The following is a 72089-nucleotide window of genomic DNA, read 5'->3' on the forward strand; positions in this document are numbered from 1 at the left end:
TCTACAGCTATTTCTTCTTGGATATTTCTTTATCTCTGCATGAACAACAGTGTTAGTGATTTTACACACTCTACGCAGGGGAACATGTGTGTGTGTGTGTGTGTGTGTGTGTGTGTGTGTGTGTGTGTGTGTGTGTTGTGTTGTCCTTCCTTATCGACCACTGTAAGCCCATTGATATTCCAACTACACCACCCTGAATGCAGCACACTGCACACACACACACACCCACCAACTACACCACCCTGAATGCAGCACACTGCACACACACACACACACACACACCAACTACACCACCCTGAATGCAGCACACTGCACACACACACACACACACCCACCAACTACACCATCCTGAATGCAGCACACTGCACACACACACACACACACCAACTACACCACCCTGAATGCAGCACACTGCACACACACATACACACACCAACTATACCACCCTGAATGCAGCACACTGCACACACACACACACCCACCAACTATACCACCCTGAATGCAGCACACTGCACACACACACACACACACACCCACAAACTACACCACCCTGAATGCAGCACACTGCACACACACACACCCACCAACTACACCACCCTGAATGCAGCACACTACACACACACACACACACACACACACACACACACACACACACACCAACTACACCACCCTGAATGCAGCACACTGCACACACACACACCCACCAACTACACCACCCTGAATGCAGCACACTGCACACACACACACACACACACACCCACCAACTACACCACCCTGAATGCAGCACACTGCACACACACACACACACACACACACACCAACTACACCACCCTGAATGCAGCACACTGCACACACACATACACACACCAACTACACCACCCTGAATGCAGCACACTGCACACACACACACACACACACACACCCACCAACTACACCACCCTGAATGCAGCACACCGCACACACACACACACACACACCCACCAACTACACCACCCTGAATGCAGCACACTGCACACACACACACACACCCACCAACTACACCACCCTGAATGCAGCACACTGCACACACACACACACACACACACACACACACACACACACACACACACACACACACACACACCAACTACACCACCCTCAATGCAGCACACTGCACACACACACAAACACACCCACCAACTACACCACCCTGAATGCAGCACACTGCACACACACACACACACACACACACACACCAACTACACCACCCTGAATGCAGCACACTGCACACACACACACACACACCAACTACACCACCCTGAATGCAGCACACTGCACACACACACACACACACCCACCAACTACACCACCCTGAATGCAGCACACCGCACACACACACACACACACACCCACCAACTACACCACCCTGAATGCAGCACACTGCACACACACACACACACCCACCAACTACACCACCCTGAATGCAGCACACTGCACAAACACACACCCACCCACCAACTACACCACCCTGAATGCGGCACACTGCACACACACACACACACCCACCAACTACACCACCCTGAATGCAGCACACTGCACACACACACACACCCACCCACCAACTACACCACCCTGAATGCAGCACACTGCACACACACACACACACCCACCAACTACACCACCCTGAATGCAGCACACTGCACACACACACACACACACCCACCAACTACACCACCCTGAATGCAGCACACTGCACACACACACACACACCCACCAACTACACCACCCTGAATGCAGCACACTGCACACACACACACACACACACACCCACCAACTACACCACCCTGAATGCAGCACACTGCACACACACACACACACACCCACCAACTACACCACCCTGAATGCAGCACACTGCACACACACACACACCCACCAACCAACTACACCACCCTGAATGCAGCACACTGCACACACACACACACCAACTACACCACCCTGAATGCAGCACACTGCACACACACACACACCCACCAACTACACCACCCTGAATGCAGCACACTGCACACACACACACACACACACACCCACCAACTACACCACCCTGAGTGCAGCACACTGCACACACACACACACACACACACACACACCAACTACACCACCCTGAATGCAGCACACTGCACACACACACACACACACACCCACCAACTACACCACCCTGAATGCAGCACACTGCACACACACACACACACACACACACCAACTACACCACCCTGAATGCAGCACACTGCACACACACACACCGACCCACCAACTACACCACCCTGAATGCAGCACACTGCACACACACACACCGACCCACCAACTACACCACCCTGAATGCAGCACACTGCACACACACACACACACCCACCAACTACACCACCCTGAATGCAGCACACTGCACACACACACACACCCACCAACTACACCACCCTGAATGCAGCACACTGCACACACACACACCGACCCACCAACTACACCACCCTGAATGCAGCACACTGCACACACACACACACACCCACCAACTACACCACCCTGAATGCAGCACACTGCACACACACACACACCCACCAACCAACTACACCACCCTGAATGCAGCACACTGCACACACACACACACCCACCAACCAACTACACCACCCTGAATGCAGCACACTGCACACACACACACACCAACTACACCACCCTGAATGCAGCACACTGCACACACACACCCACCAACTACACCACCCTGAATGCAGCACACTGCACACACACACACACACACACACCCACCAACTACACCACCCTGAATGCAGCACACTGCACACACACACACCGACCCACCAACTACACCACCCTGAATGCAGCACACTGCACACACACACACACACACCCACCAACTACACCACCCTGAATGCAGCACACTGCACACACAACACCGACCCACCAACTACACCACCCTGAATGCAGCACACTGCACACACACACACACCCACCAACTACACCACCCTGAATGCAGCACACTGCACACACACACACACACACCCACCAACTACACCACCCTGAATGCAGCACACTGCACACACACACACACACCCACCAACTACACCACCCTGAATGCAGCACACTGCACACACACACACACACCCACCAACTACACCACCCTGAATGCAGCACACTGCACACACACACACACCCACCAACCAACTACACCACCCTGAATGCAGCACACTGCACACACACACACACCAACTACACCACCCTGAATGCAGCACACTGCACACACACACACACCGACCAACTACACCACCCTGAATGCAGCACACTGCACACACACACACCCACCAACTACACCACCCTGAATGCAGCACACTGCACACACACACACACACCCACCCACTACACCACCCTGAATGCAGCACACTACACACACACACACACACACCAACTACACCACCCTGAATGCAGCACACTGCACACACACACACACACCCACCAACTACACCACCCTGAATGCAGCACACTGCACACACACACACACCCACCAACTACACCACCCTGAATGCAGCACTCTGCACACACACACACCCACCCACCAACTACACCACCCTGAATGCAGCACACTGCACACACACACACACCCACCAACTACACCACCCTGAATGCAGCACTCTGCACACACACACACCCACCCACCAACTACACCACCCTGAATGCAGCACACTGCACACACACACCCACCAACTACACCACCCTGAATGCAGCACACTGCACACACACCCACCCACTGCAGCCTGATTCCTCTTGGTCAAATAGTGGCTACTGAGACATCCAGAGCTTGGGACTATTAGATTCTATCTACATTTTTTTGTCAAAATGTATTTATTGTCATAGCCTTGTTCTGGTCAATGTTCTCTACCTATACAGTACTCTAAACACCACCCAATTAATGTTGCTGACGCCATTCAAACCAATGAGGGTTCAGGACTTTAAAGCCAATTATCTCAGAATCATCTTTTTTTGCCGATATAACCTTATAGTGCCAAGCTCTCCACGTGTTAATGACTGTTTAGGGTGGTTTAAGTTCTCAAATTAAAGTTAGGACGTTTATCTTTTACAAGACGTCCAATCAATATCAAATTGAATTGGACTTCATTGATCCCAATGAGGAAATACATTTATCACAGGCGTAGTCTATTACAACCACGTAGCCTAGCACTGTAGACTACACAGCAAAAACAAAAGCGTTGTGCAAAGGCAAAACCTAATGCATTTCTAATCCATATTTAGGATAGTAATACACGTTTACAATACAATACATACAAAAAACACTCTGTTTCATCTTATTAATCAGCTCTGGACAATGATTAGAATGTGTCGCATTTAGTGACATTGCGCTCACTAATCTCCGATGCTGGCACAACTGTGCGCGGTGTTAGGAAGAGCGGGAAGAGCGGGAAGCTCTCTACGTTGCCGAGAGGCAATTTGGGGAATGTGGTTCCCTCCTGCGACTTCCCTTTCCGTAGAATGAGAGAGAGAGAGAGAGAGAGAGAGAGAGAGAGAGAGAGAGAGAGAGAGAGAGAGAGAGAGAGAGAGAGAGAGAGAGAGAGAGAGAGAGAGAGAGAGAGAGAGAGAGAGAGAGAGAGAGAGAGAGAGAGAGAGAGAGAGAGAGAGAGAGAGAGAGAGAGAGAGAGAGAGAGAGAGAGAGAGAGAGAGAGAGAGAGAGAGAGAGAGAGAGAGAGAGAGACAGAGAGAGAGAGAGAGAGAGAGAGAGAGAGAGAGAGAGAGAGAGAGAGAGAGAGAGAGAGAGAGAGATGGAGAGAGATTTCATTCTGCAGCACTCGAGCTGCAGAATGTTTATATCCTAACATTTGATAAACCAGTTAGAAAACAGTGGTAACGAATTTTATGACTATGGAAGTGTCTCATTACTGAGGTAATCCCTTTCAAATAAGACAGTCTTTTGGTGTGTGTGTTCATTTGACAAGTGACCGTGCCGACCGTGCCTCAAGGCGCTGGCGCTGTCCCAGTTGCTGAAAGCGCTGGTGTTGCGTTTCTGTAGCAACCAAGGACCAAGTTTAGTCTCCACCGCCAGCACCGATTTCTAATGAGAACGGGAAACGCTGAGTGGTGGACGAAAGAAGCCTAGTGCGGTGAATGCTAAGCAACTCGCCGCCACCGACCGAGGTGTGGGTCCCGTTAACGCGAATAAATGGGATATTCCGTTGGCCGGGCAGGATGTAAAACATCGTTTGAAGGATGGGGAAACAAGGCTTCTCTGCGGCGGCACTGCCACTGCTCGTTCTGGGCTGGCTCACGGTATCCGTTACCGCTGGTGGTAAGTGTAAATTGACATGTGTTGATGGTAATATGATTAATAATGGCATCGGAAATAGGCCCTATCAATCGATAACTAACCAAATCAATGACTTGACAGTTCCATGCCCGTACACGCAAATTTTAAATTGAACATCCCATATACCAGTAAACCAGTTGGCTATATTTTACAGTAAGCAGAATCGTGTGTGAATGGGCTATTTATTTAATAGGCTATGATGACAGGATGAGATAGCCTACCTACAGTTCATTATATTAGCCTATCGGTTCCGTTACACGACCACAATGCAAGAGCAACAGCCCGATTTCTATTTCTGTAGATGCGAATGCTTTATGCTTATAGCCTACAACTTTAACATGATCAAGGTGTGGATGATTAGCATCATTTTAATGGTCCATTCAATATCATTAGGAGCACAGAGGTTTATGGTGGATTGACCGTGACTGACATTTATGTAGCGTGAATCAAATTAGAATCCATAAACAACATTTATGGAATCAATCAGTCAGGTAAATATATTTAGAGAGTTTGGACATTGAGTTTTCTAAATATATGGCTCTGTAATCAGTCAGTCCACGAATTGTACAAGGTGTGTGTGTTCTTGGAGTGTTCCTTAGCGTACAGTATTGTTGACCGTACTTAACCGTAAAGTAATCTAGTTTTTATTCTAACCTCTTAGTTCTGCTGTGTCAGCAAGAGACTGATAAATGAGCCGCTTTGGGAAACAGTACCAGGCACACACACACACACACACACACTGGTTGAATCAATGTCGTTTCCATGTAATTTCAATGAAATTATGTTGTACCAACTTGGAATTGACGTTGAATTGACATCTGTGCCCAGTGGGATAGTCGTCGTCGTCCCCCCACTCCCACCCCCCAGATGGAATACCAATGGGCTTACAGTGGTCGATAAGGAGCAACACAAACACACACACACACACACACACACACACACACACACACACACAGGACACTAATGCCGAAAATTGCAACTCTGAGGACAATGGTGGCTGGATCTCATTGTCTCAAAATGGCTTCCTTTCCTCCTTTCCTAATCCCTCGTCTCCTTTCCTTCATCTGCACTGACGAGAGGAATACACTTTAGAGTATTGAGATGCACCCACAGGGTCAATAGTCGATTGCCAAGGCTATGTCCAAATACTCTTAAAATGCTCCCTTTCCTCATCAGCACTTTTCTAGGTGAAACAACAGGGTTGATTTGTATTTCTGATGCAGATCAGTGGAGATGGAGGAGAAAAGCAACATAGGCAGTTCCAGATAGAGTATATCAGGAAATGTGTGTGTGTGTGTGTGTGTGTGAGCACTGCGTGTGACTGTGTGCGTTGTGGTGTGTGTGCGCCTCCTACATTTCTCCTTAACGAGCTCAAGAGTCTTAACGAGTCTTAACGAGTCTTAACGAGCTTGAGAGGGAGAGAATTAGAGAGAACAAAAACATGACAAACCAACAGCAGAAAGTGCCCAGACAGCCGATATGAAGCTGCAGACCAGCGGTGCTTTGTACTCGCTATTTGTTGTTCCCTAGCCTGGTTGCTGTCTCTGTCCGGCTAGTACATTCCACTCCTCGCCACTCCTGTCATTTGCCAAAGAGACTGGGCTTTCGGCAATCTTCAAATAGGAACATTCTATAATTAATGAACTCGAGGAGATCAGAGGATTTGAATCCCGATTCGATAACCCTCACAGCTACAGTATCATCCATTCACAGCAATGTTTGTGCAAATTAGACTGAAAGGAAAACGTTCTAACTTAATTCATACATTTCATTGGAAATGTATGATAGGAAAACAGTCTAACGTTGGGCATTCTGATGTAATACATTGTCATTGTAAACATAAACATTGGGCGCAGGGAGAACTATATTGCTGCTTCTGGGACACGCATTGGGCAAGGCTACCGGTTCGCGGGTTAGCGTTTTTCGCCATGAATCTTGTTCTGGAGGCAGCTCTGCAGAGTCGTCACGAGCTGGCACAGCCACAAAGTCATAAAATCTGATTTTAAAACCTAACCCTAACCTTAACCACACTGCTAACCCTAATGCCTAAACCTAACCTTAAATTAAGACTATTTTTGTTTTCATGAATATATAGCCAATTTTGACTTTGCAGCAGGCCTATCTAAGGGGAAAGCGCTCAGTTCTGCCTCAAGGATAATAAATGTCAACCTGCTACTGTTTCACGAGCTATAAGGGCAATACAGAGATGATGGAGAGAGAGAGGAGATGCCAGCGGAGATGCATGAATTGCTTAAGAAGGGAGACGTGAAGACAGAGATGTGTAAATTAGATGTTAATTCATAGACTGGGCTATTAATATTAATATGCTAATATGCTAGCCTATATGGATTGCAAAGCCGGTAATCCCAGATTCCCCACTGAGGTCCTTTTTGGAAATGGCAAGTTCACTTTCTCATCCATAAACGCATATCAATAGCTCTTACACAAACCGTGCCATGACCATGAAAATAATATCTTCTGAATCGGGGGGATGGACAAATACCCACGTTTTTATTGTATTATTATTTATTTGTTAAACTTTCAATCTTCAATAGCTCTTAGACAAGGCGTGCAATGACCATGAAAATGATATATTATTCTGTATCAGGGGAGACAAAAATCCAGAGTTTTTTGTTTGTTTGTATTTTATATTCTGGCTTTCAATCTTCAATAGCTCTTTCTTTTAAAGTGCAGGTTGTTGGGGTGGGAGGAGCGTAATTAATGGACGGACCCATTCATTCTGGCAGCTACAGCTAATTCAGAAGAAATTGGCATACTTTGTCTAAAGCCTTCCGCGTACTTTGGTTCGACTGGCGCCTTGCCGAACTAGGCTAGGCAAGCCGAACGAGTGTGCTCGCATACTCCCTTAAAATACTTTCGCTTGAAAAATTAGAAAAAAGCGGCAATAGTACTGTTTGTCCATCTTGAGACGCCGTAGCCAGTACACACTTCCTCAAAATAGTCAGAATTAATCTAATATAACTCAAGAAATCTGTCATTAATTTTGACGTTTTTGTAGAGGAGATCTTAGTCGCGCAATTTCACATCTACCGATTCCATGGCACATGGTTTATGAACTGATACACAAAACGACGCTGGATTCAAACCTTTGAATTTTTTATTTAAATCTGTATACAAAATTCTTGCAACCAATAGAATGTTATATATATGGGGGATACAACCATTCCAGCTCTACATATTTAGCTGTGAAGAGACAATCATTAGATCATTTGTTTTGTTACTGTCCATATGTAACTTGTTTTTGAGTTGCAGGTTCAGGAATGGCTGAAGAATTACTACATTTACCTGGAGCTGACTCTGCAAATAGCCCTGCTGGGTGATTAGAAAAGTCATAGCCAATGGATCAATAATTTAATAATACTTTTAGCAAAATTGTTTCTTTAATTTACAATCTGTAGAAACTATGAAAATAGAAAGATCCAGAATTTTTGTGAAACATCACAGCACAGTTGAAAATATATGGTAAATAGAAATCAAACCTGGATGGTGTTCAGAGGTAGATGGGAGGGGTTAAGGGTAGCTGAAGGATGGGACTAAAAACAAACAAAAGATAACTATTGTAAAATACACTGTGTCCGACTTTTTCCACATTTTGTTACGTTACAGCCTTATTCTAAAATTGATTAAATAGTTTTCCCCTCTCATAAATCTACCCACAATATCCCATAATGACAAAGCAAAAACAGGTTTTTAGAAATGTTTGCAAATGTATTAAAAATAAAAAACAGAAAAATAACATTTACATAAGTATTCAGACCCTTTACTCAGTACTTTGTTGAAGCACCTTTGACAGCGATTACAGCCTCGAGTCTTCTTGGGTATGACGCTACAAGCTTGGCACACCTGAATTTGGGGAGTTTCTCCCATTCTTCTCTGCAGATCCTCTCAAGCTCTGTCAGGTTGGATGGGGAGTGTCGCTGCACAGCTATTTTCAGGTCTCTCCAGAGATGTTAGATCAGGTTCAAGTCCGGGCTTGGCCACTCAAGGACATTCAGAGACTTGATTCCTGCGTTGTCTTGGCTGTCTGCTTAGGGTCCTTGTTCTGTTGGAAGGTGAACCGTCGCCCCAGTCTGAGGTCCTGAGCACTCTGGAGCAGGTTTTCATCAAGGATCTCTCTGTACTTTGCTCTGTTAATCTTTTCCTTGATCCTGACTAGTCTCCCAGTCCCTGCCGCTGAAAAACATCCCCACAGCATGATGCTGCCACCACCATGCTTCACTGTAGGGATGGTGCCAGGTTTCCTCCAGACGTGACACTTGGCATTCAGGCCAAAGAGTTCAATCTTGGTTTCATCAGACCAGATAATCTTGTTTCTCATGGTCTGAGAGTCCTTTAGGTGCTTTCAAGCGGTCTGTCATGTGCCTTTTACTGAGACCTTTAGGTTCCTCCAAGCAGGCTGTCATGTGCCTTTTACTGAGGAGTGGCTTCCGTCTGGCCAGTCTACCATAAAGGCCTGATTGGTGGAGTGCTGCAGAGATGGTTGTCCTTCTGGAAGTTTCTCCCATCTCCACAGAGGAACTCTGGAGCTCTGTCAGAGTGACCACCGGGTACTTGGTCACCTCCCTGACCAAGGCCCTTCTCCCCGATTGCTCAGTTTGGCCGGGCGGCCAGCTCTAGGAAGAGCCTTGGTGGTTCCAAACTTCTTCCATGTAAGAATGATGGATGCCACTTTGTTCTTCGGGACCTTCAGTGCTGCAGAATTTTTTTGGTACCATTCCCCAGATCTGTGCTTCGACACAATCCTGTCTCAGAGCTCTACGGACAATTCCTTCGACCTCATGGCTTGGTTTTTGCTCTGACATGCACCATCAACTGTGGCAGCTTATATAGACAGGTGTGTGCCTTTCCAATCAATTTAATTTACCACAGGTGGACTCCAATCAAGTTGTAGAAACATCTCAAGGATGATCAATGGGAACAGGATGCACCTGAGCTCAATTTCGAGTCTCATAGCAAAGGGTCTGAATACTATAAATAAGGTATTTCTGTTTTTAATTTGCAAACATTTCTAAAAACCTGTCTTTGCTTTGTCATTATGGGGTATTGTGTGTAGATTGATGAGGAAATATATCAATTTAATCAATTTTAGAATAAGGTGTGATGAGTGTGATTAGAAGGAGTCAGGCGCAGGAGGGTAAATCACAGAATACAGAGTTTATTCTGTCGTACACAGTTGCGCTGGATAGCGACAACGAAATACAGGCACAGGGGAACAATCCACCCCGGCAATACAAGGTACGGGTAGGTCCAACAAAATACAGGCACAGGGGAATAATCTACCCCGGCAAAACAAGGTACGAGTAGATCCACCGAGCTACACTCAACTCACATAAAACAATCACCCACAAGGACAAGGGGGCAGAGGGAACACTTATACACAGACTAATGAGGGGATATGAACCAGGTGTGTGTAATTGACAAGACAAGACAAATGGAATGATGATATATGGAGCGGCAGTGGCTAGTAAGCCGGTGACGACGAACGCCGAAGCCTGCCTGAACAAGGAGGGGAGGCAGCCTCGGCGGAAGTCGTGACTGTACCCCCCCCTTGACGCACAGCTCCAGCAGCGCGCCGACCTCGGCCTCGGGGACGGCCAGGAGGACGCAGAGCAGGGCGAGCCGGATGGCGACGGTGGAAATCCCGCAACAGGGAGGGATCGAGGATATCCCTCACCGGGACCCAGCACCGTTCCTCCGGACCGTACCCCACAAGGCACTGAAGGCCCACACCCGACGCCTCGAATCCGGGATGGAAAGGACAGAGTACGCCGGGGCCCCCTCGATGTGCAGAGGAGGTGGAGGGACCTCCCGCACCTCAGACTCCTGGAGCGGACCAGCCACCACCGGCCTGAGGAGAGACACATGAAACGAGGGGTTAATACGGTAATCAGGGGGAAGGAATAACCTATAGGTGACCTTGTTGATTCTCCTCAGGACTTTGAACGGCCCCACAAACCGCGGGCTCAGCTTCCGGCAGGGCAGGCGGAGGGGCAGATTCCAGGTCGAGAGCCAGACCTGATCCCCCGGTAGGAAGACCGGGGCCTCACTGCGGTGGTGGTCAGCGTTGGCCTTCTGACAACGCACAGCACGTTGGAGGTGAACGTGGGCAGCGTCCCATGTCTCCTCCGCGCACCAAAACCAGTCATCCACCGCAGGAGCCTCGGTCGGGCTCTGGTGCCACGGTGCCAGAAACGGTTGGTAACCTAAAACACATTGGAATGGCGTTATGTTAGTAGAGGAGTGGCGGAGAGAGTTCTGGGCATATTCTGCCAATGGCAAGAACACCGACCACTCCCCCGGCCGGTCCTGGCAGTAGGACCGCAGGAACCTACCCACATCCTGATTATTCGTTCAACCTGCCCATTAGACTCGGGGTGGAACCCAGAGGTCAGGTTGACCGAGACCCCCAGACGTTCCATGAACGCCTTCCAGACCTTGGACGTGAACTGGGGGACCTCGGTCAGACACTATATCCTCTGGTACCCCGTAGTGCCGGAAGACGTGTGTAAACAGGGCCTCCGCAGTTTGCAGAGCCGTGGGGAGACCGGGCAGAGGAAGGAGGCGGCAGGCCTTGGAAAAGCGGTCCACAACGACCAGGATGGTGGGTTACATTTACATTTACGTCATTTAGCAGACGCTCTTATCCAGAGCGACTTACAGGAGCAATTAGGGTTAAGTGCCTTGCTCAAGGGCACATCAACAGATTTTTCACCTAGTCGGCTCGGGGATTAGAACCAGCGACCTTTCGGTTACTGGCACTACGCTCTTAACTACTAAGCTACCTGCCATTACCTTGGGAGAGGGGAAGATCAGTCAGGAAATCAACACTTAGGTGAGATCATTGTCGTTGTGGAACTGGTAAAGGTTGTAACTTACCCGCTGGGAGGTGCCTAGGTGCCTTACTCTGGGCGCACACCGAGCAGGAGGAGACATGCACCCTCACCTCCTTAGCCAAGGTAGGCCACCAGTACTTTCCGGTCAGGCAGCGCACTGTACGACCAGAGGAGGGTGACGTGTGTGCCCAGTAGATCAGACGATCACGGATAAGAGCAGGCACGTACTGTAGCCCAGCTGGACACTGAGGTGGAGATGGATCTGTGCGTAATGCCTGCTCTATATCCGTGTCCATCTCCCATACTACCGGCGCCACAATTTATGGGGGTGTTGTCTCTGGGCCTCTCCTCTGTGTCATACAGCCGTGACAATGCGTCTGCCTTCATGTTCTTCGTACCCGGGATGTATGACAGTGTAAAATCGAACCGGGTGAAGAATAGGGCACACCTGGCCTAGCGAGGATTCAGCCTCCTCGCTGCCCGGATGTACTCCAGGTTACGGTGGTCCGTCCAGACGAGGAAAGGGTGTTTCGCCCCTTCGAGCCAATGCCTCAACACGGTCAAGGCTCAGACAACAGCCAACAGCTCCCGATCACCAACGTCGTAGTTCTGCTCCGCCGGGCTGAGCTTCTTAGAGAAGAAGGCACAGGGGCGGAGCTTGGGTGGCGTGCCCAAGCGTTGAGACAGGACAGCGCCTATCCCTACCTCGGACGCATCCACCTCCACTACGAATGGTAGTGATGGATCGGGGTGGGCCAGTACCGGGGCTGAGGTGAACAGACCCCGCAGTCTGCTGAAGGCCAGGTCAGCCTCAGCAGACCAGCGGAGCCGGGACGGCCCACCCTTCAACAGGGATGTAATGGGAGCTGCAACCTTGCCAAAGTCCCGGATAAACCTCCGATAGTAGTTGGCGAAGCCAAGGAAGCGCTGCACCTCCTTAACCATGGTTGAAGTCGGCCAGTTACGCACGGCTGAAATGCGATCTCCCTCCATCTCCACATCTGAGGAGGTTTTTGAGAACGCATGCGCCAAATCGAGATATTCGGGGGGAATGCGCACGGTGGCGGTATCCGAGGAAGGAGACGGACTGCTGGAAAAACATACACTTCTCTGCCTTGGCATAAAGGTAATTTTCCAACAGTCGGGCCAGCACTTTGCGAACCAGGGACACATGCTCGGCGCGCGTAGCGGAATAAACCAGGATGCCATCGATGTAGACCACTACACCGCGACCAAGCATGTCCCGAAACACCTCGTTCACAAAGCACTGGAAGACAGATGGAGAATTAATCAAACCGTAGGGCATCACCAGGTATTCATAATGCCCCGTGGTTGTGCTGAATGCTGTCTTCCACTCATCCCCCTATCGGATACGCACCAGGTTGTGCATACTCCTGAGATCTAATTTGGTGAAGAAGCGCGTCCCATGCATTGACTCAATCACTGAAGGAATGAGGGGGAGAGGATAACTAAATCTTATCGTCTCCTTGTTCAGTGGTCGATAATCAATGCAAGGGCGCAGACCGCCGTCTTCCTTCTTCACAAAAAAGAAGTGGTGGGACGTATATACCGCTGGCGCAGGGACTCGTGATGTATGTCTCCATCGCCTCTGTTTCAGCCTGTGACAGGGGATACACATGACTCCTGGGAGGTACAGCGTCTACCCAGAGGTTTATTGCACAATACCCCGCCCGATGAGGTGGTAACTTGGTAGCCTGCGTTTTTGAGAACGCATGCGCCAAATCGAGGTATTCGGGGGGAATGCGCACGGTGGAGGTACTGTCTGGACTTTCCACCGTGGTTGCACCAACGGAAACACCTAGACACCTACCCTGACACTCTCACGACCACCCCGTGAGAACCCTCTGCGGCCATGAGAAGGTGGGGTTGTGGAGTGCTAACCAAGGGATCCCTAATACCACAGGGAAAGCAGGGGACTCAATAATAAAAAAAGTGATCTGCTCACAATGAGTCTCCTGGGTAATCATGGTGACTGGTGCAGTAACTACCTGAACAAACCCGGACCCTAACGGTCGTCTATCAAATGCTCGGATGGGGAGTGGAATGGATAGGGGAACCAATGAAATGCCTAGACGGCGTGAGAATGCCCTGTCCATAATGTTCCCAGCTGCGCCTGAATCGACTAGCGCCTTACACTGGGGAACTACCATGTGATCGGGAAAGTAGATGGGTAGGGTACAGTGCGCAGCAGAGGGCTCTGAACGAGTGTGGGTGTTCGATAGCTGAGGTGATGCGATAGTGCCCTGCCTGCCGCCTCCAGACCCAAAAGAGCGATGACGACCACGTGTGATGTGCTTTCCCTTCGTGCCACCCGAGTGACACTGTCGCTGTCGTCCTCCACTCTCTCGGACGGCGGCTCCACCCAGCTCCATCAGCTCGGGAGTCGGCCGGAGTGGGAATGGGCAGACCCCCTCCAGGACGTCCTCTGGCTGCCAGCAGGTTGTCCAAACGGATGGCCATGTCCACCAGTTGCATGAAGGACAACATGGTGTCCCGGCAGGCTAGCTCCCGTCGGATGTCCTCCCACAGATGGCACCGGAAATGGTCGATCAGGGCCCGCTCGTTCCACCCAGACCCCGCTGCAAGTGTCCGAAACGCCAAAGCGAAGTCCTGCGCGGTCCTTGTCCCCTACCTCAGGTGGACCAGCCGCTCGCCCGCCTCTCGACCTTCGGACGGGTGATCGACAGTCCGAAAGAGGCGAGCAAACTCCCCGTAGCAACAAATTGGAAGTTTTGGAATGGCCTAGTCAAAGTCCAGACCTAATCCCAATTGAGATGTTGTTGCAGGACTTGAAACGAGCAGTTCATGCTTGAAAACCCACACGTCACTGAGTTAAAGCAGTTCTGCATGGAAGAGTGGGCCAAAATTCCTCCACAGCGACGTGAGAGACTGATCAACAATTACAGGAAGCATTTGGTTGGAGTCATTGCAGCTAAAGGTGGCACAACCAGTTGTTGAGTGTAATAATAATAATAATATGCCATTTAGCAGACGCTTTTATCCAAAGCGACTTACAGTCGTGCGTGCAAGGGGGCAATTACTTTTTCACACAGGAGAATTGGGTGTTGCATAACTTTGTTTATGGAATAAATGAAATAAATATGTACAGTGAGGGAAAAAAGTATTTGATCCCCTGCTGATTTTGTAAGTTTGCCCACTGACAAAGAAATTATCAGTCTATAATTTTAATGGTTGGTTTATTTGAACAGTGAGAGACAGAATAACAACAACAAAATCCAGAAAAGGCATGTCAAAAATTGTATAAAATGATTTGCATTTTAATGAGGGAAATAAGTAACAATTAATTTTAAAAAAACAGTAATAACAAAATCAGCAGGGGATCAAATACTTTTTTCCCTCACTGTAATTGTTATTTGTTCACTTATGTTCCCTTTATCTAATATTAGGTTTTGGTTGAAGATCTGATAACATTCAGTATCACAAATATGCAAAAGTAGAGAAAATTAGAAAGGGGGCAAATACTTTTTCACAGCACTGTATATCTCACTGGTCATCCCCAAAGCCAACACCTCCTTTGGCCGCCATTCCTTCCAGTTCTCTGCTGCAAATGACTGGAACGAACTACAAAAATCTCTGAAGCTGGAGACACTTATCTCCCTCATTAACTTTAAGCATCATTTGTCAGAGCAGCTTACCGATCACTGTACCTGTACACAGCCATTCTGTAATTAGCCCACCCAACTACCTCATCCCCATATTGTTATTTACATTGTTATTTATTATGCTAATTTGCACCCCAGTATCTCTATTTGCACATCATCTTCTGCACATCTATCACTCCAGTGTTGTTGTTTTTATCGCACTGCTTTGCTTTATCTTGGCCAGGTCGCAGTTGTAAATGAGAACTTGTTCTCAACTGGCTTACCTGGTTAAATAAAGGTACAAATAAATAAATAAATAAAATATTTCTCCAGTGATAAAATGTGCATGAAAATGATTAGTCTCTTATTGAATAACAACAAGCACCAAGGGCTACTGACTTCAGATTGCCGTGTACATTTTTTTGGGTGCACGAATTGCCAAAAAAGCCATTGCCAAAGTCCAAAATGCAGTGGTGTAAAGTAATTAAGTAAAAATAATTCAAAGTACTACTTAAGTCGTTTTTTGGGGGGTATCTGTACTTTACTTTACTATTTATATTTTACTTTTACTTCACTACATTCCTAAAGAAAATAATGTACTTTTTACTCCATACATTTTCCCTGACACCCAAAAGTTGTCGTTACATTTTGAATGCTTAGCAGGACAGGAAAATGGTCCAATTCACTAACTTGTCAAGACAACATGCCTGGTCATCCCTACTGCCTCTGATCTGGCGGACTCACTTAACACAAATGTTTGTTTGTAAAGGATGTTGGAGTGTTGGAGTGAGCCCCTGGCTATCCGTAAATTTAAAAAACAAGAAAATGGTGCCGTCTGGTTTGCTTAATATAAGGAATTTGAAATGAATTATACTTTTACTTTTACTTTTGATACTTAAGTATATTTTTGTAGTTACATTTACTTTTGATACTTAAGTATATTTAAAACCAAATACTTTTAGACTTTTACTCAAGTAGTATTTTACTGGGTGAGTTTCACGTTTACTTGAGTAATTTTCTATTAAGGTATCTTTACTTTTACTCAAGTATGACAACTGGGAACTTTTTCCACTACTGCCAAAATGAACAAAAACTTCACAAAATGCCGTCATAAAATATGCACAAACTGCTCCGAACTGTTTTGGATGGGAAGCATGCGGACACCATAAGAGCTATTGAAGATTGAAAGCCTAAAATCTATATATAAAAAAATAAGTAATAATAATTGAAGAATCCCTACTGTTGACCAATCACCGACAAAGGGGTGTAAGCTTCGGTTACAAACTTCGGCTTGCCTCGAGAATTTTTTTGGTGCACGAACAGCCGAAAAAACTCTTGCCGAAGACCAAAAATAACAAAAAATTCACAAAATGTCGTCATAATATATGCACAAACTGTTACGAACTGTTTCGTATGGGAAGCATGTGAATGCCTTAAGAGCTATTGAAGATACATTAGAGCTATTGAAGATATATTAGAGCTATTGAAGATACATTAGAGCTATTGAAGATTCATTAGAGCTATTGAGATACATTAGAGCTATTGAAGATATATTAGAGCTATTGAAGATTCATTAGAGCTATTGAGATACATTAGAGCTATTGAGATTCATTAGAGCTATTGAAGATATATTAGAGCTATTGAATATATATTAGAGCTATTGAAGATATATTAGAGCTATTGAGATACATTAGAGCTATTGAGATACATTAGAGCTATTGAAGATACATTAGAGCTATTAAGATACATTAGAGCTATTGAGATACATTAGAGCTATTAAGATACATTAGAGCTATTGAAAATATATTAGAGCTATTGAAGATATATTAGAGCTATTGAGATACATTAGAGCTATTGAGATACATTCGAGCTATTGAAAATATATTAGAGCTATTGAAGATATATTAGAGCTATTGAGATACATTAGAGCAATTTAAAATATATTAGAGCTATTGAAGATATATTAGAGCTATTGAGATACATTAGAGCTATTGAGATACATTAGAGCTATTGAAGATACATTAGAGCTATTAAGATACATTAGAGCTATTGAGATACATTAGAGCTATTAAGATACATTAGAGCTATTGAAAATATATTAGAGCTATTGAAGATATATTAGAGCTATTGAGATACATTAGAGCTATTGAAAATATATTAGAGCTATTGAAAATATATTAGAGCTATTGAGATACATTAGAGCTATTGAAAATATATTAGAGCTATTGAGATACATTAGAGCTATTGAAGATAAATTAGAGCTATTGAAGATATATCATAAAATATGCACAAACTGCTCCGAACTGTTTTGGATGGGAAGCATGCGGACACCATAAGAGCTATTGAAGATTGAAAGCCTAAAATCTATATATAAAAAAATAAGTAATAATAATTGAAGAATCCCAACTGTTGATCAATCACCGACATTGGGGTGTAAGCTTCGGTTACAAACTTCGGCTTGTCTCGAGAATTTTTTTGGTGCACGAACAGCCGAAAAAACTCTTGCCGAAGACCAAAAATAACAAAAAATTCACAAAATGTCGTCATAATATATGCACAAACTGTTACGAACTGTTTCGTATGGGAAGCATGTGAACGCCTTAAGAGCTATTGAAGATACATTAGAGCTATTGAAGATATATTAGAGCTATTGAAGATATATTAGAGCTATTGAAAATATATTAGAGCTATTGAAGATATATTAGAGCTATTGAGATACATTAGAGCTATTGAGATATATTAGAGCTATTGAGATACATTAGAGCTATTGAGATACATTAGAGCTATTAAGATACATTAGAGCTATTGAAAATATATTAGAGCTATTGAAAATATATTAGAGCTATTGAGATACATTAGAGCTATTGAAAATATATTAGAGCTATTGAAAATATATTAGAGCTATTGAGATACATTAGAGCTATTGAAGATACATTAGAGCTATTGAAGATATATCATAAAATATGCACAAACTGCTCCGAACTGTTTTGGATGGGAAGCATGCGGACACCATAAGAGCTATTGAAGATTGAAAGCCTAAAATCTATATATAAAAAAATAAGTAATAATAATTGAAGAATCCCTACTGTTGACCAATCACCGACAAAGGGGTGTAAGCTTCGGTTACAAACTTCGGCTTGCCTCGAGAATTTTTTTGGTGCACGAACAGCCGAAAAAACTCTTGCCGAAGACCAAAAATAACAAAAAATTCACAAAATGTCGTCATAATATATGCACAAACTGTTACGAACTGTTTCGTATGGGAAGCATGTGAACACCTTAAGAGCTATTGAAGATACATTAGAGCTATTGAAGATATATTAGAGCTATTGAAGATTCATTAGAGCTATTGAAGATATATTAGAGCTATTGACGATATATTAGAGCTATTGAGATACATTAGAGCTATTGAAAATATATTAGAGCTATTGAAGATATATTAGAGCTATTGAGATACATTAGAGCTATTAAGATACATTAGAGCTATTGAAAATATATTAGAGCTATTGAAGATATATTAGAGCTATTGAGATACATTAGAGCTATTGAAAATATATTAGAGCTATTGAGATACATTAGAGCAATTGAAAATATATTAGAGCTATTGAAAATATATTAGAGCTATTGAGATACATTAGAGCTATTGAAAATATATTAGCGCTATTGAAAATATATTAGAGCTATTGAGATACATTAGAGCTATTGAAGATACACTAGAGCTATTGAAGATATATTAGAGCTATTGAAGATATATTAGAGCTATTGAAGATCCATGGGGATATTTGTCCATCCCCTTTTCAGAATATCTCATTTTCATAGTCGTGGCACGCTTCGTCTAAGAGCTATTGAAGATTGAAAGCCAACATCTTATTATTATTATTATTATTGGATTGTTCTCCATCCAAATGATTGCAAAAGTTAACACACACACACACACACCGACACTCATGAATGCATGCATCCACTGTCAGCACAAAGATATCTACTCATTGGACTGAAGCAAGTCCAACCTCACAAAGATATCTACTCTAAGCATTGTAGCATTCAAGTCCAACACTACAAAGAGCTCCCAAAAACAGGCACTTACATAAATCAACAGCTCGGGAGTAAATGCTTGTCCAAATAAAAATCTAAGGGACGGACAGTATCTTCTCCTCGCTTGCTCAGAAAGACACACACACACGAATCTCTAGGTCTCAGGGAGTCTCAGACAGAGTTTATTCCCCATAAATGAATTCCCTAAATCTGATTTCGCGAAAGGGTTTCAAATTTGGTGTAATGACACTTTCCAATTGTTTTATATTTTTGACATTTTGTCGGGAAATGGAGGTCTGTCTCGGGTTCTGCTGTGGTGCTGCAGTGGTTGCACAGCATTTCTGTTAAGGCAGTGCTATTCAAACATTTTCAGCGATGACCCCATTCTTTCAGCCAGGATTTCTGTGGATCTCATTTTGTTCGCCAGAATTTCTGGGGACCCCATTTTTCATCTCTAATCAAAATAAAAAAATAATCCAATAAATACATTTACTCAAAAAAATTGTATCTTTCAAATAATTTTTCTCAAAAACGTTTGTATATTGTCCCATACAATTGGAATTTTGTGAATTTTGTACATTCACTGCTCTACGGGACACCATGTGTTCCTGTCTACCCAATGGCAAGGCTGTGTTCACTAAGGCTCTCTCTCTCTCTCTCTCTCTCTCTCTCTATTCAATTTCAAATCAATGGGCTTTATTGGCATGGGAAACATATGTTAACATTGCCAAAGCAAGTGAAGTAGATAGTAAACAAAAGTGAAATAAACAATAAATATTAACAGTAAACATTACACTCAGAAGTTTCAAAAGAATAAAGACATATCAAATGTCATATTATGTATATATACAGTGTTGTAACAATGTGCAAATAGTTAAAGTACAAATGGGAAAATAAATAAACATAAATATGGGTTGTATTTACAATGGTGTTTGTTCTTCACTGGTTGCCCTTTTCTTGTGGCAACAGGTCACAAATCTTGCAGCTGTGATGGCACACTGTGGTATTTCACCCACTAGATATGGGAGTTTATCAAAACTGGATTTGTTTTCTAATTCTTTGTGGGTCTGTGTAATCTGAGGCAAATATGTGTCTCTAATATGGTCATACATTTGGCAGGAGGTTAGGAAATGCAGCTCAGTTTCTACCTCATTTTGTGGGCAGTGTGCACATAGCCTGTCTTCTCTTGAGAGCCATGTCTGCCAATGGTGGCCTTTCTCAATAGCAAGGCTATACTCACTGAGTCTGTACATAGTCAAAGATTTCCTTAATTTTGGGTCAGTCACAATGGTCAGGTATTCTGCCAATGTGTACTCTCTGTTTAGGGACAAATAGCATTCTAGTTTGCTCTATTTTTCTGTAAATTCTTTCCAATGTGTCAAGTAATTATCTTTTTGTTTTCTCATGATTTGGTTGGGTCTAATTGTGTTGCTGTCCTGGGGCTCTGTGGGGTCTGTTTGTGTTTGTGAACAGAGCCCCAGGACCAGCTTACTTAGGGGACTCTTCTCCAAGTTAATCTCTCTGTAGGTGGCTTTGTTATGGAAGGTTTGGGAATCGCTTCCTTTTAGGTGGTTGTAGAATTTATCGGCTCTTTTCTTGATTTTGATAATTAGCAGGTATCGGCCTAATTCTGCTCTGCGTGCATTATTTGGTGTTTTACGTTGTAACATAGGATATTTTTGCAGAATTCTGCATGCAGAGTCTCAATTTGGTGTTTTTCCCATTTTGTGAATTCTTGGTTGGTGAGCGAACACCAGATCTCTCTCTCTCTCTCTCTCTCTCTCTCTCTCTCTCTCTCTCTCTCTCTCTCTCTCTCTCTCTCTCTCTCTCTCTCTCTCTCTCTCTCTCTCTCTCTCTCTCTCTCTCTCTCTCTCTCTCTCTCTCTCTCTCTCTCTCTCTCTCTCTCTCTCTCTCTCTCTCTCTCTCTCTCTCTCTCTCTCTCTCTCTCTCTCTCTCTCTCTCTCTCTCTCTCTCTCTCTCTCTCTCTCTCTCTCTCTCTCTCTCTCTCTCTCTCTCTCTCTCTCTCTCTCTCTCTCTCTCTCTCTCTCTCTCTCTCTCTCTCTCTCTCTCTCTCTCTCTCTCTCTCTCTCAGCATTGAGAGGAAAGCAGAACTTTAACGCCATCTCAAGAGAACTAACAGGCTGCATCCCAAATTGCACCCTAATAATTCCCTATGTAGTGCATGGGCCCTATGGGACACCCTATGGCAGGCAGGGTTCTTCAATTCCGGTCCTGGAGGGCCGAAAACACCTCTGTTTTTCATCCTCTCCTTCTAATCAGGGGCTAATTCAGACCTGGGACACCAGGTGAGTGCAATTAACTACCAGGTAGAAATAAAAAACAGAAGTGTTTTGGCCCTCCAGGACCGGAATTGAAGAACCCTGCCCTATGGGCTCTGGTCAAAAGTAGAGCACTAGGTAGGGTATAGGGTGCCATTTGGGACAAAGACAAAGTGCTAGTTGCACAGTGTTAGAATGTAATGTCATTAAGCCACGCTGGGGGACAGTAGAGACACTGGTGTATTCTGTGTTTCTAATCAACAGTGAGAGAAACCACATAGAATCTAAAGGAAGCCAACAGTGAGAGAAATCACATAGAATCTAAAGGAAGCCAACAGTGAGAGAAATCACATAGAATCTAAAGGAAGCCAACAGTGAGAGAAATCACATAGAATCGAATGGAAGCCAACAGTGAGAGAAATCACATAGAATCGAATGGAAGCCAACATTCACACAATCTCAAACAACCTGCTAACGTCAACACGCAGGCCAAGGAGGGTGTGTGACTGTGTGTGAATACTAATAGTTTAGTTCCAAAGTAGGCAGCAAAGGTCTGAAGGTTTGTGTGTGTGTGTGTGTGTGTGTGTGTCTGTGTCTGTGTGTGTGTGTGTGTGTGTGTGCGCAGTAGAAACCCAAAGTCTGAATGGGTCTGTGGTCCAGCCTTGGTTATTTAATCATAGAGCTGAGGCTTATGGGTAACGGAACGCTTTGCCCTCCAATCACAAGCCTTGGTTGGGTCCCAGCTCTCACTCCTCATGCTCACTGACAGAGAGAAGCAAGGCCACGACACACACACACACACACACACACACACACACACACACACACACTACCATGACTCACCGCACTCTTCACTAGAGCTGTGTGTATTAGTGAGAGAGAAAGAGTGTGTGTGGGTGGAGAGGGACGATCAGAGAATATCTGATCATGTGAAAGCAGAATGGGATAATGTCTGATCATGTGAAAGCAGAATGGGATAACGTCTGATCATGTGAAAGCATAACGGGATAATGTCTGATAATGTGAAAGCAGGATGGGATAATGTGTGTCACCCAAGATAATCGGTCCATGTGAATGAGTGTTTGTGTGTGTTTGTGTGTGTGTGTGTCTGTGTGTGCATGCGTGTGTGTTTGTGTTTGATTGTGTGTGCTTGTGTGTGTGTGCATGAGAGAGAGAGGAGAGAGAGGAGCGCAAGAGAGCAAAAGAGAGAGAGAGAGAGAGAGAGAGAGAGAGAGAGAGAGAGAGAGAGAGAGAGAGAAAGAAATAAAGAAAGAAAGAAAGAGAGAAAGAAAGAAAGAAAGAAAGAAAGAAAGAAAGTAAAAGGAGAGAGAGGAGAGCGAGAAGAGCAAGAGAGAGAGAGAGAGAGGAGAGAGAGACTGAGCGAGAGAGCGAGAGAGAGATGGAGAGAGAGAGAGAGAGAGAGAGAGAGAGAGAGAGAGAGAGAGAGAGAGAGAGAGAGAGAGAGAGAGAGAGAGAGAGAGAGAGAGAGAGAGACGAGAGAGAGAGACGAGAGAGAGGAGAGAACTATACATACCTCGGCCTAAACATCAGCACCACAGGTAACTTCCACAAAGCTGTGAACGATCTGAGAGACATGGTAAGAAGGGCCTTTTATGCCATGAAAAGGAACATAACATTTGACATACCAATTAGGATCTGGCTAAAAATACTTGAATCAGTTATAGAACCCATTGCCCTTTATGGTTCTGAGGTCTGGGGTCCGCTCACCAACCAAGAATGCACAAAATGGGACAAACACCAAATTGAGACTCTGCATGCAGAATTCTGCAAAAATATCCTCAGTGTACAACGAAAAACACAAAATAATGCATGCAGAGCAGAATTAGGCAGATACCCGCTAATGATCAAAATCCAGAAAATAGACGTTAAATTCTACAACCACTTAAAAGGAAGCGATTCCCAAACCTGCTATTTGTCCCTAAACAGAGAGTACACAGTGGCAGAATACCTGACCACTGTGACTGACCCAAACTTAAGGAAAGCTTTGACTATGTACAGACTCAGTGAGCATAGCCTTGCTATTGAGAAAGGCCGCCGTAGGCAGACCTGGCTCTCAAGAGAAGACAGGCTATGTGCACACTGCCCACAAAATGAGGTGGAAACTGAGCTGCACTTCCTAACCTCCTGCCAAATGTATGACCATATTAGAGACACATATTTGCCTCAGATTACAGAGATCCACAAAGAATTAAAAAACAAACCCAATTTTGATAAACTCCCTTATCTACTGGGTGAAAAACCACAGTGTGCCATCACAGCTGCAAGATTTGTGACCTGTTGCCACAAGAAAAGGGCAACCAGTGAAGAACAAACACCATTGTAAATACAACCCATATTTATGTTTATTTATTTTCCCATTTGTACTTTAACTATTTGCTCATTGTTACAACAGTGTATATATACATAATATGACATTTGAAATGTCTTTATTCTTTTGGAACTTCTGAGTGTAATGTTTACTGTTAATATTTATTGTTTATTTCACTTTTGTTTACTATCTACTTCACTTCCTTTGGCAATGTTAACATACGTTTCCCATGCCAATAAAGCCCTTAAATTGAATTGAATTGAGAGAGGAGAGAGAGGAGAGAGAGAGAGAGAGAGAGAGAGAGAGAGAGAGAGAGAGAGAGAGAGAGAGAGAGAGAGAGAGAGAGAGAGAGAGAGAGAGAGAGAGAGAGAGAGAGAGAGAGAGAGAGAGAGAGAGAGAGAGAGAGAGAGATGAGAGAGAGGAGAGAACTATACATACCTCGGCCTAAACATCAGCACCACAGGTAACTTCCACAAAGCTGTGAACGATCTGAGAGACATGGTAAGAAGGGCCTTTTATGCCATGAAAAGGAACATAACATTTGACATACCAATTAGGATCTGGCTAAAAATACTTGAATCAGTTATAGAACCCATTGCCCTTTATGGTTCTGAGGTCTGGGGTCCGCTCACCAACCAAGAATGCACAAAATGGGACAAACACCAAATTGAGACTCTGCATGCAGAATTCTGCAAAAATATCCTCAGTGTACAACGAAAAACACAAAATAATGCATGCAGAGCAGAATTAGGCAGATACCCGCTAATGATCAAAATCCAGAAAATAGACGTTAAATTCTACAACCACTTAAAAGGAAGCGATTCCCAAACCTGCTATTTGTCCCTAAACAGAGAGTACACAGTGGCAGAATACCTGACCACTGTGACTGACCCAAACTTAAGGAAAGCTTTGACTATGTACAGACTCAGTGAGCATAGCCTTGCTATTGAGAAAGGCCGCCGTAGGCAGACCTGGCTCTCAAGAGAAGACAGGCTATGTGCACACTGCCCACAAAATGAGGTGGAAACTGAGCTGCACTTCCTAACCTCCTGCCAAATGTATGACCATATTAGAGACACATATTTGCCTCAGATTACAGAGATCCACAAAGAATTAAAAAACAAACCCAATTTTGATAAACTCCCTTATCTACTGGGTGAAAAACCACAGTGTGCCATCACAGCTGCAAGATTTGTGACCTGTTGCCACAAGAAAAGGGCAACCAGTGAAGAACAAACACCATTGTAAATACAACCCATATTTATGTTTATTTATTTTCCCATTTGTACTTTAACTATTTGCTCATTGTTACAACAGTGTATATATACATAATATGACATTTGAAATGTCTTTATTCTTTTGGAACTTCTGAGTGTAATGTTTACTGTTAATATTTATTGTTTATTTCACTTTTGTTTACTATCTACTTCACTTCCTTTGGCAATGTTAACATACGTTTCCCATGCCAATAAAGCCCTTAAATTGAATTGAATTGAGAGAGGAGAGAGAGAGAGAGAGAGAGAGAGAGAGAGAGAGAGAGAGAGAGAGAGAGAGAGAGAGAGAGAGAGAGAGAGAGAGAGAGAGAGAGAGAGAGAGAGAGAGAGAGAGAGGGAGGGAGGAGAGAGAGAGAGAGAGAGCTTGTGTGTGTGTCTCACCCCCATAATGAGAGAGGGAGAAAGTGCAGAAATATATAATTCAGTTTTCCTTCTATTCTCAGACAACAGTAAAATATATAATTCAGTTTTCCCTCTATTCTCAGACAACAGTAAAATATATAATTCAGTTTTCCCTCTATTCTCAGACAACAGTCAAATATATAATTCAGTTTTCCCTCTATTCTCAGACAACAGTCAAATATATAATTCAGTTTTCCCTCTATTCTCAGACAACAGTCAAATATATAATTCAGTTTTCCCTCTATTCTCAGACAACAGTCAAATATTACATTTTAGTCATTTAACAGACACTCTTATCCAGAGCGACTTACAGTTAGTGAGTGCATACATCAATTTTTTATTTTTTCATACTGGCCCCCCGTGGGAATCGAACCCACAACCCTGGCGTTGCAAACACCATGCTCTACCAACTGAGCTTCATCCCTGCCGGCCATTCCCTCCCCTACCCTGGACGATGCTGGGCCAATTGTGTGCCACCCCATGGGTCTCCCGGCCGGCTACGACAGAGCCTGCATTCGAACCAGGATCTCTAGTGGCACAGCTAGCACTGCGATGCGAAGTAAAGACACATATGACCCTTCTCACCTTCTGTCCTGTTGGCTCTGTCAGTGTCTCTCAGTGTGTGGTAGACACTTTCTCACCTCTCCTGAGGTGTCCGTGTGTTGTGTGTGTGTGTGTGTGTTGTGTGTGTGTCTGTTTCTATCTAGACACTTTCTCACCTCTCCTGTGGTGTGTGTGTGTGCGCCTGTGTGTGTCTCTGTGTGCGCCCGTGTGTGTCTCTGTGTGCGCCCGTGCGTGCGCGTGTGTGTGTGCGTGCGTGCGCGTGTGTGTGTGTGTGCGTGCGTGCGTGCGCGTGTGTGTGTGTGTGTAGACTCTGCTCTGTCGGCTCCTGTCAATGTGACGATCAGAGAGCTGGAGGCGAACACAGCCATAGTCACATGGGAGATACTGGAAGGAGATCCTGTCATCGGATTCGCCATCACACAACAGGTAGGGAGGGTGTGTGTGTGTGTCTGTCTGTGAGTGCACGTCTGTGAGTGTGTGTTTGTGTGTAGGGTTAAGTCAGGGAATTGGTTAGTTGAACTACAATTGTGCAATTTGTGACCTTGTCTGAATATGAGACCCAGAAAACTCACGTTTGCTCCCAGACCTATTGCCTCAGCTTTGTGGGCTTTGTCTCAGTGGACCAATGTAGTGGGCTAGGGCAGTGGGCTAGGGCAGTGGGCTAGGGCAGTGTGCTTTGTCTCAGTGGACCTATACAGTGGGCTAGGGCAGTGAGCTAGGGCAGTGGGCTAGGGCAGTGGGCTAGGGCAGTGTGCTTTGTCTCAGTGGACCTATACAGTGGGCTAGGGCAGTGGGCTAGGGCAGTGGGCTAGGGCAGTGGGCTAGGGCAGTGAGCTAGGGCAGTGTGCTTTGTCTCAGTGGACCTATACAGTGGGCTAGGGCAGTGAGCTAGGGCAGTGGGCTTTGTCTCAGTGGACCTATACAGTGGGCTAGGGCAGTGGGCTAGGGCAGTGGGCTAGGGCAGTGAGCTAGGGCAGTGGGCTAGGGCAGTGTGCTTTGTCTCAGTGGACCTATACAGTGGGCTAGGGCAGTGGGCTAGGGCAGTGGGCTAGGGCAGTGGGCTAGGGCAGTGAGCTAGGGCAGTGTGCTTTGTCTCAGTGGACCTATACAGTGGGCTAGGGCAGTGAGCTAGGGCAGTGGGCTAGGGCAGTGAGCTAGGGCAGTGGGCTAGGGCAGTGGGCTAGGGCAGTGAGCTAGGGCAGTGAGCTAGGGCAGTGGGCTAGGGCAGTGGGCTAGGGCAGTGGGCTTTGTCTCAGTGGACCTATACAGTGGGCTAGGGCAGTGGGCTAGGGCAGGCTAGATATCTGATACGTATCTGGTCTGTATCCTTGTGTTATGGCCCTAACCTTAACACCTCCTGTTGTCGTTGGTTACAGAAGAAGGATGTGCGCATGCTGCGGTACATCCAGGAAGTGAACACGACCACGCGCTCCTGTGCACTGTGGGACTTGGAGGAGGACACGGAGTACATTGTCCATGTCCAGAGCATCAGCATGGGAGGTAGTAGTCCTCCCAGCGACCCGGTCAGCTTCAGAACTCCCAGAGAGTCTGAGAAACTGGCCTCCACGGGCCCAGGTAGGTAACACACACACACATAAAACAACACACGCACGCACACACACACACGCACACGCACACACAACACACTCACAAAAAAGCACTCTCTCTTTTTCTTTCAAACACACACACAATATGTTATTTTTTTAATGAGGACTGAAAAACCCCAGCCGGGAGCTCATGTTTTCTCACAATGGAGTTCCAGCGCCTCCAAAAATGTCCCATTAAAATTCATGGCTATTGTACCGTTTTAATACAGAGCAGCAACGCCTGGCTGTCTTTGTCAGCCCACCCAACAATGTCATTCCCATTTGTAAAGCTATAGCTGTTAACTAGAGCAACTCGTAACACTTCCAGTTTCACCATCTCCTCTCTCAGCGACCCAGATACACACAGAGAGAAACAGATTACACAAGAGATGTTGGGAAAACGTTAAGGATTGTCCTATTCTGGTTCCCGGTTCCCGTTTCTCTCTCTCTCTCTCTCTCTCTCTCTCTCTCTCTCTCTCTCTCTCTCTCTCTCTCTCTCTCTCTCTCTCTCTCTCTCTCTCTCTCTCTCTCTCTCTCTCTCTCTCTCTCTCTCTCTCTCTCTCTCTCTCTCTCTCTCTCTCTCTCTCTCTCTCTCTCTCTCTCTCTCTCTCTCTCTCTCTCTCTCTCTCTCTCTCTCTCTCTCTCTCTCTCTCTCTCTCTCTCTCTCTCTCTCTCTCTCTCTCTCTCTCTCTCTCTCTCTCTCTCTCTCTCTCTCTCTCTCTCTCTCTCTCTCTCTCTCTCTCTCTCTCTCTCTCTCTCTCTCTCTCTCTCTCTCTCTCTCTCTCTCTCTCTCTCTCTCTCTCTCTCTCTCTCTCTCTCTCTCTCTCTCTCTCTCTCTCTCTCTCTCTCTCTCTCTCTCTCTCTCTCTCTCTCTCTCTCTCTCTCTCTCTCTCTCTCTCTCTCTCTCTCTCTCTCTCTCTCTCTCTCTCTCTCTCTCTCTCTCTCTCTCTCTCGCTCTCTCGCTCTCTCTCTCTCTCAGCTCCTGCAGTAGTCAGTGTGTCTGTCTACTGATGACCACAGGGACTCTGGGTATCTAGCAACATTTAGTCTGCCATCTGTCTGCTGAAATCCAACTCTCACTCACTCTTTAAAGTGCCCTTCAGGGGCATATCTAAGGGTACTTAATACCAGGTCTTTGATGGGCTCTCACCCTTTTGAATGTACTTAACTCAGGAGGCTCTGACACAGGGAGGCTCCTCTGACTGACAAGGCTCTGAACTTTCCCTCATCAATCATGACTCATGTTTGAGACTCAGGTTTGCTCCCATCTCATTTCAGCCCTAGACATTTCATCCTTTGGCGTTTGCAGATGTGAAAGGACTGGATAGATGTCACCAAATGGTCATGGTAAGAGCAGGGAATGGAGCAGAGACATTTCAGTTTGGAACCAAGCCGCTCTCTCTCTCTCCTCAGAGGTATCATCACAGGCTCATCCTAACGACAGGTTAATTAGCCCAGGTCAGGACATGGCTGTGGGGAAACAGAGTAGCAGGCTCATCCTAACGACAGGTTAATTAGCCCAGGTCAGGACATGGCTGTGGGGAAACAGAGTAGCAGGCTCATCCTAACGACAGGTTAATTAGCCCAGGTCAGGACATGGCTGTGGGGAAACAGAGTAGCAGGCTCATCCTAACGACAGGTTAATTAGCCCAGGTCAGGACATGGCTGTGGGGAAACAGAGTAGCAGGCTCATCCTAACGACAGGTTAATTAGCCCAGGTCAGGACATGGCTGTGGGGAAACAGAGTAGCAGGCTCATCCTAACGACAGGTTAATTAGCCCAGGTCAGGACATGGCTGTGGGGAAACAGAGTAGCAGGCTCATCCTAACGACAGGTTAATTAGCCCAGGTCAGGACATGGCTGTGGGGGAAACAGAGTAGCAGGCTCATCCTAACGACAGGTTAATTAGCCCAGGTCAGGACATGGCTGTGGGGAAACAGAGTAGCAGGCTCATCCTAACGACAGGTTAATTAGCCCAGGTCAGGACATGGCTGTGGGGAAACAGAGTAGCAGGCTCATCCTAACGACAGGTTAATTAGCCCAGGTCAGGACATGGCTGTGGGGAAACAGAGTAGCAGGCTCATCCTAACGACAGGTTAATTAGCCCAGGTCAGGACATGGCTGTGGGGAAACAGAGTAGCAGGCTCATCCTAACGACAGGTTAATTAGCCCAGGTCAGGACATGGCTGTGGGGAAACAGAGTAGCAGGCTCATCCTAACGACAGGTTAATTAGCCCAGGTCAGGACATGGCTGTGGGGAAACAGAGTAGCAGGCTCATCCTAACGACAGGTTAATTAGCCCAGGTCAGGACATGGCTGTGGGGAAACAGAGTAGCAGGCTCATCCTAACGACAGGTTAATTAGCCCAGGTCAGGACATGGCTGTGGGGAAACAGAGTAGCAGGCTCATCCTAACGACAGGTTAATTAGCCCAGGTCAGGACATGGCTGTGGGGAAACAGAGTAGCAGGCTCATCCTAACGACAGGTTAATTAGCCCAGGTCAGGACATGGCTGTGGGGAAACAGAGTAGCAGGCTCATCCTAACGACAGGTTAATTAGCCCAGGTCAGGACATGGCTGTGGGGAAACAGAGTAGCAGGCTCATCCTAACGACAGGTTAATTAGCCCAGGTCAGGACATGGCTGTGGGGAAACAGAGTAGCAGGCTCATCCTAACGACAGGTTAATTAGCCCAGGTCAGGACATGGCTGTGGGGAAACAGAGTAGCAGGCTCATCCTAACGACAGGTTAATTAGCCCAGGTCAGGACATGGCTGTGGGGAAACAGAGTAGCAGGCTCATCCTAACGACAGGTTAATTAGCCCAGGTCAGGACATGGCTGTGGGGAAACAGAGTAGCAGGCTCATCCTAACGACAGGTTAATTAGCCCAGGTCAGGACATGGCTGTGGGGAAACAGAGTAGCAGGCTCATCCTAACGACAGGTTAATTAGCCCAGGTCAGGACATGGCTGTGGGGAAACAGAGTAGCAGGCTCATCCTAACGACAGGTTAATTAGCCCAGGTCAGGACATGGCTGTGGGGGAAACAGAGTAGCAGGCTCATCCTAACGACAGGTTAATTAGCCCAGGTCAGGACATGGCTGTGGGGAAACAGAGTAGCAGGCTCATCCTAACGACAGGTTAATTAGCCCAGGTCAGGACATGGCTGTGGGGAAACAGAGTAGCAGGCTCATCCTAACGACAGGTTAATTAGCCCAGGTCAGGACATGGCTGTGGGGAAACAGAGTAGCAGGCTCATCCTAACGACAGGTTAATTAGCCCAGGTCAGGACATGGCTGTGGGGGAAACAGAGTAGCAGGCTCATCCTAACGACAGGTTAATTAGCCCAGGTCAGGACATGGCTGTGGGGAAACAGAGTAGCAGGCTCATCCTAACGACAGGTTAATTAGCCCAGGTCAGGACATGGCTGTGGGGAAACAGAGTAGCAGGCTCATCCTAACGACAGGTTAATTAGCCCAGGTCAGGACATGGCTGTGGGGAAACAGAGTAGCAGGCTCATCCTAACGACAGGTTAATTAGCCCAGGTCAGGACATGGCTGTGGGGAAACAGAGTAGCAGGCTCATCCTAACGACAGGTTAATTAGCCCAGGTCAGGACATGGCTGTGGGGAAACAGAGTAGCAGGCTCATCCTAACGACAGGTTAATTAGCCCAGGTCAGGACATGGCTGTGGGGAAACAGAGTAGCAGGCTCATCCTAACGACAGGTTAATTAGCCCAGGTCAGGACATGGCTGTGGGGAAACAGAGTAGCAGGCTCATCCTAACGACAGGTTAATTAGCCCAGGTCAGGACATGGCTGTGGGGAAACAGAGTAGCAGGCTTCAAAAGGCTGCTGGAGGGGTTTGAGGATGACTCACAGCTCTTCCAAAAACCAGTTTGATTTGGCCTGGTTGCTAGGACTACAACTTCTCATTTCCAATATGTGTGTGTCTGTGTGTGTGTGTTTGTGTGTGTGTGTGTGTCTGCCTGTGTGTGTGTGTGTGTGTGTGTGTCTGTGTGTGTGTGCCTACCTGTGTCTGTGTGTCTGCCTACCTGCGTGTGTCTGTCTGTGTGTGTGTGTGTGTGTGTGTGTGTGTGTGTGTGTGTGTGTCTGCGTGTGTCTGTCTGTCTGTGTGTGTGTGTGTGTGTGTGTGTGTGTGTGTGTGTGTGTGCCTACCTGCGTGTGTCAGTGTGTGTGTGTGTGTGTGTGTGTGTTTCTACAGTACCTACATTATAACAGTGTTTCCTCTCTCCAGATGAGGTGAACAGGGAGGAGATGGAGCAGGCAGTTCAGCTCAGAGTTGGAGAGCTCATCATCATCGTAGTGGTGCTCGTCATGTGGGCAGGTAACTCAACTGCAACACAACCACAACACAACCACAACCATTACGCAACCGCATCACATCACAACAAAACCATAACACAACCACAATGCAACACAACCACATTCATGTGTCATGTGGGCTGGAAGAGAACCTTATACAACCATGACTACAACTTCAAACATAAGTGTAACAGAACCATAACACAACGTTAACACAACCATAACACAACGTTAACACAACCATAACACAACGTTAACACAACCATAACACAACCATAACACAACGTTAACACAACCATAACACAACCAAAACACAACGTTAACACAACCATAACACAATGTTAACACACATATTGCACTTTGTTGTTGATTTCATTTTATCCTAGACTAGTCACAAGCACCAGAGGTATACTAAAAAAGCAGGATCAATGACTTAGCCAGCTGACTTTGAAAAGCAACCAGAAATAACTATTGATTTTCTGATTCATTAAAAAAGCTACACTTAGATATCGTATGCGTTTACGTTTGTTGAATAAATTCGACCATGCCCTTTTCCAGCTTATCTTTCTAGAAAATCATTATCATCATTATTATCATAAGATAATATTTAGACTGGTTAGCTGACTAACTCCTTGATCCTGCTTTGTAGTGAACCCCTCAGTTTCATCTACACACTCTGCTATGAATGCACACAGTCTAGCGTCCACAATTACCCAGCTAGATAAAATTAGAAAGATGAAAGAGGAAGGAAAAAGATCGGTGGAAAGAGAAAGAGAGAGCAAGAACGAGAGAGGAAGGAAGAGGGGAGAGAGAGAGAGAGAGAGTAAGAGAGAGGTAAAGAAAGAGATGGAAGACAGAGGAAAAAAAGAGTGGTGGTAAAACAAGAGAGAAAGGGAGAGAGGGGGAGAGGGGGAGCCAACAGAATGTTAGAGGGAGAAATGGAAGAGGGAGAGGTAAAGAGAGAGAGACATGGAATATGAGGAGAACAAGAAATAGGAAGGGAGGGGGGAAAACTGACAGAGCGAGAGAGTTGTCTTGGTTTTTTAATTGGACCTATGGGGCGATGGTAATCCCAGACAGATTCCCCGTCATGCTTTGTTGTTGTGGAGATGAGCACTGGTAGATGGTGGCAAAAACAGATTGCAGACAGGCAGACAATCAGGCAGGCAGACAGGCAAACAGACAGGCTGGCAGACAGACAGGCAAACAGACAGACAGACAGGCAGGCAGACAGACAGACAAACAGACAGCAGCTCTCAACAGCTATAGTAGGACTGAGAGAATAGCGGAGAGGAGAGGGGTTTCCCCTCTCTCTCTCTCTCTCTCTCTCTCTCTCTCTCTCTCTCTCTCTCTCTCTCTCTCTCTCTCTCTCTCTCTCTCTCTCTCTCTCTCTCTCTCTCTCTCTCTCTCTCTCTCTCTCTCTCTCTCTCTCTCTCTCTCTCTCTCTCTCTCTCTCTCTCTCTCTCTCTCTCTCTCTCTCTCTCTCTCTCTCTCTCTCTCTCTCTCTCTCTCTCTCTCTCTCTCTCTCTCTCTCTCTCTCTCTATGTGTCTGTCTCTCTCTCTCTCTCTTTCTCTCTGTCTCTCTCTCTCTCTTTGTCTGTCTGTCTCTCTGTCTGTCTGTCTTTCTCCCTCTCTCTCTTTTGGGTGTGAAAAAACAAAAAAAACAATCAGAGACATTTCAAAGACAGTGAAATTAAGGAGCCTAACATAACATCTTTCTCTTTTCCCTCCCTCCCTCCCTCCCTCCCTCCTTCTCTCTCACTCTCTCTCTCACTCCCTCCCTCTCAGGTGTGATCCTCCTGTTCTGTCGTCAGTATGACATCATCAAAGATAACGAGCCCAACAACAACAAGGACAAAGCCAAGACTTCGTCAGAGTGCAGTACGCCCGAGCACCCACAGGGGGGGCTACTGCGCAGCAATGTCTGAAACCAGCCCCCACTGGCCACTCACCTATATGGCAATAACCTCCAATCCTATTTCTCAGGACAGGTGAGGCTACACAGCCAACCAGAACCCTCATACCTAGGGCTGCGTCCTGATTCTCCATACTTCTCCTGAAGTGTGCGTGTCCTTGTATCTGCAACATGACGATCACCACTACGATGATGATGAGCTCTCCAGCTCCGAGCTAAGACCCCTGACACCATCTCCTCCACCAATCAGCACCTCAGAGACTACAGCACAGCCCACCCAGGGAACCCAGCCCACAATGGACCACAACCACCCATCGTCCAGAGTGGGGAGACTGAAGAGGTGTAGGGTGAAGTTGCCCCTATATACGCTGATCTGATCCTGGGTCAGTTTTGGATTTCCCCCCACTAATGGTTAAGGTTAGGATTGGGGGGGGAGAGGAAGCTGATCCTAGATCAGTACCTAGTGGAAACTTAACCTCCGGAGCAGAGGAGTACACCTCAACACTAAAGCCCCGTCTAGAAACAACTCCTCGCTACTACCATCTACCCCCCCTGGACAGGTGGAGATCTGGGCCTGGATTCAGAAAGTGTCTCAGAATAGGAGTTCTGAACAAAGATCAGTTGTGCCTTTCAGATCATAATACACACAAGGTTACATGGACACGGGGGGACCTGATCCCAGACGGTTTGATCAATATGCTGAAAGTTCTAGCTAGCCTATCACAGGGCAAGGTGAAGTTATTTATCATATTGCTTAAACCTATCAAATCATTTCAGATTGCAACAGATGTCTAAGGGGGAAGGGGCTAGTGATTGTTTCTCTACAATATTATGTCTATATACAGTGTTATAACGATGTGCAAATAGTTAAAGTACAAAAGGGAAAATAAATAAACATAAATATGGGTTGTATTTACAATGGTGTTTGTTGCAATCTCTCCCCCTCTCTCTCTCCCCACTCTCTCCTGCTCTCTCTCTCTCTCTCTCTCCCCCTCTCTCCAGAGATCATACTCTCTCTCTCTCCATCTCTCTCTCTCTTCCCCTCTCTCCAGATCACTGTCTCTAAACACATAGCTGTACAGTGTACAATACTTGCAAGCTTTTGTCCTCTTATAATCATCACCACTATAATAACCATTATTATTATTATCATTATTAAGTCCTATTGTGGACAGGAATATGACTTTGTTTTAGAGCTCCTCCTAACCTCTGTCTCAGGAGGAAAATGACTTCCCCTCCTTCTCTCTCTCTCTCCCTGGGATGAAACCGTGTTGCCCTTGTTAGTGTATGTCCTCCTGCAGTATCCATTGTGAAGGATAAAATCTGACACAGTTTTTTTGACAGCTCGTAGCAGAGCCAGAGAGAAGACCGGCTGGATACTGCTCAGACCCAGACTGCATCCCAAATGGCCCCCTATCCCCTATGTAGTGCACTACTTTTGACCAGGGCCCATCGTGCGACGCCATTCTGGCCCGGTCTTTTTCATTAATTGATTTCTCTACCCAACAGATGTGGAATATATGGACTCAAGAGTTATGAAAACATCAGACAGATAGTATTGTTGGAGTGAAGTATTGTACCTGACAGATACTATTGGAGTGAAGTATTGTATCTGACAGATACTATTGGAGTGAAGTATTGTACCTGACAGATAGTATTGGAGTGAAGTATTGTATCTGACAGATACTATTGGAGTGAAGTATTGTATCTGACAGATACTATTGGAGTGAAGTATTGTATCTGACAGATACTATTGGAGTGAAGTATTGTACCTGACAGATAGTATTGGAGTGAAGTATTGTATCTGACAGATAGTATTGGAGTGAAGTATTGTATCTGACAGATAGTATTGGAGTGAAGTATTGTATCTGACAGATACTATTGGAGTGAAGTATTGTATCTGACAGATAGTATTGCTAGAGTGAATTATTGTATCTGACAGATAGTATTGCTAGAGTGAAGTATTGTATCTGACAGTTAGTATTGCTAGAGTGAAGTATTGTATCTGACAGATACTATTGGAGTGAAGTATTGTATCTGACAGTTAGTATTGCTAGAGTGAAGTATTGTATCTGACAGATAGTATTGGAGTGAAGTATTGTATCTGACAGATAGTATTGCTAGAGTGAAGTATTGTATCTGACAGATACTATTGGAGTGAAGTATTGTACCTGACAGATAGTATTGCTAGAGTGAAGTATTGTATCTGACAGATACTATTGGAGTGAAGTATTGTACCTGACAGATAGTATTGCTAGAGTGAAGTATGTACCTCTTTAAAGGCAGGGGTTTAAAGGGATCAGTCTGATCGGCTCCCGGATCAATATGCGCCTTAATCAGAGCAGAGGGCGAGGAACACACACGCACACAGACACACATGCTCACACACACAGGAAGACGCACACACACACACACACACACACACAGAGCGAGAACAGCAGGGGAGTGACACACACACACTCTCTCTCTCTCTCTCTACCTCTCTCTGAGCAGTGTAGAGAGTAGGACACATCTCAGAGAGCTGTTAAAGACCCAGTGTGTCAGAGAGACGGCCATTACTTTCCCATCTCCATCATCCATTCAGCTAACGTGCTGAACCCTCAACCCAACACCCACACATCCCTTTCCATCTCTCTCTCCCTCTATTTTCTCCTTCTATTCTTTCGTTCAGCTTGTCTCAGCTTTCCATCCATCTATCTTTCCCATGTTCTCTCTCTCTCTCTCTCTCTCTCTCTCTCTCTCTCTCTCTCTCTCTCTCTCTCTCTCTCTCTCTCTCTCTCTCTCTCTCTCTCTCTCTCTCTCTCTCTCTCTCTCTCTCTCTCTCTCTCTCTCTCTCTCTCTCTCTCTCTCTCTCTCTCTCTCTCTCTCTCTCTCTCTCTCTCTCTCTCTCTCTCTCTCTCTCTCTCTCTCTCTCTCTCTCTCTCTCTCTCTCTCTCTCTCTCTCTCTCTCTCTCTCTCTCTCTCTCTCTCTCCTCCACCAGGTCCTGCACACTCGTTTATCATCCTCTCCCCTCTCTCCCTCTCGGTCTCCCCTCTCTCCCTCTCTCTCGTTTATCATCCTCCTCTGCTCTCCATTCATCCCTCCATCCTCTCGTCCTCCCTCTCTGGCAGAGACAGTATAACTCTACTTTAAAAGACGGCTAATTAGTCGTAAAGCTGGCAGAGAGGAGGATGAGACAGAGAGAGAGTAGAAAGAAGGAGGGAAGAGGAGGTAGAGAAATAGACCATCGATACTTTGTCTTGGGCGTCTTATGTAAGATCCAGGTGGAGGAGGGAGAGGGAGGAGGTGATGGGGAGAGAGGCGAGGGTGGGGGGTGGGAGTGAGAAAGCAACAAGGCTACCGATGGTTTCTCACACAATCCTCTATTTTCCTCTACTGTTTATTTTCCCCTTCTGTTTCTCATCAGTTCTCTCCTGTTCTGTCGCTCTCCTGCTTCCACATCAACACTATTCTGTTTGAGCAAACTAGAGCTAAAGCGATACAAGAGAAAGAGGAAAGGAGAGATGGTTAGATGGAGGGAGAATGATGCCTGAAAAGAGAGAGAGCGAGCGAGAGGCCTATTCAACAGTGGCAATATATGCATTATGACTTGAAGAAGCCACAATATTTCCAAGCAATGTTCTGCTACATTACCCCCAGCCATTACACAGATAAATACCATCTGACCTAAGAAAGCTAGCCAGCCAGCTAGTCACACACACAATCACACACAAACCTTGTTTACCTAAAACACTTATCTGTGAGTGATTGTCAGTTTAAGCCCTGAATGGTTACACAGACAACCTTTCTGTCATCCATTCGTACCTTTCCTCACCCCTTCCTGAAATCCCTTCGACAGTAAAACATTCACTGAATGACAGAGAGCTTGTTTAATACATTTTTTGCCGTCACAGTCTAGAATGCAGTGTACAATTTTAATATAATGTTTGGAGTGCATGTGGAGGAGTCAGAGGTGAATCCTCTAAGTCACGTTTTCACTGAGTCTCCCGTTGACATCAATATGAAGTGAAAATGTATCTCTAACAGGGAGTAAGGATTGGCCCTTTAGTGAGGAAGGAATGTAGGGTTCCTCCTTCAGTGAGGAAGGAATGTTCCTCCTTTAGTGAGGAAGGAATGTAGGGTTCCTCCTTCAGTGAGGAAGGAATGTAGGGTTCCTCCTTCAGTGAGGAAGGAATGTAGGGTTCCTCCTTTAGTGAGGAAGGAGTGTAGGGTTCCTCCTTCAGTGAGGAAGGAGTGTAGGGTTCCTCCTTCAGTGAGGAAGGAGTGTAGGGTTCCTCCTTCAGTGAGGAAGGAATGTAGGGTTCCTCCTTCAGTGAGGAAGGAATGTAGGGTTCCTCCTTCAGTGAGGAAGGAATGTAGGGTTCCTCCTTCAGTGAGGAAGGAATGTAGGGTTCCTCCTTCAGTGAGGAAGGAATGTAGGGTTCCTCCTTTAGTGAGGAAGGAATGTAGGGTTCCTCCTTCAGTGAGGAAGGAATGTAGGGTTCCTCCTTTAGTGAGGAAGGAGTGTAGGGTTCCTCCTTTAGTGAGGAATGAGTGTAGGGTTCCTCCTTCAGTGAGGTAGGAAAGTAGGGTTCCTCCTCCTAGAGAGCGAGAGAGAGAGAGAGAGAGAGAGAGAGGGAGACAGAGAGGGAGACAGAGAGAGAGGGAGACAGAGAGGGAGAGAGAGAGAGAGGGAGACAGAGAGAGAGAGAGAGAGAGAGAGAGGGAGACAAAGAGAGAGAGAGAGAGAGAGAGAGAGAGAGAGAGAGAGAGAGAGAGAGAGAGGCTTAACCCATCCACTACCAGATTATACTGTACCTATCTATTTACAGGACTATAGACTATAGATGGGCTTGGATCTGACGATTCAAGTACACTAAAATAACCCTATATATAAACACGCAAGATATGACTATATTTACTTATATATTTGTACTACAGTAAACAAGTAACCAAGCTAACGTCCCCAATGGCACCATGTTCACTATATAGTACACTACTTTTGACCAGGGGCCATTGGGGAAGCATGGATTCCCATCGAACAAAGAGTTAATGTTTTATGTAAAACAAGTCTGTGTTGAAGCATTTTGATGTTCATAACTCGAAAACTTTCATGAGGGCTAGCATGAAGTTATACTATTTCTACGAAAATAATATACATGTACATTAAATACATGTCTAATTATGTATTCAAACACAAGAAAATAATAAATATATGATATTTTCAATCACAGTGGTTGGGTGTTGATGTTTTATCTACAGTGGATTTATTGATGAGCAAGGACAGATTGAATGTGTGTGTGTGTGTGTGTGTGTGTATGTACGTGTGTGTGTGCATGTGTGCGTGTGTGTGTGTGTGTGTGTGTGTGTGGACTTGTTTATCAATTCTTGTGGGGAACAGAAGTCCTCACAAGAACAGTAAACAAACAAACAAACATTTGACCAACTGGGGACATTTTGTTTGTCCCCACAAGGTAAAATGCTATTTCGAGGGGTTTAGGGTTAAAGTTAAAATTAATGTTAGTGTTAGAATTAGGTTTAGAGTTAGGAGCTAGAGTTAGTTTTAGGGTTAAGAGGTAGGTTTAGGGTTAGGGTTAAGGTTAGGTTTTTGGGTTAAGGTTAGGGTTAGTTTTAGGGTAAGAGTATGAGTTAGGGTTAGGTTTAGGGTTAGAGGTTAGGGAAAATAGGATTTTGAATGGGACTGTATTGTGTGTCCCCACAAGATTAGCTGTACAAGACTGTGTGTGTGTGTGTATGTGTGTGTGTGTGTGTGTGTTCACTGTGCGTTTGTTTTGATTTGAGATGCCATGAAAGATAAAGGCAATAAATGACAGCCATATTCGTACTGTTTCACAAAATGGCTGTTGTTTCAAGGCTGCCTGGACAAAGATGATCTACTATATTGACAAGATAGCTGTGTGACCGCTCTAACATTGGAAATACATATCATCAATGATTGAAGACAGGCGACATCTGGTGGGACCATTCCAGCCAATGAGAGGGCAGATAAGCATGTGATAATGGCGCCTAAGGAGATGGCTGCCGTTTTACGGGCTCCTAACCAATTGTGCTATTGTGTGTGTTTTTTTGCTTTATTTGTAACTGTTTTTGTACAGTCGTGGTCAAATCTTTTGAGAATGACACAAGTATTGGTCTTCACAAAGTTTGCTGCTTCAGTGTTTTTTGTCAGATGTTACTATGGTATACTGAAGTATAATTACAAGCATTCCATAAGTGTCAAAGGCTTTTATTGACAATTACATTAAGTTTATGCAAAGAGTCAATATTTGGAGTGTTGACCCTTCTTTTTCAAGACCTCTGCAATCCGCCCTGGCATGCTGTCAATTAACTTCTGGGCCACATCCTGACTGATGGCAGCCCATTCTTGCATAATCAATGCACAGGATTGGCCACAAGTTCTCAATGGGATTAAGATCTGTGGAGTTTCCTGGCCATGGACCCAAAATTTCGATGTTTTGTTCCCTGAGCCACTTAGTTATCACTTTTGCCTTATGGCAAGGTGCTCCATAATGCTGGAAACGGCATTGTTCGTCAACAAACTGTTCTTGGATGGTTGGGAGAAGTTGCTCTCGGAGGATGTGTTGGTACCATTCTTTATTCATGGCTGTGTTCTTAGGCAAAATTGTGAGTGAGCCCACTCCCTTGGCTGAGAAGCAACCCCACACATGAATGGTCTCAGGATGCTTTACTGTTGGCATAATACAGGACTGATGGTAGCGCTCACCTTGTCTTCTCCGGACAAGCTTTTTTCCGGATGCCCCAAACAATCGGAAAGGGGATTCATCAGAGAAAATGACTTTACCCTAGTCCTCAGCAGTCCAATCCCTGTACCTTTTGCTGAATATCAGTCTGTCCCTGATGTGGCTTCCTCGCTGCCCTTCTTGACACCAGGCCATCGTCCAAAAGTCTTTGCCTCACTGTGCATGCAGATGCACTCACACCTGCCTGCTGCCATTCCTGAGCAAGCTCTGCACTGGTGGTGCCCCGATCCCGCAGCTGAATCAACTTTAGGAGACGGTCCTGGCACTTGCTGGACTTTCTTGGGCGCCCTGAAGCCTTTTTCACAACAATTGAACCTCTCTCCTTGAAGTTCTTGATGATCCGATTAATGGTTGATTTAGGTGCAATCTTACTAGCAGCAATATCCTTGCCTGTGAAGGCCTTTTTGTGCAAAGCAATGATGACGGCACGTGTTTCCTTGCAGGTAACCATGGTTAACAGAGGAAGAACAATGATTTCAAGCACCACCCTCCTTTTAAAGCTTCCAGTCTGTTATTCTAACTCAATCAGCATGACAGAGTGATCTCCAGCCTTGTCCTCGTCAACACTGTCAACACTGTGTTAACGAGAGAATCACTGACATGATGTCACCTGGTCCTTTTGTGGCAGGGCTGAAATGCAGTGGAAATGTTTTTTGGGGGATTAAATTCATTTTCATGGCAAAGAGGGACTTTGCAATTCATTGCAATTCATCTGATCACTCTTCATAACATTCTGGAGTATATGCAAATTGACATCATAAAAACAGACTTTGTGAAAATTAATATTTGTGTCATTCTCAAAACTTTTGACCACGACTGTACATAATGTTTCTGCCACCGTCTCTTATGACCGAAAATAGCTAATGAATATCAGGACAGCGATTACTCACCTCGTATTGGACAAAGATTTTTTCTTTAACGAGTCGGACGCGAATGATTTTCTTCAGAGACCCGACAAGGCCTAAATCCCCATCATTCGCATAAGAGACAGAGATATTGGGGACGTAGGTCGGGGTGCCTTGTAAGGATCCGACGGCGAGTGCATAATCTGCCTCTACCATCAGTCCTATTAGCCAACGTACAATCATTGGATAACAAAATAGACAAACTATGATCACGGATATCCTACCAACGGGACATTAAAAACTGTAATATCTTATGTTTCACCGAGTCGTGGCTGAACGACGACATGGATAACATACAGCTGGCGGGATATACGCTACATCGGCAGGATAGAACGGCTGACTCCGGTAAGACAAGGAGTGACGGTCTGTGTATATTTGTAAACAACAGCTGGTGCGCGAAATCTAATATTAAGGAAGTCTTGAGGTTTTGCTCACCTGAGGTAGAGTATCTCATGACAAGCTGTAGACCACACTATTTAACAAGAGAGTTTTCATCTATATTTTTCGTAGCTGTCTATTTACCACCACAAACCGATGCTGGCACTAAGACCTCACTCAATGAGCTGTATAAGGCCATAAGCAAACAGGAAAACGCTCACCCAGATGCGGCGCTCGTAGTGGCCGGGGACTTTAATGCAGGGAAAACTTAAATCCATTTTACCTCATTTCTACCAGCATGTTAAATGTGCAACCAGAGGAAAAAAAAACTCTAGACCACCTTTACTCCACACACAGAGACGCATACAAAGCTCTCCCTCGCCCTCCATTTGGCAAATCTAACCATAATTCTATCCTCCTGATTCCTGCTTACAAACAAAAACTAAAGCAGGAAGCACCAGTGACTGGGTCAATAAAGAAGTGGCCAGATGATGCAGATGCTAAGCTACGGGACTGTTTTGCTAGCACAGACTGGAACATGTTCCGGGATTCTTCCGATGGCATTGAGGAGTACGCCACATCAGTCACTGGCTTCATCACTAAGTGCATCGATGACGTCGTCCCAACAGTGACCGTACGTACATACCCCAACCAGAAGCCATGGATTACAGGCAACATCCACACTGAGCTAAAGGGTAGAGCTTCCGCTTTCAAGGAGCGGGACTCTAACCCGGACGCTTATAAGAAATCCCGCTATGCCCTCTGACGAACCATCAAACAGGCAAAGCGTCAATAAAGGACTAAGATTGAATCATACTACACCGGCTCCGACGCTCGTCAGATGTGGCAGGGCTTGCAAACTATTACAGACTACAAAGGGAAGCAGAGCCACAAGCTGCCCAGTGACACGAGCGTACAAGACAAGCTAAATTACTTCTATGCTCGCTTCGAGGCAAGCAACACTGAAGCATGCATGAGAGCATCAGCTGTTCCGGACGACTGTGTGATCACGCTCTCCATAGCCGATGTGAGTAAGACCTTTAAACATTCACAAGGCCACAGGGCCAGACGGATTACCAGGATGTGTACTCCGAGCATGCGCTGACCAACTGGCAAGTGTCTTCACTGACATTTTCAACCTGTCCCTGACTGAGTCTGTAATCCCAACATGTTTGAAGCAGACCACCATAGTCCCTGTGCCCAAGGTAACCTGCCTAAATGACTACCGACCCTTAGCACTCACGTCTGTAGCCATGAAGTGCTTTGAAAGGCTGGTCATGGCTCACATCAACACCATTATCCCAGAAACCCTAGACCCACTCCAATTTGCATACCGCCCCAACAGATCCACAGATGATGCAATCTCTATTGCACTCCACACTGCCCTTTCCCACCTGGACAAAAGGAACACTTACGTGATAATGCTATTAATTGACTACAGCTCAGCGTTCAACACCATAGTGCCCTCAAAGCTCATCACTAAGCTAAGGACTCTGGGACTAAACACCTCCCTCTGCAACTGTATCCTGGACTTCCTGACAGGCCGCCGCAAGGTGGTAAGGGTAGGTAACAACACATCTGCCACTCTGATCCTCAACACTGGGGCCCCTCAGGGGTGCGTACTCAGTCCCCTCCTGTACTCCCTGTTCACCCATGACTGCATGGCCAGGCACGACTCCAACACCATCATTAAGTTTCCCGACTACACAACAGTGGTAGGCCTGATCACCAACAATGATGAGACAGCCTATAGGGAGGAGGTCAGAGACCTGGCCGTGTGGTGCCAGGATAACAACCTCTCCCTCAACGTGATCAAGACAAAGGAGATGATTGTGGACTACAGGAAAAATAAGAGGACCGAGCACGCCCCCATTCTCATCAACGGGGCTGTAGTGGAGCAGGTTGAGAGCTTCAAGTTCCTTGGTGTCCACATCACCAACAAACTATCATGGTCCAAACACACCAAGACAGTTGTGAAGAGGGCACGATAAAGCTTATTCCCCCTCAGGAGACTGAAAACATTTGGCATGGGTCCTCAGATCCTCAAAAAGCTATATAGCTTCATCATTGAGAGCATCCTGACTGGTTGCATCACCGCCTGGTATGGCAACTGCTCAGCCTCCGACCGCAAGGCACTACAGAGGGTAGTGCGTACGGCCCAGTACATCACTGGGGCCAAGCTTCCTGCCATCCAGGACCTCTATACCAGGCGGTGTCAGAGGAAGGCCCTCAAAATTGTCAAAGACTCCAGCCACCCTAGTCATAGACTGTTCTCTCTGCTACCACATGACAAGAGGTACCAGAGCGCCAAGTCTAGGTCCAAAAGGCTTTATAGTATCTGAAGATTATGCCTTTGTTAAATGTTTTTCATGAAGAAATAGAATGTTGTTTATGGTAGTATCAAGAGGGAATGTTTTAGGTGTAATACCACATACCACAGACAGGGGGTGGGTTGTAGACAGGGGAGACTGGTGATTGGCCAGAAGAGGGGGCAGCAGTGTTTATAAATAGGGGTTAAACGGTGAGACGTTAGAACGAGCATAACAATCTGGCGGCAAGTCGTTTCTCCGGACAACGCGTGTCTGTAATTTATGCTGTAACCTCGTGGTATGAATAAAACTTCTAACATGATGCAGCATAACGGACTCTTTGTTGACAGCAGTAATTGCCACCATTCATCATATACGACATAATGGCGCCCAACGTGGGGCTTTGGTTTGCGTCTCTTCTGTGTTTCAGTCAAGCGCCGAGCTAACTCTCTCTGAGGCATGGAAAGGGTGAGTGTTCTTGCTGCTTCGGAGTTTGTTAGATTGGATATGACTTGTGTACACTGAGGGGATGTTCCATTATAACCTGGCCTCAGGTGGCGTTGTTTGCTGGTCGACTGGAGTCTGCTAAAATGTTATTTCATTGGTAACGATAGACAATGATAATTTAGAGCAATAAGTTTATATTTCATTGGTAACGATAGGCAATGATAAGATAGATTTTCATTGGTAACGGGTGACAATGAGGATTTAGAGCATTAAGATAGATTTCATTGGTAACGGGTGACAGTGACGATTAAGGCAGATATGCGCATTCTTTAGGGCACTGGACCGCTTCAAGACCCGAGGGGGCCATTTTAGATAATGGGCTGGCAAATCCGGTGTACGATAGAATGTATATTCGGTGGGTTTCTTTTTTAAAGAGAGCTCGGATTAATGAGGTTTATCTGATTGTGATTATGATTTGACCTCGTCCGACGGGATGTTTGATTGGATCTGATTTCTCGGTGTAATGGTATTGTCTCACAGCACAAAACGGTAGGAGAAATAGGTTAAAAAAATAAATAGGCCAGTGCAGGGTATGTTTCTGGTGGTGTAGTAGGCTGCAGTAGGTGGCTAAGGCTAAGGGCTAGTTGTGTTGTGTGCTACAGGCTAACGTATCCTTAGAGATTCCGTTGCGACGGGTGAAAGTCTCTTAAACTTGTTTATGTGTTTGTAAGTCAGGTTATATGTTTTGTGAGCTCTGTTATGTGTAATTGTGTGATTATAAGGTATATAATGGTGACGCTGTAGCGTAATGCTATCGGTCTATTGTGTGGGAAGCATGGGCTTAAGGGGTTGTGCGCATGTGCGTGTGATTTTACGGGGCTAACAACTACGACATGAGGTCGCGTTGAGCCTACAAAACAAAATGGTGGCTTAGGGTCAGAGGTCTTTTGGGGTTTCTTGCAGGGGTTTGATAGGCACCAGGAGAAAGGTTAACACGATGATTCTAGTTTAAACGGTGAGGGGTTAAGATGAAACTTGTTTGGGTACCTATTGAATTTATAAATTAAATATATGGTAACGGATTAGTCTTAGAGTGAATTAAATAATTAAATAACGAATAAAAATAAATGTTTTTGAGCGTTTTAGTTAGTTTTGAGTTTAGTCTTAGAGGGAATAAGGTAGAACGAATGAATATTGAATGGTTGGAAATACTCAGTGATTGCATTAACTACTAAAGTATTTTTCTGTGTATGTTCTTCTGTCATATGAGAGGAGCAATAGGACTAGACGACAGACGAGAGCAGAGGAGAGAGAGAGAGGAAGTGATCACGACACGTGGCAGAGGATCAAGTCAAAAAGGTTTTGGTACTGATTATGGTTACAAATTTTTTCCCTAACAGGATATGTGATGTTATGACGATTTTACATAGACTTGGCAAATTCTATTTCAATAAAAGTTACATTTTGGAGGCTATGTGCATCACTGGGGTTTAATTACAGATGTGTTGGGAATCCAGGATGGATTGAGGATTCTTCTGTAAATGTATGATAATTAGAGCTAATAGAGCAAGGGGTTATGGGAATTGGAGTATTGAAGGGTTGTAAGGTTAGAAGGCTTTGTTTATGGGTATTTTAGTCTGAAGATGACTAACTTGCATTTACTTGCATTTGATGGGTTGTGGTAAGATAGCCAACACTAATTGATATTGGTGACATAGGAATAGGAATTGGGGTTAATTATTCAGGATGGTTAATGGATTTGTTTAGGTTATATTAAGAATTACAGGGGGGAAGCTTATATAACTTATATAGTCTAAAATAGGATAGTTCACAATAAAGGAATATAAAGGGCTTGATATAGGGAAAATTGATTAAAATAGTCATTTTTGATCAAAGTAGGGTTAGAGTAGTGTTAGGAGAGACTAATGGCAGAAGTTAGTACACCTTTCTCACATATGGATTCAGCAGAAAGACATCATCCAGCAGGGTGATTATGGCATCAGAGATGAAGACGAATACGAGCAGAAACAACGATGAAGATGAATCCAGAAGACGGAAGAAAACCGAGATGTCTGGGAACTTAAGGAGATGAGGATGATGACGATGAGAGTGATTGATGAGAGGCCATGGGTGGAGGTGACTCTGTGATCAGAAGGAAGTGGCAAGAGAGGAAAGAAGGATACTGGAGACTTGATCTCTGATGAAAGTTGAACGAAGAAGGAGACAAGAGATTCGAGTTCTGATGAAGAAAGTGATGAAGATTTGGAGATGAAAGGTGTTGTATGTTCAAGAGGATTTTATCCTACAATGACTAGCAAAGAAGAAATGGAGGTATAGACCGATGCTTATCATGCCTGGATAAAGCGAATAGTTTAGAAGAAGTAACACCGCTGAAGATACAGAAGAGGAGAAACTGCTGAGGAAAGGATCCCAAGAATTGAAGAAGAAGAATACATTGAGGCAAAGATGCTGAAGAAAAGTAAGAAGATGATGGAAGACGATATTTCGAGGACAGAACTTGAAATATAAGCTTTTGAAGAATCCTGATATGTCAACAACAAAGAACAGGACGAAGAAACTCTGAGAAGTCAATCATACAACTGGTGGAGAAGAGAAGCTTGTGTGATGAAGAATCAGGGTGAACCAAATCAACAATCACTGTTACAGCTTCAACGGAACAATATCAAAGGCAATTGTACCAGCCAAGGGGGGACCAGATGTTCCATATCGACTGCCAGTTTCTGGACAGACACAGAATTGGAGAGGGATAAGAACAAAGAAGAAGGAGGAATATTTCAGCTACACTTTCAGCAACTTTCAGAAGACTGGTATAATTATGGACAGATTGGGTACTTTACCTGTTCATGCAACAAGTCAGGAGGAAACAAGAGAACATTTTTAAGGAAGATACAGGGGCAATTCAAGATCACCTGTTAGTGTCTAGAATATCCAGAAGGGGGGTATCAGCTGATAGCATCGATTAGAGAAGAAGAGAAAATAGCTAAAAGTAAAAACAACCGACCATTAGAAGTGATAGTGAATAGGGGAAAAACTTATCTGGGTTCAGCCTAAAGAGGTTAAACATATCACTCTGTAAAATAAACTAATTAGGTTAGGATAGGGATTTGAAGTAGTAAAACAGTTTACTCTTCGGGAATCAATTGAGCTCTGTTATAGAAGTCAAATAGGAATTACAATAGACATACTAATATTAGGACAATATATCAAGGATATTGTGGGAAGAGATGCATGGTTTAAATTGAAGGGTTCAATCAGAGACACACTGGACGACTGACTGTCTGGTGGAATATTTTAAGAAGTGGGGTTTTTGGGAATCATTTGTTTAAAAGATAATATCATAGGAAGGATGATAATGTATTAGATTGCCTGTTAGACAATCTGTCTGGGAAAATAAACTTAATAGGGGTGACTGTTATTTTGGGTTACATTCTTACACTAAGAGATTTGAGGTTAGGCTAAAAGGTGTTTAGTCATTTGCCAAGTCTGTGTGTAATGAGTCAGGAGCAGGTGGGGAATTCCCAATCACGTATTCTAAAATTGGTGGGGAGGGATTTTGTCAATAAATCAGTGGGAAAAGGTTTTAAATGTTATGAGAGAAAAGATTAGATTAAAATAAGTTAGGAGAACTAGGGGTGAAGGAACTCTGAGACAGTAAGCTAAGTTTCAAAGTTAGTAGTAAGACAGAGAGAGAACAGTGAGGAAGGACATTTTAAAGTTTAGTGGGAAGATATGGTAGGAGTTTAAATCGGTTAGGAGCAGATGCATTGAGAAAGTATGTGTTGCTGAATGATTTGAGGGTGATTGAGTATCTATATTTACAGTTTCCAGCAGGGAGATCAAGGTCATTATAGGTGTATTTTGTGTAATCAAAAGTTTGAAAGTCAGGGATTTAGAGATAGGACTGAGATTTGGGGAAAACGTGACACTAGTGGTGATGGATGGAAGTACAAGGAAAGAGTTCAAAGTGTTAGGGGAAAACTGGGGGAAAACTAGGAGTAAATAAGGACATTAACACTTCAGTCTATTAGAACAACAGGTAGAAGTAATTTAACTCTTTCAACATTGATAGGTATTAAAGTCATAAATATAGCGCATTTGATTATAAGGGTTCAGCACCAATTATAGGGGGAAAATACTGTTATTAGAGTTAGGATAATAATAATTATAATATACCATTTAGGATGATGACGTTTCTTTCACAGAGAGAGGGAGATAATTAGGGAGGATAAGTATTGTTAGCAGGATCAGAAGTAGGAGCTGTTGCACCTACTCAAATAAGGGATTATTTTGCGTAAGGTTACAGATAAAGATCAGGGAGAATATGTGTACTTATCTAGTGCAAGCATTAGAAGTTGTTCCGGTTAAGAATTATTGGTTAAAGGGCTATGTAATTCATAAAGTAATGCTTATAATGGAAGATTTGAAGTCTGTAAAACTTTCCACAGTCACAGAGGGAGTTAAGGATAAGTTTATTACAGTAGTCACTCCAACAGGGAATAATTGAATAGGATGTTGGTAGTTTCCCACTAGAGGGAATTAAGGGTTTTAATTCATCAACTAAATCAACAACGTTAATGGTAACTTTGGGAAGGGATTAATGATACGATGGTAATAGCAAATGTAGGAAGGATGACAACAACCTTTCTGAAATTAAAGGAGGCAGTAAGAGAGACTCAGGGGTTTAGGTTACGACGAATAGGGTTAAAAAAGCAGAGCAGATAGTTGTAGAGAGCAATATAGATTAATCTGAAATGGAGAAGAGAGATTCATCATGGAGGCTGCAGGATGAGGTCTTTTGATTTTGATGACAGAGGGGGGGGGCATCTGATCAGTGCTGCTCGTTTCTCTGTTGTGGAAATTAGAGATAGATTAACTCATTCTGTAAGAATCAGTGAGGAATCTTGAGGGTTGATGTCTGTTGGGGATGCCAGCCCAGGACGTGTTGGATGGTTGCGCAGCCTTCAGCGGGTCTGGGTCAGGGTTATGCTTTGTCATGACTGTGGTATCGGCAACAGTCATTGACAGATAAAATAATGTAGTTGTCAGAACAGTAGGGTTAAGTGTTCTTGGGTAAAGGGATTACCCTATGGGAATTGTTAGATGGAAAGTAAGGTCAGGTAACAGTGGAAACCTGAAGTATTCAGGTGAAACATTGAGGGCTAAAAGTTGTTGTTGTTCTAATAAAACATATGAGGTAAAGGGTATGTTTATGGGAATATCATATTGGGATGTTATATGATAACTTTGGATAAGCATGAACATAAGGTTAGAGATGACAAATATAATGTAATTTTTATGTACCAGGTAGTAGAAAAGCAGGACTTTGATGGTTAAATGATTAGCTTTTGACTGACAATGTGACTATGGGGAATCTTAGAGATATTTAGGGGTTTGGGGGTGATAAAGCATCTATATTCTTACATTAGGGATGGACAGGATTTGGTTACATGTCAACATTGAAGCTTCCATATGAGGCTTTTACTATTAAAAGAGAGTAGTAGCACCGAACACAGCTAAATCTAGGGTTAAAAGGGTGACATGGCTACATGTCATAGTCTTCAAGCCTACCATTGGAGAATGAGTCTAAGGGAGAAGGGGGGACCTCTTCCATGATATGGTGTAACATTTGGGAGATCTGAGAAGATTTGGTTGCAAGATCAGTTAGGCCAGTAGGGGCAGTGATGGGTCAGATTTTAGTTTCAGCTTTGATAACACTGTGTGATGTTTGTACTGACTTTTGATAAAGTTATGAGATTGAGATAGGTTGGAGAAGTGGTGCCTGGAGGCAACACTCAGATGCCATTGTTGACTGTTCCGGATCTGGACGAAGAGGGACAAGTGGCCTACTGATGGATAAATATCATTTTGGATTATTTGATGATTTTTCAAGTTGTTTTTTTCAATATTAGTATGATTTTTGGTATGATTTATGAATCAAAGGGGGGGATAGGTTAATGTGATTCATACATCATTTATAAGTCTTAAATTGATGTTGAGGTTTAATTTGAAAATGTGGTTTTGCAAAAGATACTGTTTGGTCGTTTATTTTCTTGTCATTCCAGAAGCATTTGGGAGAACATGTGGAGATTGGAATACTCAAACAAAGACAATATGAAGGGACAATATGACTGGAGGAGATGAAACAAGGAGGGTGTGGCTGATTCCATCATCAACAAGTCCATTGGAGGAGGAGACTACGGAGGACATGAAGTGTAGTGGACTACATTCCAGTGCCAGCAATGAAATATAGACATATTTGATGTGTAATACATAATTGTGTCATATTCTTAGGTATTGATTTTAGTAGAATGATGTTTGATGTTATTGAATGCAGATGAGGATCTTAGATGCTTTTGTTTATTTCGATGGGGTTTAGGGACAGAAGGTCTAGGAGAGGAGAGATTCATTGTACGATCTGATGGGTTGACCAGCCGTACAATGGATATTTATGGATAGGATTTTGTTTCCATGTGTATTTAATTACATCATAGTTTCAAATGTCTTTACATGATTTATGAGTTTATCTGGAGTACCGCGGTGGTTGCCTGGGGCAGAGGAACCGTGAGAGAATTTTACTGTCTTGATTGATGGATGGATGGATTTGGAACAAAGGTTGCCTGACAGGTTTTTCGCTCTCACACTCCATAAAGATTTATTCATAATTCATAGTAATGTGTTCACACCTCCATAGAGATTTATTCATAATTCATAGTAATGTGTTCACACTCCATAAAGATTTATTCATAATTCATAGTAATGTGTTCACACTTCATCAACAGTTATTCATATTTCATAAGAAAGGTATTTACACTCTAGAGGAGAATGTTTTGGTTTAAGGTTAAAGATACTTAATAAGATAAGTTGTTACTAGTCATAATCCTATTCTGTTTGGGTTTGACGCTTAGTTCGTCTCGAAAGGGGGGAATATAGTATCTGAAGATTATGCCTTTGTTAAATGTTTTTCATGAAGAAATAGAATGTTGTTTATGGTAGTATCAAGAGGGAATGTTTTAGGTGTAATACCACATACCACAGACAGGGGGTGGGTTGTAGACAGGGGAGACTGGTGATTGGCCAGAAGAGGGGGCAGCAGTGTTTATAAATAGGGGTTAAACGGTGAGGCGTTAGAACGAGCATAACAATCTGGCGAAGTCGTTCTCCGGACAACGCGTGTCTGTAATTTATGCTGTAACCTCGTGGTATGAATAAAACTTCTAACATGATGCAGCATAACGGACTCTTTGTTGACAGCAGTAATTGCCACCATTCATCATATACGACAGCTTCTTAACAGCTTCTACCCCGAAGCCATATGACTCCTGAACAGCTAATCATGGCTAGCCAGACTATTTGCACTGCCCCACTTTTAAGCTGCTCTGTTTATTATCTATGCATAGTCACTTTAACTCTACCTACATGTACATATTACCTCAATTACCTCGACTAACCTGTGCCCCTGCACATTGACTCTGTACCAGTACCCCCTGTATATAGCCTCGCTACTGTCATTTTACAGCTGCTCTTTAATTCGTTTTTATTTATCAATTTTTTTACTTAACACTTATTTTTCTTAAAACTGCATTGTTGGTTAAGGGCTTGTAAGTAAGCATTTCACTGTAAGGTCTACACCTGTTGTATTCGGAGCATGTGACAAATACAATTTTGATTTGATTTGAACAACGGGCAGAACCACGTCGTTTTTCTCAAAGTATGATATCCCAGAATGCCACGCACATCCTCTTATATCAGTACATTTGTAACAGCCTAAACATGACAAAACTTCTATTAGATAAAATAAGCCTCACATAATTCGACACTCTCTCATACACCTCCACACAAAAAAATGGTTTCTCACACTGCCAGATTTTGTTGGAGTAAATCCTCTCCCTTCGCCTTTTCCTTTCCGGTCTGTCCTTGCTATCCGGGATCCTTGGGATGGCCCTAAAAGTTGACATTTTAAATGGTTAAGTTAAGGGTTAGGGTTAGGTAAGGGTTAAGGTTAGGGTAAGGGTTAAGGTTAGGGTTTAGGTTAGGGTTTAGGTTTAGGTTAGGCTTCACTGTTGACGTTGAGACTGGTGTTTTGCGGGTACTATTTAATGAAGCTGCCAGTTGAGGACCTGTGATGCGCCTGTTTCTCAAACTAGAAACTCTAATGTATTTGTCCTCTTGCTCAGTTGTGCACCGGGGCCTCCCTCTCCTCTTTCTATTCTGGTTAGAGCCAGTTTGCGATGTTCTGTGAAGGGAGTAGCACACAGCGTTGTTCGAGATCTTCAGTTTCTTGGCAATTTCTCGCATGGAATAGCCTTCATTTCTCAGAACAAGAATAGACTGGTGAGTTTCAGAAGAAAGTTATTTGTTTCTGGCCATTTTGAGCCTGTAATCGAACCCACAATTGCTGATGCTCCAGATACTCAACTAGTCTCGAGAAGGCCTGTTTTATTGCTTCTTTAAATCAGCACAACAGCTTTCAGCTGTGCTAACATAATTGCAAAAGGGTTTTCTAATGATCAATTAGCCTTTTAAAATGATAAACTTGGATTAGCAAACACATCGGAACACAGGACATATGGTTGCTGATAATTGGACTCTGTACGCCTATATAGATATTCCATTACAAATCAGCCATTTACAACATTACCAATGTCTACACTGTATTTCTGATCAATTTGACGTTATTTTAATAGGGGGAAAAAAGGTTTCGAAAACCAGGACATTTCTAAGTGACCCCAAACTTTTGAACGGTAGTGTATATTAATTAAAAACATAGCCCAGTTAGCACTAACCCTCCACGGCCAGCCATTGCATCAATAAAACAGATCCTCCCTGAGCGCTCAGTGGAACCAAAGGCATAAATTAGCTTTACTGTACAGCGAGGCAGAACTGCAGATCTCACTGACAAACACTGAGACACACTGGCACACTGAGTCACAAAAAGGCACACCGAGTCACACCAAGTCACACCGAGGCCCACTGAGTCAAAATGAGTCACAATGAGTCACACTGGGGCACAATGAGGCACACTGGGGCACAATGAGGCACACTGAGTCACACTGGGGCACAAGAATCAGGAGATCAGAATTTGTTTAAGCATGTGTGTTAGAACATACACCTGCAGACACACTGCAGCCCTCAGAGCCAAGTTGGTCAACCCTGCTACTATAATCAAGTGAAGACCATTCCTAATTCCTTGAGCAGACTTCAGCTTTATGTTGTGTTTTGTTATAGTTTCTCCCATGGAGAATCAGATCTAGGACATAGCTCCTGGAGCTCTTCAGTACCAGAGGAAATGTGCACTTAGCTGCAGGGCGGATATTAAAGCTCTGATATTCAGTACCAGGAGGATGAAGAGACAGAGAGGGGTTAGTCTGGTCCCCTGCACCCGTCCAGCCAACGTCCAGATGACTGCTGAGCCTCACACACTCACACGTTGCCAGACACCGTTCTGTTCTGTCGTGTGAAGAGGACTCTGGAGACCTGAGAGACACCAGGGTCGGCGCCGCGCACACACACACACTCACAGATAAACACACACACACACACTCACAGATAAAACGTTATGTTTGCACATGCACACACATCCATGCACGCAAACACACACTCTCACTCAGACTTGAAGTCTCACACACACACAAAAAAAAACAGTCACACACACACACCCTCGTGCGCGCATTCGCACACACGCAATCTGTCCCTGGCTCGGAGCCAGATTTTTTGGACAAGTGGTTGAGAAAAACATTATTAAGCACCTGCATTATTTACCGGTGAGTTGCCTCAAAGGGAATTTACCGGTGAGTTGCCTCAAAGGGAATTTACCGGTGAGTTGCCTCAAAGGGAATTTACCGGTGACTTGCCTCAAAGGGAATTTACCGGTGAGTTGCCTCAAAGGGAATTTACCGGTGAGTTGCCTCAAAGGGAATTTACCGGTGACTTGCCTCAAAGGGAATTTACCGGTGAGTTGCCTCAAAGGGAATTTCTTTCCTCCAACTTTTAGATTTTAAATGATATTTTCTTGCTCTCTCGCACGCACATACACACTTGGCAGGCGATTGTAGAAATCCTTTAAAGATGAATACTGTAGATACTGACCACCCTTGACCTTAACACACACACACACACACACTGTGAGGTGTGCAACCCCATCCCAAAGTACGGAGTACACGTTGCACAGTCCTGGCATTTTCTCATCTGCACAGTCCTGTAGGGAAAAGTGTAAGGACTCAGTACAAGGTCAGACGGCTTCCTCTACATTGCTTCATCTGCAGGATTCCCCTCCCAGTGGGCATGCATTACATCGTCATACTAGTTGCTGTCAGTTCAGTGCTGGAGAGGAGGGAGGGGAGAAGAGAGGAAGCCACTGAGCCAGTGGTGGAATGATGTGGTACAGTCCGGCCACCTGCTGGTGGAAAACAACAACTGTACTTCAAGTCCTCTATTTTGTAATGGTTTAGCATTGGCAACAACTAGGTTTAGAAAAGTTCCGGTAACTATCCCAAAAATGTTTTACAGAAATACCGGATTAAGCAGGACATCCAGAATACTCCAACCAGGATTTCTGAAAAAAATTAAAATAAAAAGGGTATATTTTGGGAAAGTTACCGGAATTTTACAACACTGTCAGTAACACCCTCCTCTTTCACTGGAGTTGTGCAACAGTAAACATCCTTTCCTAGAAGTAGACCAAACATCGGTTTCATTTCATATACATAATTAACATTTTTATTCAAAGTTCTGCTGGTATACAGTAAAGTATTACAGGGTAGAGAAAGGCTACAGAACAGGGTGAAACTGGTAGGAAGGAATTCACTATAGTACATCACTTTCCTGGATCACCTTAAGTAGACAGGCACAAACAGGATAAATCGTTTTGAACAAGTTGGAACAAATTCAGTAAGTACCTATTTTTCAAAGTGCTTTCTCCTGTTTCATGGAAACTGAACCAGACTCTAGCATGTAAACAATACATCCCCGATACAACTATCGAATGTAGGGAGTACCAAAATGTATTGTCTTGCTTGGTCTGTATTTGAGGCTTTGTGGTACAGAGTGTGTTTATGTGTAATACTAATGCAATGCTTACTGTGGCGGATGAAGAATAGTTTAGCTCTAAATCTCATAAACTGGGTGACTCGAGCCCTGAATGCTGATTGGCTGAAAGCCGTGGTATATCAGACCTTACGCAATAAGGCCCGAGGGGGTGTGGTATATGGCCAATATACCACGGCTAAGGGCTGTTCCTACGTACGACGCAACGCGGAGTGCCTGGATACAGCCCTTAGCCGTGGTATATTGGCCATATACCACAAACCCCTGAGGTGCCTTATTGCTATTATAAACTGGTTACCAACGTAATTAGAGCAGGAAAATTCAAATGTTTTGTTATACCCGTTGTATAGCGTCTGATTCAAGCCCAATCAGCATTCAGGGCTTGAAGCACCCAGTTTATAAAAAATATATAAAAAGGTCCCAAGTCAAATCCCTAGCGTCTACCCATAGACTCTTCCTGGCGACCCAATGTATATCTACAAAAAACGTGATGATTTAAACTTAGGCAATATGACAGAATTTCAACCAAAGCTCTCAACCTATGCAGTCCTTTCAGATCTATAAGGAGGAGGAGTCAACTAGGGAATAAGGACAGAGGCAAGGGATCGGTTTGGAATGGAACCGAAGTCAACTCTTCTATGGCCCAATCCCAAATAGACCCCTAGACCCTGTTCCCTGCGCCCTATGCACTTGTGAAGATCTGAGAGGAATTGACAGGTGCACACTATATGGTCTAGCTCCAGCATAGGAACTAGGGGTTGATTTGGGATTGGGCCAAAGACACAAAAGGCTGTGCCTCTTGGTCGCCCTCCGGTGGTCGATCAGAAGCCAACGAAGTCGTCCCCATTGGTGGTATTCTGTTCAATGTGTTCTTATTGGCAGTGTTCTTGTTGGGTGTGTTCCCATTGGCCCAGTCAGGTTCTGTCAGCCAATCCTGGGGGGTCACCCCAATGTCCAGGAGCTGGGGGTTAGTACGGGATACCGCCAGTCTGGAGGGGGGAAGAGATGGGAAGGGAGAAGGGTGAGCGATGGGGGAGAGAGAGAGAGAGAGAGGGATAGAGAGAGAGAGAGATGGATGGGGAGAGAGAGGGATGGATGGGGAGAGAGAGGGATGGGGGAGAGAGAGAAAGGGATAGAGAGAGAGGGATAGAGAGAGAGAGAGAGGGATAGAGAGAGAGAGAGATGGATGGGGAGAGAGAGAGAGGGATGGATGGGGAGAGAGAGGGATGGGGGAGAGAGAGAAAGGGATAGAGAGAGAGGGATAGAGAGAGAGGGATAGAGAGAGAGAGAGAGATGGATGGGGAGAGAGAGAGAGGGATGGATGGGGAGAGAGAGGGATGGGGGAGAGAGAGAAAGGGATAGAGAGAGAGGGATAGAGAGAGAGAGAGAGGGATAGAGAGAGAGCGAGATGGATGGGGAGAGAGAGAGAGGGATGGATGGGGAGAGAGAGGGATGGGGGAGAGAGAGAAAGGGATAGAGAGAGAGGGATAGAGAGAGAGAGAGGGATGTGGAAGAGAGAGGGATGGGGAGAGAGAGGGATAGAGAGAGAGAGGGAGGGATGTGGAAGAGAGGGATGGGGAGAGAGAGAGAAAGGGATAGGGAGAGAGAGAGAAAGGGATAGAGAGAGAGAGGGATAGAGAGAGAGGGATAGAGAGAGAGAGGGAGGGATGGGGGAGAGAGAGAAAGGGATAGAGAGAGAGGGAGGGATGGGGAGAGAGGGAGGGATGGGGAGAGAGAGAGGGGGGATGGGGAGAGAGAGGGGATGGAGAGAGAGAGAGAGAGGGATGGGGGAGAGTGAGGGATGGGGGAGAGAGAGAGTGAGGGATGGGGAGAGAGAGAGTGAGGGATGGGGAGAGAGAGAGGATGGATGGGGAGAGAGAGGGATGGATGGGGGAGAGAGGGATGGATGGGGGAGAGCGGGATGGATGGGGGAGAGCGGGAGGGATGGATGGGGGAGAGAGAGGGATGGATGGGGGAGAGAGAGGGATGGATGGGGGAGAGAGAGGGATGGATGGGAGAGAGAGGGAGGGAGGGATGGGAGAGAGGGATGGGAGAGAGAGGCAGGGATGGGGAGAGAGAGGGAGGGATGTGGGAGAGGGAGGTGCGGAGACATGGAGGGAGGGAGACATGGAGGGATGGAGATGGGGAGACATGGAGGGATGGAGATGGGGAGACGGAGGGATGGAGGTGGGGAGACATGGAGGGAGGGAGGGAGTTGGGGAGACATGGAGGGAGGGAGGGAGGTGGGGGAGACATGGAGGGAGGGAGGGAGGTGGGGAGACATGGAGGGAGGGAGACATGGAGGGAGGGAGGGAGACATGGAGGGAGGGAGGGAGACATGGAGGGAGGGGGGGAGACATGGAGGGAGGGAGGGAGACATGGAGGGAGGGAGACATGGAGGGAGGGAGGGAGACATGGAGGGAGGTGGGGAGACATGGAGGGAGGGAGGGAGACATGGAGGGAGGAGGGAGACATGGAGGGAGGTGGGGAGACATGGAGGGAGGGGAGGGAGACAGGGAGGGAGGGAGGGAGGGAGGGAGGGAAGTGGGGAGACATGGAGGGAGGGAGGGAGGGAAGTGGGGAGACATGGAGGGAGGGAGGGAGGGAGGGAGGGAGAGATGGAGGGAGGGAGGTGGGGAGACGGAGGGAGGGAGGGAGGTGGGGGAGACATGAAGGAGGGAGGGAGGAGACATGGAGGGAGGGAGGTGGGGGAGACGGAGGGAGGGAGGGAGGGAGGTGGGGGAGACATGAAGGAGGGAGGGAGGGAGGTGGGGAGACATGGAGGGAGGGAGTGAGGGAGACATGGAGGGAGGGAGGGAGGAGGGAGGTGGGGGAGACATGGAGGGAGGGAGGGAGGGAGACATGGAGGGAGGGAGACATGGAGACATGGAGGGAGGGAGAGAGGGAGACGGGGAGACATGGAGGGAGGGAGAGAGGGAGACGGGGAGACATGGAGGGAGGGAGGGAGACGGGGAGACATGGAGGGAGGGAAGGAGAGCGGTGGGGAGACAGAGGAGGGAGGGAGAGGGGAACGGAGGAGGGAGGGAGGAGGTGGGGAACATGGAGGGAGGGGGAGACATGGAGGAGGGTGGGGGAGACATGGACTGGGGGAGACATGGAGAGAGGGGAGACATGGAGGGAGGGAGGGAGACAGGGGAGACATGGAGGGAGGGAGGGAGACGGGGAGACATGGAGGGAGGTGGGGGAGACATGGAGGGTGGGATGGAGGGAGGGAGGGAGGTGGGGAGACATGGAGGGAGGGAGGTGGGGGAGACATGGAGGGAGGGAGGGAGGGGGAGATGGAGGGAGAGAGGGAGACATGGAGGGAGAGAGGGAGGGAGGTGGGGAGACATGGAGGGAGGAAGGGAGGTGGGGGAGACATGGAGGAAGGGAGGAGAATGGAAGAGGGAGACATGGAGGGAGGGAGGGAGAGCGGTGGGGAGACATGGAGGGAGGGAGGGAGGTGGGGAGACATGGAGGGAGGGAGGCATGGAGGAGGGGAGAGCGGTGGGGAGACATGGAGGGAGGGAGAGAGGTGGGGAGACATGGAGGGAGGGAGGGAGGGAGGGAGACATGGAGGGAGGGAGGGAGAGCGGTGGGAGACATGGAGGGAGGGAGGAGGGAGACATGGAGGGAGGGAGGGAGAGAGTGGGGGGGAGACAGGAGGGAGGGAGGGAGACATGGAGGGAGGGAGAGATGGAGAGAGATGGAGGGAGAGAGGGAGACATGGAGGGAGGGAGGGAGGGAGAGAGGAGACATGGAGGGAGGGAGGGAGAGTGGTGGGGAGACATGGAGGGAGGGAGGGAGGGAGAGCGGTGGGGAGACATGGAGGGAGGGAGGGAGGTGGGGAGACATGGAGGGAGGGAGGCATGGAGGGAGGGAGAGCGGTGGGGAGACATGGAGGGAGGGAGAGAGGTGGGGAGACATGGAGGGAGGGAGGCATGGAGGGAGGGAGAGCGGTGGGGAGACATGGAGGGAGGGAGGGAGAGCGGTGGGGAGACATGGAGGGAGGGAGGGAGGGCGGTGGGGAGACATAGAGGGAGGGAGGGAGGTGGGGAGACATGGAGGGAGGGAGGGAGGTGGGGAGACATGGAGGGAGGGAGACATGGAGGGAGGGAGGGAGGGAGGGAGGGAGACATGGAGGGAGGGAGGGAGGTGGGGGAGACATAGAGGGAGGGAGGTGGGGAGACATGGAGGGAGGGAGGGAGGGAGGGAGACAGGGAGGGAGGGAGGGAGGGAGGGAGACATGGAGGGAGGGAGGGAGACATGGAGGGAGGGAGGGAGAGCGGTGGGGAGACATGGAGGGAGGGAGGGAGGCGGTGGGGAGACATAGAGGGAGGGAGGGAGGTGGGGAGACATGGAGGGAGGGAGGGAGGTGGGGGAGACATAGAGGGAGGGAGGTGGGGAGACATGGAGGGAGGGAGACATGGAGGGAGGGAGGGAGGGAGGGAGACATGGAGGGAGGGAGGGAGGTGGGGAGACATAGAGGGAGGGAGGTGGGGAGACATGGAGGGAGGGAGGGAGGGAGGGAGACATGGAGGGAGGAAGGGAGGGAGGGAGACATGGAGGGAGGGAGGGAGGGAGGGAGACATGGAGGGAGGGAGGGAGACATGGAGGGAGGGAGGGAGGGTCGGTGAAATAGAAATTGAAAGTTAGAGAGGGAGAAAGAGAAAACATTTATTTGAGAACTACAACATTAAGAGAAAACATTTATTTGAGAACTACAACATTAAGAGAAAACGTTTCTTTGAGAACTACAACATTAAGAGAAAACACACATTTAGGATTGCAGATGATTCAACACGCAATGATTTTGACATCGATTGATTTTACGTCATTAGCTTACGTTATTAGCATTTTACTATGATTTTTGTTGTTAGCTTGTTGGTTATTCAGTGTTATTTACAACAATATCAACATCATTTAGCGGCTATTTGAGGTAGAAAGGATAGGACTGTGTGTATTCAGTCTGCCGTCATGTCAGTCTGGACTTCAGAAACAGTAACACAAAGCGACTACCTACATACTGAAAGGGAGAGGACACACCGTAGTCTGTTACTCTCCCCGAACTAAGGGTTTATGTCCAGTAGTTTGAACGCTACTGAGCAATGGACAGCATGTAGAAACCTACAGGGCTGTGTGGAATTAAAACACAATTACAACGCTGATCCATTCTGGTTTAGAATGAGGTGTATGTATGCATGTACGCATGTATGTAGGTAATGCACTGGCCTGCTCCACCATAGTGGACCAGCAGATCTTGAATGATCCCAATCAGAAGAGCTGATGCACTATGTACAACAGTGAGTCCTATACATGAATATACCTGGTGCAAACGTGCTTGAACTCTCAGTGCAATTGTATATATGAGATATTGGGTCTGGTAGGCGTTGCGACACACACACAGGAAGTTACTGCACACCGACACAGTCACAAACATGAGGCCTGTATGGAGGAGTCATATTATACAGGCTGTTACTATAGCACAGGGAGTGTTTATGGTTAGGTCAGTGGACTGGATTATGATTGTGTTGGTTAGGGGGGTTGGAGGATAGACTAGGGTCCATTCTACACCAAACACAGAGCACTGTTACCTGGAGACGACTCATAGTTATCCAGCCCGGGGCTGGAGACACAACAAACAGGGCAGGATTAAGGAGGGGCAGTGGAGCTGCAACCCTGCTGCTCTCTCTTTCTCTCCCTTTCCATTCTCTCCATCTTCGTTCACTCATTCTCTCCATCTTCGTTCACTCATTCTCTCCATCTTCGTTCACTCATTCTCTCCATCTTCGTTCACTCATTCTCTCCATCTTCGTTCACTCATTCTCTCCATCTTCGTTCACTCATTCTCTCCATCTTCGTTCACTCATTCTCTCCATCTTCGTTCACTCATTCTCTCCATCTTCGTTCACTCATTCTCTCCATCTTCGTTCACGCATTCTCTCCATCTTCGTTCACTCATTCTCTCCATCTTCGTTCACTCATTCTCTCCATCTTCGTCTCACTCATTCTCTCCATCTTCGTTCACTCATTCTCTCCATCTTCGTTCACTCATTCTCTCCATCTTCGTTCACTCATTCTCTCCATCTTCGTTCACTCATTCTCTCCATCTTCGTTCACTCATTCTCTCCATCTTCGTTCACTCATTCTCTCCATCTTCGTTCACTCATTCTCTCCATCTTCGTTCACTCATTCTCTCTATATTCTGTCTGTTTTTTACTCTCTCTCTCTCTCTCTCTCGCTCTCTCAGGGTCGGGCTCAATTCAGAATTTTGGAATTGACTCCCATTCAACTCATGAGTTGAAATTAGAATTGGCCATATCCCACAGGATGTAGAATTTGAGTGACAGGAAGTAGAATTTAATTCAGTGCAATTTAAATAAATTTTAAGTTTCATTGAATCTGACAGGTCACACTTCCAGATACCAAAGAATTTCACTTTTCTCTGGAAACAATGTTCCAATACTCTTTTAACCTTAGTGTTTAGAATAGATCATTATATTTCCACCAACCATTGGCTTCTTTATTGAACAACATGTAAATGATTAATGAAATATAATAACATCATATTTGTATATAACTATATGTTTGATGTATATTTGTATAGACTACACCAAATATAGAATAGAAGAGGCATTTGAATTTTATTGAATTTCACTGAATTCAATTATATTTCAAATTGTAATTTCAAATTCTATATCCTGTTTACTACTTTAATTCAAATTCAACTTAAAATTCAAGAATTGGAATTGACGAGGCATTGCTCTCTCTACCTTTCTGACTATTTCTCTATTCTAGCCTGTAGGTCTGAGGCTCATTCCCTAGATTGAGCTATAGCGTCACATTCTCCAAAAGCTGCAATCAAGCTCAGGAAAATCTGATCTGAGCAAATCAATGAGCTGATTTCTGTGGTCAAGCAGCGAAACACGAAGAGCCAGACTAGTGGGGGCTCATTGACAACAGATACATTTTAGGACGAGTGTCTTACCTAGAAAAAGCCTCATCCAAGTCTTCCTCAATTTCCTGCAAGAGAGAGACAGAGATGCGTTTTCGTAGCCAAAACATTTCTCCCATTTCATTCTAAGTGTAGAGAGAGAAACGGTTGATGGATGATTGGAGACCTACCCAGACAGCGTTGTTGTTATCATTGTTCTTAGGAGCAGTGTGGAAGTCCACCTGGAACTCCTCGTTGCCATTGGTTTCCAGAACCACGGCAACATGAGTCAGTTCCTCAAGGTCCAGTAGGTTACCCGTGGCAACATCTATGGAGACCATCAATCAGCCAATCAATCGATCGATCAGTGAGTAATGTGTGAGTATTTTCAGTTTGATGCCAACTGCTTACAGAAACTCGGGCCTAAATGCCGTGGATCCAACCAAGCCACAGTAAGAAAGCACAAGGGAACACACCTTCACATAATCAAAGGAGAACACGGGAACAGCTCGACTGAGTGAGTCACATTATTATTGGTCAGGGGAGGAAGAGAGAAGATAACATTATCCTATAAACAAGGTATTTTGTGTCTGCATCAGATAAAGACAGCGTGTCTCTGTGGCTGGCAGTCCAATTCAGGCAGCCCAATTCTGATATTTCTTCCACTAAATTGGTCTTTTGACCAATTACATCAGATCTTTTTTCAGAGCTGATCGGATTGGTCAAAAATACCAATTGGGGAAAAGAGCTGTGTAAACGCAGCCTGTGTCTCTCTCTCTCTCTGTGTGTGTGCGTGTGTATCACCTTACTTTCTCCTTTGAGACTAGGCAGGCTGTTTGATCTTTCTGACTGGGAGCTGCTGGTTGCTTCTCCAGCTGAGCCGGACAACACTCCCTTCTCTTCCTCTACAAGACACACAAAATACTAACGTCAACACACACACAGAAATACAAAAATGTCACCTTGTGTAAATGTGTGTGTGTGTGTGTGTGTGTGTGTGTGTGTGTGTGTGTGTGTGTGTGTGTGTGCGCACGTACCCATCTCCAGGGTTATGTGTAATTGGGTTTGTACAGTGAGGGGAAAAAAAGTATCTGATCCCCTGCTGATTTTGTATGTTTGCCCACTGACAAAGAAATGATCAGTCTATAATTTTAATGGTAGGTTTATTTTAACAGTGATAGACAGAATAACAACAAAAAAATCCAGAAAAACGCATGTCAAAAATGTTATAAATTGATTTGCATTTTAATGAGGGAAATAAGTATTTGACCCTCTCTCAATCAGAAAGATTTCTGGCTCCCAGGTGTCTTTTATACAGGTAACGAGTTGAGATTAGGAGCACACTCTTAAAGGGAGTGCTCCTAATCTCAGCTTGTTACCTGTATAAAAGACACCTGTCCACAGAAGCAATCAATCAATCAGATTCCAAACTCTCCACCATGGCCAAGACCAAAGAGCTCTCCAAGGATGTCAGGGACAAGATTGTAGACCTACACAAGGCTGGAATGGGCTACAAGACCATTGCCAAGCAGCTTGGTGAGAAGTTGACAACAGTTGGTGTGATTATTCGCAAATGGAAGAAACACAAAATAACTGTCAATCTCCCTCGGCCTGGAGCTCCATGCAAGATCTCACCTCGTGGTGTTGCAATGATCATGAGAACGGTGAGGAATCAGCCCAGAACTACACGGAGGATCTTGTCAATGATCTCAAGGCAGCTGGGACCATAGTCACCAAGAAAACAATTGGTAACACACTACGCCGTGAAGGACTGAAATCCTGCAGCGCCCGCAAGGTCCCCCTGCTCAAGAAAGCACATATACATGCCCGTCTGAAGTTTGCCAATGAACATCTGAATGATTCAGAGGAGAACTGGGTGAAAGTGTTGTGGTCAGATGAGACCAAAATGGAGCTCTTTGGCATCAACTCAACTCGCCGTGTTTGGAGGAGGAGGAATGCTGCCTATGACCAAGAACACTATCCCCACCGTCAAACATGGAAGTGGAAACATTATGCTTTGGTGGTGTTTTTCTGCTAAGGGGACAGGACAACTTCACCGCATCAAAGGGATGACGGGCCATGTACCATCAAATCTTGGGTGAGAACCTCCTTCCCTCAGCCAGGGCATTGAAAATGGGTCGTGGGTGGGTATTCCAGCATGACAATGACCCAAAACACACAGCCAAGGCAACAAAGGAGTGGCTCAAGAAGAAGCACATTAAGGTCCAGGAGTGGCCTAGCCAGTCTCCAGACCTTAATCCCATAGAAAATCTGTGCAGGGAGCTGAAGGTTCGAGTTGCCAAACGTCAGCCTCAAAACCTTAATGACCTGGAGAAGAGGAGTGGAACAAAATCCCTCCTGAGATGTGTGCAAACCTGATGGCCAACTACAAGAAACGTCTGACCTCTGTGATTACCAACAAGGGTTTTGCCACCAAGTACTAAGTCATGTTTTGCAGAGGGGTCAAATACTTATTTCCCTCATTAAAATGCATATCAATTTATAATTTTTGACATGCGTTTTTCTGGATTTTTTCTGTTGTTATTCTGTCTCTCACTGTTCAAATGAACCTACCATTAAAATTATAGGCTGATCATGTCTTTGTCAGTGGGAAAATGTACAAAATCAGCAGGGGATGAAATACTTTTTTCCCCCCCTCAATGTATAGCGCCTACCTTCTTTGGCAACCTGCCAGAACTCAAAGGCCACTCTAAAGGCCTGTGCTACCGTCAGAGTCACTGCCTGGGCCTATGGAGAAACATACCATACACAAACTGTTATAATGCTAGAAGCCCCAATGACACAACATTAACTTTCATTAGCAATCAAAAGGACACTGAAAGCCAATCCCTGCCCCGGTCTTGGGGGAGATTGGGCTGTTCTAATGCTACATAAAAACATCAACATGTATTAAAAGGAATAATGTTCTTTTTTCAATAGTCTACTCTCCATACAGTCCAAAAAATATTTTTCATGTCAGCAATCAAGTTTCCAAGATATACGACTTTCAAAAAAGCTAATTGTACCTTGCCACATCATGTGTTATTCCCATTAGCAATTCAAATACACTGAACAAAAATATACGTAAATGCAGTGTTGGTCCCATGTTTCATGTGCTGAAATAAAATATCCCAGAAATTGTTCCATATGCAAAAAAAAGCTTATTTCTCTCAAATTGTGTGCACACATTTGTTTACATCCCTGTTAGTGAGCATTTTTCCTTTGCAAAGATAATCCATCCACCTGACAGGTGTGGCATATCAAGAAGCTGATTAAACAGCATGATCATTACACAGGTGCACCTTCTGCTGGGGACAACAAAAGGCCACTAAAATGTGCAGTGTTGTCACACAACACTATATACACAGTGCCTTCGGGAACGTATTCAGACCCCTTGACTTTTTCCACATTTTGTTAGGTTACAGCCTTATTCTAAAATTGATTCAATTGTCCCCCCCAAAGATTCCTAAAAACCTGTTTTCGCTTTGTCATTATGGGGTATTGTGTGTAGATTGATGAGGAAATGTTTTTATTTAATACATTTTAGAATAACTCTGTAATGTAACAAAATGTGGAAAAAGTCAAGGGGTCTGAATACTTTCCGAAGGCACTGTATGTCTGAAGTTGAGGGAGTGTGCAATTGGCATGCTGACTGCAGGAACGTCCACCAGAGCTGTTGGCATTGAATTTAATGTTCATTTCTCTACCATAAGCCGCCTCCAACATCGTTTTAGAGAATCTGGCAGTACATCCAACCAGCCTCACAACCGCAGACCATGTGTATGGCGTCATGGTCTGCGTTTGTTCAGTAGTTTTGTTCAGTAGTTTTGTTCAGTAGTTTTGTTCAGTAGTTTTGTTCAGTAGTTTTGTTCAGTAGTTTTGTTCAGTAGTTTGTTCAGTAGTTTTGTAAAGACTGTAGAGCAGTGGCATTCATTATCGGGGTCATGACCCCTAATGGGGTCGCGGAGGAATTGCATTGGGGTCTACAAATAAAAATACCTTTTGTAATGAAGGTTATTTGTTGACGTGAAAATCAAAAAATGTAACGAGTTGATGCAGTATGAAAAATGTATGCACTCACTAACTGTAAGTCGCTCTGGATAAGAGCGTCTGCTAAATGACTAAAATGTAAATGTAAAATGTGTCACATGCTTGGTAAACAACAGGTGTGGACTAACAGTGAAATGCTTGATACTTACTTCCCAACAATGCAGAGAGAAAGAAAATATGAAAAATATTTAAAAAAAAAGTTAAACACGTAATAATAAATACACAATGAGTAACGATAACAAGGCTAGTGCATTCAGAAAGTATTCACACCCCTTGACTTTTTCCACATTTTGTTAATGTCAAAGTGGAATTATGTTTTCCTACATTTTTACAAATTAATAAAAAATGAAAAGCTGAACTGTCTTGAGTCAATAAGTATTCAACCACTTTGTTATGGCAAGCCTAAATAAGTTCAGGTGTATAAATGTGCTTAACAAGTCACAAAATAAGTTGCATGGAGTCACTCGGTTTGCAATAATAGTGTTTAACATGATTTTTGAATGATGACCTCATCTCTGTACCCCACACATCTGTAAGGTCCCTCAGTCGAGCAGTGAATTTAAAACACAGATTCAACCACAAAGACCAGGGAGGGTTTCCAATGCCTCGCAAAGAAGGGTACCTATTGGTAGATCGGTAACAATTTTATTTTAAACGGACATTGAATATCCCTTTGAGCATGGTGAAGTTATTAATTACACTTTGGATGGTGTATCAATACACCCAGTCACTACAAAGATACAGGCGTCCTTCCTAACTCAGCTGCCGGAGAGGAAGGAAACCACTCAGGGATTTCACCATGAGGCCAATGGTGACTTTAAAACAGTTACAGAGTTTAATGGCTGTGATAGGAGAAAACTGAGTACGGATCAACAACATTGTAGTGACTCCACAATGCTAACCTAAATTACAGATAAGAGTGAAAAGAAGGAAGCCTGTATAGAATAAAAATATTCCAAAACATGCATCCTGTTTGCAACAAGGCACTAAAGTAATACTGCAAAAAATGTGGCAAAGGGATTAACCTGTCCTGAATACAAAGTGTTATGTTTGGGGCAAATCCAACACAACACATCACTAAGTACCTCTCTTCATATTTTCAAGCATAGTGGTGGTTGCATCATGTTATGGGTATGCTTGTAATCGTTAAGGACTGGGATGTTTTCCAGGATAAAAAATAAACGGAATGGAGCTAAGCACAGGCAGAATCCTAGAGGAAAACCTGGTTCAGTCTGCTTTCCACCAGACACTGGGAGATTAATTCACCTTTCAGCAGGACAATAACCTAAAACACAAGGCCAAATCTACACTGGAGTTGCTTACCAAGAAGACAGCGAATGTTCCTGAGTGGCCGAGTTACAGTTTTGACTTAAATCTACTTGAAAATCTACGGCAAGACCTGAAAATGATTGTCTAGCAATGATCAACAACCAATTTGACAGAGCTTGAAGAATTTTGAAAATAATAAATTGGCAAATGTTGTACAATCCAGTTGTGGAAAGCTCTTAGAGACTTACCCAGAAAGACTCACAGCTGTAATCACTGCATCTACAAAGTATTGACTCAGGGGTGTGATACTTATGCAAATTAGATATTTCTGTATTTCATCTACAATAAATTGGCAAAATTATCTAAAAACACATTTTCACTTTGTCATTATGGGGTATTGTGTGTAGATGGGTGAGAATTATTATTATTATTTTTTTTAATCCATTTTGAATTCAGGCTGTAACACAGCAACATATGGAATAATTCAAGGGGTATGAATACTTTCTGAAGGCACTGTACACGGGGTACCAGTAAAGAGTTGATGTGCTGGGGTACGAGGTAATTGCAGTAGATATGTACATACACCTAGGAATAAAGTGAAGGATAGAAAACAGTAGCATCAGCGTATGAGAGGAGTCAAAAGTCAGTGCAAAAAGGGGGTCAATACAGATAGTTAAATAGTTAAACAAATAGCTACCCGGGCTAACTATTTAGCAGTCTTATGGCATGGATGTAGAAGCTGTTCAGGGTCCTGTTGGTTCCAGACTTGGTGCATTGGTACCATTTGCCATGCAATAGCAGAGAGAACAGTCTATGACTTGGGTGGCTGGAGGCTGACAATTTGTAGGGCCCTTTTTCTGACACCGCCTGGTATAGAGGTCCAGGGATGGCAGGGAGCTCGGCCCCAGTGATGTACTACCCTCTGCAGCGCCTTGCGGTCGGTCGGATGCCAAACAGTTACCATACCAGGCGGTGATGCAGCCAGTCAAGATGCTCTCAATGGCGCAGCTGTATAACTTTTTGAGGATCTGAGGGTCCATACAAAATATTTTCAGCCTCCTGACGGAAGAGGCGTTGTCGTGCCCTCTTGACAGTTGTGTTGGTGTGTTTGGACCATGCTAGATCCTTAGTGATGTGGACACCCAAGGATCCTGAAGCTCTCGAACCGCTCCACTTCAGCCCCCTCTGTTTCCTGTAGTCAACGATCAGCTCCTTTGTCTCGCTGACATTGAGGGAGAGATTGTTGTCCAGGTCTCTGACCTCCTCCCTATAGGCTGTCTCATCGTCGTCAGCAAACTTAATGATGGTGTTGGAGTCGTGTGAGGCCACGCAGTCGTGAGAGTACAGGAGTGGACTAAGCACGCACCCCTGAGGGGCCCCTGTGTTGAGGGAAAATATATATATTTTAAACGGTATTACCGTATACCCCGGTATGGTAAAGAAGGTATGAAAATCTGGATGCCGCCCAACCCTACTTGAAACATGTAGGTATTACAGACTGGGTAAGGGAGAGGTTGAAAATGTCAGTGAAAACACTTGCCAGCTGGTCAGCGCATGCTCCGAGTAAACGTCCTGGTAATCCGTCTGGCCCTGCGGCCTTGGGAATGTTAACCTGTTTAAAAAGGTATTTTTCACATCGGCTACGGAGAGCGTGATCACAGACATCCGGAACAGCTGGTGCTCTCACGCATGGTTCAGTGTTGCTTGCCTCGAAGCGAGCATTAAAAGCCATTTAGCCCATCTGGTATGCTCGCGTCACTGGGCAGCTCGCGGCTGGGTTACCCTTTGTAAATCAGTGATAGTTTGCGAGCCCTGCCACATCTGATGAGCACCAGAGCCGATGTGGAAGGATTCGATCTTAGTCCTGTTTGGTCGCTTTGCCCGTTTGATGGTTCGGAGGACAAAGCGGGATTTCTTGTAAGCGTCCGGGTTAGTGTCCCGCTCCTTGAAAGCAGCAGCTTTGGCCTATATACTATATAGCTTTAGCCTTTTAACTTTATCAGTGCGGATGTTGTCTATAATCCATGGCTTCTGATTGGGCGTACGGTCACTGTGGGTCGATGTCATCGATGCACTTATTAATGAAGCCGGTGACTGAAGTGGTAAACTCCTCAAATGCCATCGTATGAGTCCCGGGAACATATTGAATCTGTACTAGCAAAACCGTACTGAGCGCGTCACTAGTACTTCCTGTTTGAGTTTTTGCTTTGAAGCAGGAATCAGGAGGATAGAGTGATGGTCAGATTTCCCAAATGGAGGGCGAGGGAAAGCTTTGTATGAATCTCTGTATGTGGAGTAAAGGTGATCTAGAGTTTTTTCACTTATAGTTGCACAGTTGACATGCTGGTAGAAATTAGGTAAGACTAACTATTGTAAAACATACTGTGTCCGTAAAATGTATATATATATATATATATAAGCTGGAAGTAGAATATTAAAGCTGATCCATGCCTTAAAATCACCGGCCACTAGGAGTGCCGCCTCTGGATGAGCATTTACTTGTTAGCTTATGGCCTTATACAGCTCGTTGAGTGCGGTCTTAGTGCCAGCATCGGTTCGTGGTGGTAAATAGATAAAAACTCTCTTGGCAAATAGTATGGTCTAACAGCTTATCATGAGGTATTCTAACTCAGGCGAGCAGAACCTTGAGACTTCCTTAATATTAGAGATCACGCAGCAGCTGTTAAAGAGACACACAACCCCTCTCCCTTGAGCTTACCCGACGCTGCCGTTCTGTCCTGCTGATGCATAGAAGAAGAAAACAACAGCTAGTTGTATATTGTAAATGTCCTTGTTCAGCAAAGTTTCCTAGAAACACAGGACATTACAGTTCTTCAGGTCCGGTTGATGGGATAGTCTGGAACAGAGTTCGTCCAGTTTGTTCTCTAGTGATTGTACGTTGGCCAATAGGAGTGTCTGGAATCAGGGCCTGGTCCGGGGTGAGCAGTATGTCCTGCGCAGCCAAATCGGAGGTTAGTGATCGCTGTTCTGATGTCCAGAAGCTATTTTTCGGTCATAGGAAATGGCGGAAACATTATGTAAAAAAAAAAAAGAGAAGAAGAAGTAAAGATCAACGCAAAATAGTGAATTGGTCAGGAGCCCGTAAAATGGCCGCTCCATTCTCAAGAACTTGGGGTTTGGGGTGGGGTCGCCTGAAAATCGTGCGAAATAAAATGGAGGTCCCTTCTGAAAAAGTTTGAATACCACTGCTGTAGAGTACTAAACCACAGAGGTCACATTTTATAAATGACCCAAATACAAAATCAACATGGCCAAATATTCAAACTGAGCAGAGCAATCAAATTATACTTCTGAACAACACCAGAACCACCCCTCAATGCTCAGACAGACATGTGATTTTTTTTTGGGGACTGAATAAACTAATGAAAAAAATACCAATAGGTAGTTTGAGTGGATTATTCCTTTAACAGTCA

At 45.2% G+C, this 72089-nt stretch overlaps 2 protein-coding genes across 3 annotated transcripts in view; one reads left to right on the forward strand and one right to left on the reverse strand.

The window, feature by feature from the left end:
* Positions 1–4821: 4821 nt before the first annotated feature.
* LOC121586841 (fibronectin type III domain-containing protein 5-like) lies at positions 4822–35437 on the forward strand. Its single transcript, XM_041903846.2, has 5 exons — positions 4822–5338; positions 27024–27142; positions 28093–28291; positions 32555–32644; positions 34411–35437. Exons 1-5 carry the CDS (start codon positions 5260–5262, stop codon positions 34548–34550), a joined length of 627 nt encoding a protein of 208 aa, XP_041759780.1. The 5' UTR covers positions 4822–5259; the 3' UTR covers positions 34551–35437.
* Positions 35438–56641: 21204 nt separating this feature from the next.
* Positions 56642–72089, reverse strand: part of LOC121585682 (low density lipoprotein receptor adapter protein 1-A) — a 34170-nt gene continuing 18722 nt past the window's right edge. The window contains exons 5-10 of one of the 2 annotated variants that reach the window (XM_041902010.2): positions 66012–66084; positions 64146–64241; positions 63528–63664; positions 63391–63425; positions 61997–62028; positions 57256–57391 (exon numbers count right to left, since the gene is read on the reverse strand). In XM_041902010.2, the coding sequence (XP_041757944.1) occupies positions 57345–57391; positions 61997–62028; positions 63391–63425; positions 63528–63664; positions 64146–64241; positions 66012–66084 (420 nt within the window). In that variant the 3' untranslated portion in view covers positions 57256–57344. Of the gene's footprint in view, positions 57392–61996; positions 62029–63390; positions 63426–63527; positions 63665–64145; positions 64242–66011; positions 66085–72089 lie in introns of both variants that reach the window. The other variant, XM_041902009.2, reaches the window with a different exon arrangement.

The sequence above is a fragment of the Coregonus clupeaformis genome, chromosome 17, assembly GCF_020615455.1.
Source record: "Coregonus clupeaformis isolate EN_2021a chromosome 17, ASM2061545v1, whole genome shotgun sequence".
NCBI lineage: Eukaryota > Metazoa > Chordata > Actinopteri > Salmoniformes > Salmonidae > Coregonus > Coregonus clupeaformis.

What these genes read in the sequence shown, in the direction of transcription:
- LOC121586841 (XM_041903846.2), top strand. Translation starts at nt 5,260, where the DNA reads ATGGGGAAACAAGGCTTCTCTGCGGCGGCACTGCCACTGCTCGTTCTG. An exon ending in GATTCGCCATCACACAACAG is followed by an intron (nt 27,143 to 28,092) that starts GTAGGGAGGGTG and finishes CGTTGGTTACAG; the next exon opens with AAGAAGGATGTGCGCATGCT. An exon ending in GGTGCTCGTCATGTGGGCAG is followed by an intron (nt 32,645 to 34,410) that starts GTAACTCAACTG and finishes CCTCCCTCTCAG; the next exon opens with GTGTGATCCTCCTGTTCTGT.